The 72,089-nt window shown below is 31.2% G+C and overlaps 2 protein-coding genes across 5 annotated transcripts in view; one reads left to right on the top strand and one right to left on the bottom strand.

Annotated features, from left to right (window-relative positions):
* LOC139490654 (ras-related and estrogen-regulated growth inhibitor-like) overlaps positions 1–22,846 on the bottom strand; it is a 24,169-nt gene extending 1,323 nt beyond the window's left edge. Inside the window, exons 1-3 of the mRNA XM_071277558.1 lie at positions 22,550–22,846; positions 5,580–5,636; positions 2,152–2,225 (exon numbers count right to left, since the gene is read on the bottom strand). Of these exons, the coding sequence (XP_071133659.1) occupies positions 2,152–2,225; positions 5,580–5,636; positions 22,550–22,616 (198 nt within the window). The 5' untranslated portion in view covers positions 22,617–22,846. The remainder of the gene's footprint in view (positions 1–2,151; positions 2,226–5,579; positions 5,637–22,549) is intronic.
* A 7,649-nt stretch (positions 22,847–30,495) lies between these two features.
* Positions 30,496–67,452, top strand: LOC139490667 (uncharacterized). Of its 4 annotated transcripts, none has more exons than XM_071277580.1 (32): positions 30,496–30,620; positions 32,181–32,417; positions 35,293–35,454; positions 36,294–36,530; positions 37,246–37,407; positions 37,951–38,226; positions 38,984–39,145; positions 39,679–39,987; positions 40,667–40,828; positions 41,557–42,027; positions 42,708–42,869; positions 43,597–44,067; positions 44,748–44,909; positions 45,447–45,953; positions 46,770–46,931; positions 47,552–47,836; positions 48,475–48,639; positions 49,248–49,295; positions 49,837–50,117; positions 50,586–50,666; positions 51,311–51,682; positions 52,234–52,331; positions 52,603–52,666; positions 53,500–53,691; positions 54,910–55,109; positions 56,573–56,846; positions 60,412–60,564; positions 62,055–62,241; positions 62,933–63,126; positions 63,798–64,061; positions 64,448–64,617; positions 64,962–67,452. In XM_071277580.1, exons 1-32 carry the CDS (start codon positions 30,569–30,571, stop codon positions 65,098–65,100), a joined length of 6,861 nt encoding a protein of 2,286 aa, XP_071133681.1. In that variant the 5' UTR covers positions 30,496–30,568; the 3' UTR covers positions 65,101–67,452. The 4 variants fall into 4 exon arrangements, with proteins under 4 accessions (XP_071133681.1, XP_071133680.1, XP_071133683.1 ...); XM_071277579.1 differs by having other exon boundaries at positions 49,834–50,117; XM_071277582.1 differs by lacking the exons at positions 37,951–38,226; positions 38,984–39,145 and having other exon boundaries at positions 30,520–30,620.
* The last annotated feature ends 4,637 nt before the right edge of the window (positions 67,453–72,089 follow it).

The raw sequence follows: 72,089 nt of genomic DNA, 5'->3' as shown, positions 1-72,089 counted from the left end.
ATAATATTCAATTCTAACGGAAAATCTCATTGTAATTATTTTAAAGTAGAAAAAGAACATCTTGAGACTGTTAAATCTATTTGTTACCTTGGAATAACTATAAATTGTTCAGGAAGTTTAAGTCATTTAAAAAAAAATCTTATGGAAAAAGGAAGAAAAGCTTGGTTTAAAATTAAAAAAACAGTCTCTTTAGATAATTCCTGCAGTATGCTTTAAAAATTATTTGATACTTTAGTTGTTCCAATAACTCTTTATGGAAGTGAAGTTTGGGGTTTAAGCCAAGTGTTCAAAGATTCAGATCCATTTGAACATTTACATATTAAATTTGTTAAAGAAATTTTAGGAGTACAGTGCAAAGCAACAAATGTAGCCTGTTTAACTGAGACAAACAGAATCCCTTTGTACTTTAAAATTCACCTTTCAGCTATAAAATTTCTAAACCACATTGTAAACTCGCCTAACACTTTAGTCCATAAAATATATAATAATGTAGAGAAAACAAGTAAATGGGTTAACATTGTAAAAGACTGGTTAAATAAATTAGGTTTTGGTCATCTCACTTTTAATACTTTTAATTTAAAATATCACATAAATAGTATCCAACAAAGAATCTATGACCAGGCTTATCAAATTATGAATTGTTCTATCAATAAATGTAAAAAATTAAATTTCTTTTGTCATACTAAAAGAATTAGAAAAAGGCCCCCACATATTGATATATGTAAATTCAAAACTGACCGATCAGTTTTCAGTAAATTTAAACGAAGTGCGCATTCCCTAGCAATTGAAAGAGGGCGTTATACCAACATTGAAAGAAGTAAACGCATTTGCTTATCCTGTAACAGACAAGAAATTGAGGATGAATACCATTTCTTCTCAATTTGTCCATGCTATAAGTCATTAAGGGATACCTATATACAAAATATTAATAAAAATCTTAATTTCAATTTTATTAAATAGCAGTCCACTATAACACTAAATCATTTGACTGTACTTTTAAATAGCAGTCTACCAGTCATTTTAAAAATCACCATAAAGTATATTAATGATTGTCTTTTATTAAGAACATCTGTATAACTTTTTTTTAATGTGCAACCTAATATTTGTTTGTGTTCTTTTTTTTTAATTGTTCATGAACATTAACAATGTGTTATCTGTTGATATTTATAACCTTTTTCTTCTTCGCTGTGAATACCACTGTCACTCTAATATAATTATAATCAATTTAACTATTGTCAGTTTATTGTCTTAATTTTGTATGCCATAACCATGTAATGTAAATGTGTTTGTGCGAATAAAATATTGTCTATTGTCTATTTATATTAATAGACCACACACATATATATATATAATGTATAAGCATTCGTATTAATAAAATTTATTTTTGTCACAAATATACATAGTATCCATCCATGACACAAAATCAATACATGCACAGCAACAACAACAACAACAACAACAACAACAAAACATAAAAAATCAAAAGTAACAGCGCTTTTATCGTTGTTCTTCATCTCAAAAGCAATGTGAGCCCATCAACACGAAGCTGACAAACTCCCACTTCGCTGCAAGTTTAAGACGGCCCCTAGCACTGGCTTGAATGAAATACTTTGCATATATTCTATTTCTATAGCTGTGTTTTTGTCTGTAAATTTTGTAGATTTTTATTTCCTTCATCAGGAACGCTCAATCTCGAAAGCTTGAGATCCAAGGATGAATAAATACAGGATTGCTGTGCATGTAAAACGGAAAGGAACCTTAAACAACCTAGTTCAAACGTGTTCCTAAATTACTGTCATTAACGAGGACACAGCCCACAACGTCCATGCATTTATTTAGATACAACAAAAACGGGTACCCCATTATCACCAAAATTGATATGGATTGAGAAGGTTAATCTGCAAAAATATATAAATGTAAATTGTACATCTAAAATCCAAGTAACTTAAGTGATATTTGTTGTAGGAATGTGCAAGTCTCAACATTAATTAATGTTAAAATGTCTATCAATTCAAACATGGCTCTCAAACAGGATAGCAGACATATCTGTTAATCTCAGGTAACGAATACTTAATGCAACAGTCATTCAAATTGAAAAATTATGAGGTAAATAATGGTGTCGCTTTTCAAACCTTAGAAAAAGGTACTTACGTTTTGAGCAGTATCCAATATTTCAAGGTTAATATCTTCCTTTGGCGCTGAAATTTTATACGTGTACATCATTTCTGAAAATAAAATATTTCTTGAATTTCGAGAAATTGTGTGGGACTACTAGGCCAACTAAAAATTTACGTACTTTGCAAACTATCCTAAAACAAAAAATGGTCATATTTAGAAGGTCAGAAACTAACCATACTTGCAATTGACTGTACATATATGTACATGAAAATCATCTATTTTAATTTTGGTTTGTGCGTAGCCATTTATAGATTACCCTTCATTGGGACTGCTAAAACTAAACAAAGTAAAGACCAACGATGTATTAATTGTTATAATACGTTGGTCACTTCATAAGCCTAGGCAAATCCACCTTTGATTAACTTTGTTTACAGGCCTTAGATCTCTACTAGCGTCTTTTTTTAAATTTCTAAAGAAATCAAAGGAGAACTTTAACAAAGCAATTTCATACTGGAGAACTGACTACTGGTCCTTATGATCGTATGATATATGACGGTATTAATCATAATGAACGAGAGTGAGAGTTTCAAACAAGGCCCTGAAATAATTTTGATTTTGTCGTAAATTAACAAATATAATATAGTACCATTATATTATAGGAATAATGTTGGCTCTTAAAAGGTACATGTAGAGAGAAGTAAGTTGCTAAGTAAGTAACTTGATAACATCTATGTCATGTTGTCTCATTTGCAATCATACTCTCAAAGAGTGTAGAAAAAGTAAAATCACAAAAAAACTGAACTCAGGGGAAAATCCAGTCGGAAAGTCCATAATCACATAGCAAAATCAAATGACAAAACACATCAAAAACTGTCATATTCCAGACTTGGTACAGGCATTTTCAAATGTAGAAAATGGTGGATTAAACCTGGTTTTATAGCGCTAAACCTCTCCCTTTGATGACAGTCTTATCAAATTCCGTTATATTTACAATGATGCGTGAATTAAACAGGCATAATAATCAAAATTAATAGTCAAAATATGGGTACATCAGTCATCATCGTGTAACAATTTTAAAAGGAACAATTTAACAGAACACAAAAACATCTATATACAAACACAGTCATTGATTGACGTCAGAAAATTTTATACGTCACATATATTTGTCGTTCAATGTATATATACAAACAATTTTAAAATTTCACATGGGCAATATTGGCATACAGGATTAAAAAATCAAAATGTATGAAGTAATTTCAGAAATAGAACGTTATTTAAAATAGTTCAAAAGTTATATAGAATTTATAAGAATCCAAAAATAGTTCATTCCACTACGCGATTGAATTTTGACGTTAGAGGTTCAACGTATTTTCTAATTCATAATAGAAACATATCATAATGATATATAATAGAACAATAACATACTGGCGGGATTTTAGAGTACAGAGTCAAGTTATAAGAACAGAAGAAACACAAAAAGTCGCATATACAAAACACACCAGCAAAAAATGAAAGATAATACAAACACATTGACGGGATGTTTAAGTACGTTAAGTAAGACAAGAGATTAAGAAAACAACAGCAAGAAAAGAATCAAAATTATAGAAACTAAGAAATCACTTCACGCAAAATATTTAAGTGTCAAGTGTACAGAAAGGTAAAAAAGCGATCATTATTAAACACAATTTATGATATAGCAATGCTATATTCATGCAAGCCAATACCTGTGAGTTACACGTTTCATTTAATATGTAGGAGATACAAATCTGCAATCATTCACCTACTGTTCAACAATTTCGATCTATCTGTATTGAGCAGACGACAGGAGATACATATCCCATTACAGTGCTGATGTTATCATGACTTTTGTGGTAAACACTTGGTAATAAGTATAGTAATCAGGAAGGAATAGCGGCAGATTTATCTATAATTATTTATATCCTACAGTATGATTAGACATACTAGAAAGATGAACAAAACATCTGCTGCGTACTTAAAAGTAAACGATATATCATCTTTATCCCTAGGCTTAAGATTCAAGAACCATTTGCACAAATCTTAGTTTTGTTCTAATTTTTTTTTTGCAAAATAAAATATCTGCTTTGTGTTTTATTACACGTACGAATTAAAATGATGTCCCATTTTATTTTTCAAGCGTTAAAACAGATTATAGCGTATTTCAGCATGAAGATTTTTATTAGCATATACCATATCTTTGAAATAGTGAAATTATGAACAATGTGTATCCTCACTTGAGAACTAGAAGAAATGCTTAAACTATTTAATTTTTTATCGACAAAACTTATACTTTAGCAAACATACAGAAACATATCTGTTAAAGACCATATGACGCCACAGATAGTATACTTTCCATCTTCATGAAACTATTTGTTTACTGTTTGCTTTATTAACTTAAATAAACTTAGAAAATAATTTTGATTTAAGAATGTATCTCTCTCGTGGATTGAAAGCACTGTTGTTTCTTGTTCAGATTTGGCTATATTTTTGGTAATTATTGGTGACTTGGGAGTAAGCCCTTTATTTATATTGTATTTTGGATTTTGAATTATTTTGTTCTCGCGAATCACTGGAGGGACACGATTTATTGTCGAAATGTATTTCTGCTGCAGTAAAATTGGTACCCATGAGTATTGAAAATAAAAATCACCATACTTCCTATAACACTAAGAAATATCACCTAAGACAAGCTATCAAATTTGAAGGTAAATAAAATGTATAAAAACATAAAGCCTAAAAAGGGACAACTGGCAGTTTTATTGAAGGTAATGACGTGAGACAAAATATATTCAGCATATGCAATGTTACATTCATTTGGATAACAAGGTTTGTGATTTTGACAGAGATATTAATTTAGTGCCAGCGTTTAACATGTTTTTGAATGATGAACCCTCAAACTAACTGGCACTGTAATGTACCAGCAAATACAATGAACTGCAAATACCAACCGCAGTCTTGTGTTTTTGTCAGACATTATTACGTAACTTGTTTCACTAGACAACTGGGATAAACAAACAGTTGTCTCATTGACAATCATAACAAATCCCTAGTGTTTAAACATATGTAGCAATCTATACAGGTACCTATTGTTCAGTGGTTGTTGTTTGTTGATGTGGTTCATATAAAAAAGAAGATGTGGTATGATTGCCAATGAGACAACTATCCACAAAAGACCAAAATGACACAGACATTAACAACTATAGGTCACCGTTGTTTCTAGTTTCTCGTTTTTTATATAAATTATACCCCTGGTTCTCCTGTTTGAATTGTTTAACACTGTCTAGTCATTTTTGGGACCCTTTATAGCTTACTGTTCGGTGTGAGCCAAGGCTCCGTGTTGAAGGCCGTACTATGGCCTATGATGGTTTCCTTTTTACAAATTCTGACTTAGATGGAAAGTTGTTTTAATGGCACTCATACCACATCTTCTTACATCTAGGTACCTTTGTTTCTGTCATAATCACCAATGTATCTTTTTGTAATATATCGGACTGTGAAAGCTGAAAAATAAATAAAACTATTTCGATTTCTTTGGAAAATCCGTAACAATTATATTGATCATAAACAGTCCCACTTTTTGTCAAGCCGTGGCCGTACAATTTTGTACTTTTACTAAATAACATATTTTTTACTTTATATTTGTATGTCATTTGGCCCCATGTTGTCTTAGATAAACAGTTAATATAAATCATAAAGTGCGGATGTAAATTACAGGATGAAAACTATGCACATTATGATAGGAAATATAAGACTTATTTGTACTCGCTATGAAACGAGAGAAAATCTCGGCGAGTCCAGCTCTTCGTCCTGTTTCAAAGATCATCATATTCAATCGTATTTAAAACATGATGCAATGTTCCTAAGAATAGAAACTTCAGAATAGATTGCACTGACATAATTCTCAAGTACAACAAATCAGTTACTAAATATTTAATGAAAACAATCAAAAGTTAAACACTTTAAGTAACCAAACAGGTTCGAAATTGAATGTACTTATTTTAAGAACAATATGAGACAGGGCGTCTGCCAAATCATTTTTCTTTGTTTGAAATTGATTTGTATCTTGCAAATTGATACTGTTGGTTTTTAGATTACAAGAAAAGATAAATCAGATTTTTCAATTTTCCGCAAAGTGTTTTGCACTGATTTTATTGTTATGCAATATCATTTTTAGAAATTAATTTTCCATGCTTGCTGTCTTTCTTTATTGAATCTGTTAAGTTGCATATAGGGCTCTGAAGAAACATATGTTAAAGTAATCGATTTCATTTTACCTCCTGTTATAAATAGGCCGACAGTTATTCCTAACATATTTCGGAAGTACGAAATTAATCATATGTCAAGACAAACACCGCCTTTTAGAGTCAGTCAGTATTCCAGGAAAAGCAAATAATGTTAAAAAATCAAAATGATTCATAATATTTTGACAATGAAAAATTGAGACGAAAGGTGAATCAAAACAAAAAAAGCTTCTACATGTGTTTTATTTTGTTTGTGATAAAAGCCCATTTAAGAGACCTAAAGTAGGTTATTGCGGCCTTTTTTGATTGGTGGAGGAGGCAGAAATGCCCAGTGAGAGTCTAGACTAGCTACTTTTTAAATATTTCTATGACGAAAAACGTTTAACAATTTAAAAGACCTGAAACAAGTAATGACAAGTATCTTGAAATGTTACTATTGACATTGTGTTCCTATATCATTTTTCCGCGTAAACATTCAAGTTGGAACATTGTTTATTTAGTAGAATTAGGATTACACCATAGGAAGATTTTAACTTCTTGTGGAGAGTTTTGTCATTAGCAATCATACTACATTGTACATCTTCTTTTTTGTATTCGATGATTTATTGCCAAATGTATTTTCTCGCATCAATACGTTTAAGATAGATAGATGATGCTTTTCTCGAAACCATATACTGAAAATGATGAAGTATCTACCATTGAAGAGGAAAACACGAGGAAAACACCAAAATAAAGGAGACGATTGGGCGCTCGCTAACTTCTATTACCGATCTACTGTACATTTTGTATATGTATGTCGCGAACGAGGAGCCTTTAAATTCAGTTGTTTTCGTTGGTTGATGTCTGCCTTTTTTTATTCTCCGTTTATTGTTGTTAGCATAAATCAAGTTGTAGGTTTCTCTTTTATCTATTTCACTTTTGATCATGCTGCATAATAAACGGTATATGTTTTGCTTTGGTCTCTAGGGGATATAGTTGTTTTATTATTAAAATTGAGTCAACAATCCGAACAAAACGCTGAAAACAGCCGATGGCCACCAATTGACCTTCAACACAACGAGAAAATTCCACACCAGTAGACGGGCTTCAGATGGCCCCTTAAAGTGTTTTCTAGTTCAGCGAAGATGGACGTCTCATTAAACTAAAGAATATATAAATGAAATCGATTTTTTTTTAAATGCGAGACTGACATAGTCAATATGTTCCTTACTCGGGCAGGCGCAAAATGTAGCGAGGTTACCAAAACTATATCTATATTGAACTCTGTACTTGCTGTCGTGGCAGACCTCCAGACACAATGCGGAAAGCTTGAGCGCGAAGTTACTAGGATATCGCAACTTGAGCGGAAATTAGATCTAATTGTAACACGAATAGAAAACGTAGAACAGAAGTGCGAAATTGTGTTTAACCGAAATAAAATGATCGAAGAAAAGGGAGAACAAATGGGTACGGTTGTGCATAAAATTATAGATCGCTGCAAAGAAAATATGTCTAAAATATCATTGTTAGAGGAAGCAGAAAATGTTGAAGAAAACACATTCGATATGAAATGCGTCAATGAGCGATTGATAAATATTGAAAGCGATGTCGATGAGTTACAATGGAGATCAATGACTAACAATATCGTAATATCCGGAATAAAACAGGAGCCAAATGAGAATACAGAAAACATTGTAAGAAATTTTATCCGCAAAAATCTGGGAATAGGGGAAAATGTCAATTTCGTTTCTGTACATCGTTTTGGAAAACAAAGACAAAATATTCAAAGAATAATGACTAAATTTGTATTTTTGAAAGATAAACAATTAGTTATGAGGAACTGTCACAAATTAAAGGGGACACATATTTCTGTCAGAGAACAATTTCCGGTAAAAATCGAAAAGAAGAGGAAAAAACTATATCCTATATTAAAGCAGGCAAAGAAAGACCGAAAGAAAGCTTTATTGATAAGAGATAAGCTGTTCATAGAAGGGGAATTATACGAACCAAGCGATGACAGTGAACTAATACACACGGATAACAAAGAAACGAAGAACAGAAACACTCAAAATATCGATGCAGATAAAAGTCCATTCATTAATTCAACGCAACCTAGTGATTTCTACCCATTGAATCGTCCGATACTACAACAACGGAAAAATCAGAAGCGGAACAGAATTGATTCTGACGAACCTTATTCGTAAAGCCTGGCCAATATTAAATCAATCCGAAGTGCATGAACTCTATTAATAATCTATCTTAAAAATTTAACTCTACGCTAGTACTATCCTGAACTTACTTCACAAAAACTGAAAGCCTCTTTTTCGATAAAAGGGTTGCGTTATTTTTTATTTGTAACATTTATTGACCAACGTTTTATTTTGTATACTACATTTTGTTGCTCTTGTTGCACACAATGTGCCTGAGTGTATTAATAAACTTGTCTTGTCTTGTCTTGTCTTGTCTTGTCTTGGCAAATAGTTAAACATGTTTGATGAGATCTCAACCATCCCCTTTATTTCTAGTCATTAGGAATAAAAGAATTCGCAGCATTGTGCACAGTGATACTCACGGTTAGAAATCAAAACCATGCATTCAGAGGCTTAATATGCGATACAAAAAAAAAAGATTGTTCCAAGTGAAATGTACTTTAAAAACAATATAGTTATATAAATTGTTAATCGTAAAAAAATAAATATTCTTTATCAGTAAACGCTAAGGGTGAAGCAAAGTGTTTTGGATAGATAGACGTTAGAAAGAGTACAAGTTATATCGCATTCAATCATATATGTAATTAACTACGTGTTTGAAATATGTTGTTGAAGAGCACACTTTTAAACGTTTTATAAATAAACATTGTTAAATAAACTTTGATTGATGGTTTTAATTTGAAGCCTGCAGAACCTAAATTCTGACAATTGATGTAAAGCACAAAGGCATTTATTCCAACTTTCATTTGAGAAGTTCTCAATTGTGTAATATAACTTTTGACGCTGAGGAAAAGTTATTAAGAAAACATCTGTTATTGATTACACAGGAAAAGGAAACAGAAACGAACTTAACAAGTAAAAGGCAAATATATAAACATTTGAAGTGAGAATTTGATTTTGAAAACACTTTTAGTGAAATTTTCGCAGATTTTACGTTTTGAACGGAATATGTAAAAAAAGAACAACAGAAATTGAAAGCTAGATAGATAGATTGACAAATATTTGCAAAAATATATGTAAGTGATCATTTATCATTTAAAGGTTGATTCTGTAAATTTGAACTATTTTTGTTCTTCTTGAATTATTCAATCTTAAATTAAATAATTAAGTTGATAAATTTGTGACAACGTAGGTAGGTATTATTAATATTATGTCAGTAGTTTATGACACTTGTCATACAAGTAAGGAGTTTAGCTAGCTATAAGACCAGATTTAATCCACCATTTTCTACATAAAAAATTCCTATACCAAGTCAGGAATATGACAGTTGTTGTCCACTCGTTTGGTGTGTTTGAGTTTTTGATTTTGCCTTTTTATTAGGGACTCTCCATTCTGAATTTTCCCCGGAGTTCGGTATTTTTGTTATTTTACTTTACACTTCTTCGCAAATTTATGTCTGATAATTGCTGAAGTATTTACAAATTTAACTATAATAGTTACTGTTTGAATCAATATAACTAGCTAAATGTACATTCTAAACAAATCTATTATAAAACATTTATACTGGGCGAACAAATTCTAATGAATTTCGAATTTATACATTTATGTTTTTCTATAAAAGTATCATTATTTTCAAATATTTTATATAAAGTGGTAACGAATTCCATATTGTTGATGCCTTTATTAAGAAAAGTTTTTCTATAACCTTTGAATCGGATACTTGTATCAGACTAAATAAGTTTTCATTACTTGACAGCCTCAAAGTAAATTTATAAACGTAACATCTACATGCATTCATGTATTGTCATATAAAATCTATTCAACGTTATTGAATAGGGTGTCATCCTGGTGTGTCCACTTTTAATTACATGTATATGTAAAAATAGAGGGAATTGTTGTTTAAACAACTAAAGTTTATTTCTGAATTATAGTCATATTTTTTACCTTTTATTTTACCTGTAAACTTTTAAAAGAATACAATATTCTGCTATTAAACTAAGGAAATTGTGCCAAATTTTTCTATATTTTATATTTCTTTGGCAGGAAAATGTATTTTTATTTATAAAAAAAAGGTAAAAATGTGCACTTAAAATGAATTATTATTCCAACTAATCAACAAATAGTATTAAATTATTGGTACATTCTGAAAAAAGGTAAAAAGTAAAAGAATGAAACTAAAATATATATTAGAATAAATTCATATGAATATCTTTGAATTTATTCAACTTTTTTTTTTAATTTTTATAAAATACAAGTGTTTTGATAATTTAATATAAAAAAATATCTAATTAATTCTAACAACTAGAATATAAATGCAACTGTTCAGTAGTCAAGCTATAAATATGACACAATTTGAAAAGTAATCTGCATCCAAGCTAGCCTTTTCTTAAAAAAAAAACAACAACAATAAAAGATCTTTTAATTAATAATCATGATTGCTAACAACACCAGTTAGAACTCCAACCATGACGACTATTTATTGACTTTGAGACAGCAACCTACAACGCAGCACGAACAGTGTGGCCAGGGGTAAATAAGAAAGGCTGATTCTTCCACTTCAACCAGTGTATTTGGCGATAGGCACCGAAATATGGACTACAGTCCTATTATAAAGAAAGTGAAGACATTACTCAACTAATACGAGGAGCCGCAGTACTATCTCTTGTTCCACCCCACATTGTTGAGAATGTTTTGCTAAACACTTAAGAATACATTGGTGAAGCTAAAAAAATACCCGCTACAACTTAATTTACAGAATACATGCAAATGACAGAGTTCTCGGTTGAAAGCTACTGCTTTCTATGGCATCACTATTACACAGAAGGACCCCGCACAACAAATCACCTGGAAGGATGGCACAACAAACTTAAGAAGAGACTCACACATGCGCACCCAATCATCTACGAGATCATTGAGGTACTAAAGGAAGACACAGGCACTAACAGAATGCAACATTATCCAGTATGCAGCAGGAAGAGCCCGCCCAACAAAAAGACGACGATACAGAGTAATAGACACCAGACTCTAACTACTGAAAGACCGATGCCAACAAGGAATTATCAACGTGATAGATTACTTTGACACAGCATCCCATCTTCTCCATTTTAACTGAAAAATGAAGTGAAATATTGTAAATTGTGACTTTGTAAATATCGTGTTTTGTGACTTTTGATGTATATATAAAAGAATGTATTTCTCCTCATTTTACATATTTCCTTATGCAATGAATTTATGAAATTGATAAATTTATTAAATTAAGTTTGCAATAAAAGACATCTTGTATTAATGTATGTATATCATGAAAATCATTAAGAAACTAATGAACTATAAAGACACTTTTGTAACTGCTGAATAAATTGAATGAATTTATATTAGATTATTGAGAAAAAAATATTTGGTTTTTTAATAACTTTTCTATACAAAAAAAAACAACCTGAATATATAGAAAACACTTACAAACTGTATACCTAAGTTGGAACAGACTATACAATTGTATGCTCATTTAACCTTTTGTCTTTTTTGTTTTCTTTACTAATAGATAATTGGTAGAATTAAAAGTGGGCAAACCAGGAGTAAACCATTGAATAGCTATCAACAAATTTAAGATGTTGACCGTAGATCTTTTGAAACGATAATTTCATTCTTTTTACATGGCTGTATTAGCTTTTTGAGCTAGGAATTCACCTTTGTAGTTGAAATCGAAATGAAGTTTGAAATCGAAATGGCGATGACATGCATATTGTATCAATTAAGACACGTAAAATCCATAGGCTCTGACAAATGATATCTGACGACACAAACAAAAAAAGGAAGACGGAAATCATCTTGTTTGTAATAAAGAATCAATTTCATTAAAAAAAAAATATTGATTGCAGCTATCACTGTAGATGTTCTTCAATATTTAGACTTTACCATGGGCACGTACATTAAAACTTTAGATCGTCGATATTTTGCTTTCGTATCTACAGAAAAAAATATGATTGATTACTGTTTATCTTATCGTCAAAATCTATGGATTAAGATGTTTGTCTGATAAACAAGATATTTAGTATTTACTAATAACCGTTTTTATTCTTGGGCAAATTCACATATTTCATGTTTCTACATTACGTTTATCAAGATGTAAACCATGATGCATAACATGCCATTATAATGAGATATTGTCACTAAATAGATCCCACGCAAATTTTGAATGAATTATTGAAATGCCTTTCTATTAGAGATATAAAAGAATAAGAAGTTGATTGCTTGAAATTTTACGAAATAGTTTTTAAAAGTGTTAATTAACTTACGAAGAAAACCAAAAAATGCTACATGTATTACTGGTTAGGAAAATAAAGAGGATTTTCTGAGCTTTAAAAAACTCCACAACATTGTTAGGTGCCTATATTAAAATCAATAAAATATTAAGATCTGACAGGGTAAGCAGATCCTGTTCCACATATGACACCCGTAGTTTCACTCCTTTAAAATATGTTGATAAGCTATACCAAGTGATGAGGTACCACTAATAACGTATTGGTAATGGACTACTAGTATCATCTAATCCTAAGAAATCGTTGAATTCGTTAATCATCGGTCATGTAAGTTTTCGAGACCAGTAACGTAACCAGAAGTGAAATTTTGAAATTAAAACATTTTCATAAAAAAGGATAGACAGGACTGTAAGCGGAAAAACCCCAAAGACATTGAAAAATTAAAAAAACATAGAGAACGTAACTTTAAACGAAAGAAAGGGAAACACGAATATATTTTGAGGTGATATCAGGTGCTATTGAAGGATAAGCAGATTGTGCTCGACATGTGTGATCAACCATACATGATGCTCGTGTAGGTAAAAAGACACGTGATACTCGAGGTAAAACTCGGTAGGCCACTTTAGGAAAAAAGGACTAGATTGTGGTTATGACAATTGGAACATATCAGTCGTCATCTGTAGAACAGATATTACATAACTGTTCTATCTCAAATGTGTTAACAATTGCATATCTTGACTTTGTAGTCGATAGGCCAACAAGTATAAGTTTTAATTAATGAGAAAGAAAGATAGTTATTGAGACAATGCGATGAAATCGCACCCATGTAATTTTAAAAGTTTGTCTAGGGAGATAATAATCAATCAAGGTTAACAAACTTGTAATCAAAGTAAGAGTTTCGTTTCAAATTGATATATTAGGTTGTATGTTTGCTGTTGCATGTGTACTGTATTCAAATATTTGGTTCAGGGCCTCAAAGAAAACAAAAGAGGTGTAATTGTATTACCCTATTTAAATAAAGAATTTACTATTGTTACTATAAGTAGCAGTATATCTCTTAAAAAAAGCAAGGTATATACAAAAAGGAATTAACGTTTGCAGAACAAAACTGTAAACCTATGGTCTATTACAGAATAAAACACAGATAGTTATTCAATCGAAAAACAGAGATGATGTAACGATCAATCAATTTATGATGCTGACAGTTGATCTTGTGATATGATAACTTCAAACTTTCTTCATGGTTTGATTCATTTTTGAGCTAAGAGTATACTTATGTAAGTGAAATCTAAATGACATTGGCTCCGAAAAATGGTATGTTACCACGTCAAAAACAATTAAATGCAGTAATGACAGCTCTTAAATTTGTTGAATGAACCATGGGTACGTACGATTAAGAAAAACTCTAAAGAAAGTCTACATTACGCTATGAAATAAGTTTCATGTGCATTACGCAAAAAGTCTTTACAGAAAAAATAGATGATAAATCTTTGTCTATCTTATCGTTAAAATCTATGGATTTAGATGATAGGTTGATAAGCAAGATATTTGTTTTTACTAATAACCTTCTTATACTTTTCACCTATTTCTTGTTTTTATATTACGTTTATCAAGATGTTAACCATAATGCATAACATGCCATGATTTTGAGATATTGTAACTGAATAGATCCCACGCATACTTTGAATGGTTGCTGAGATGCCATTTTATTTTAATTTGATTATACATAGACATAAAATTCTAAAATTCTTTTAGAACTAATTGTGTCAATTTTTTTTTAAATGACACTCGAAAAGGCAAAAAAGCTAAGAAACAGAACAGAAACATAATGTCATACACAATGTGAAGAGAAAAACCTTTTGACAAGGGCAGTGGACCTAGGTAGAACATCTTTGATGAGCACGACAATAATTTTCCGTAAATTAGCATTTTGATTATCTCTTATCATCTTCTTCAAGTATTCTGTCAACACTTATATTACATAAGATTTGCTAATGCTAGATAATAGACACATAATTGAATAAAGGAACATGTAGCAACTATTATCACAGAAAAAATTAGTTTTTACAGAAATATTTTTCAGTCTTACATGTACCTTTACTGGCTATAAAAATAATTAAAAGAAGCTAATTAGAGAGAGAAGAAAGAAAAAAAACAGTGTCAAAAGAGTTTAAAAATAGATCCGTCTATTATGAGGAAAACCATGAATTATCTTTTAAAAATTTTTTGGATTCGAGCGTCACTGATGAGTCTTTTGTAGACGAAACGCGCGTTTGGCGTATATATATACTAAATTTAGTCCTGGTATCTATGATGAGTATATTTATAATAAGTTCAGATGTTTCCCATTTTGTTTGCCAGTTTAAATATATCAATCGACTTCAGCATTATAATTTACTTTGGCAAAACTGTCTTTGCTAATTGTAGATGCTGAAATAATTCTTACACGGTCCAAAAAGTAGCCGATGCAAAAGTAACATACCTGACTTGACAAAAACATTTCAAAAACATTTTGTAAAGAGTTTTAGTTGGTTTAACAGTATATTTCAATGTTTACTATATCATAAGTTCAAATGGTTTGTCTGTTTTAATATTTCGATTAAGTATAATAAATCATCATAACAAAACTGTCATTGAGTAAATCCAGAAAATTATTCTATTTAAAAAGTCGATGCATTTCATCATACAAATAATGTAGACACCAATGTCAAAAGGACATTATATTTGAAGTACAGAGGCGCTTGGGGAGATTAATTGTCAGTTCCTGAACGTATACGGGAAAACATTCTCTCTAGTATCGCAAAAATGTACACATAGCATTTTGATCAGTTAAATGAAAAATACAACAGATTAAGTGGTGTCATGTTTTTATTCTAAGTTCAAAATCTTTAATTTGGTTGGCAAAATACCACCAGAACAGCATTTCCTGTTTATCCTATTTCAATAAAATAAAAAAACAAAGATTGTAATAATTGCATTTTGATATTAGGTAGAAATTTAACTACATTATCGTTTTGATATTTGCCATATTTTCTCTAATTCTATTTTGCGATTGTTCCCAGTGTCTTTCGTGGAAAAGAAGGTTAATGTTAATAATGTTTTGTTAACAACACTACATAAAATGATTTTAAACTTAAAAGTAAAATCACGAAAAAAACGAACTCCGAAGAAAATACAAAACGAAATATCCCTTATTAAATGGCAAAGTCAAAAGCTCAAAAACGTCAAACGAATGAACACAACTGGCATATTCCTGACTTGGTATAGGCATTTTGTTATGTAGAAAGTTGTGGATTAAAACTGGTTTTATAGCTAGCTAAACCTCTCACTTATATGGCAGTCGCATATAATTTCATTATATTGACAACGATGTGTGAACAAAACATACATGACATTAAGTTTCCATCTTCTCCATTCAACTTCTTCTATTTAAAATCTTGTTTGCCATTTATATACTATGTTTACTTCTTTGTTCTTTGTGAAATGTGTTGACCCAGCTGTATTTTGACGTTTTTTTACAAATTGAGAAATCTTTAAAATGAAGGGCCAATATTAAGACACTTAATGCTGATATGTACGTGTATTCGATCTCCCTTCGATGGGATAGTTGACCTGAATCACCAAGATAAATTGTGAGAATAATATTGCTCAACCATTAGTTTTTCAGGTAGTGTTTTGTAGATTGTAGTCTGTAGATCGAAGTTTATTGCCATGCAAATTATCAGTTTTCTTCAATTTATGAGTTAGATTCCCCCTTTGGTATCTTCCGCCTCTTCTTTTTTCTAGTATCAGAACAATTCAAAACATTAGACCATTAATTAAATCTACTTTGAAGTGGAACTGACAAATAATCACAAAAACCTACAACAGCCTTCCATAAATATAAACATCAAATGGGGGAGATATCTAAATTTATATACAAGACGAGTTTAATGTTCCCATTAAACAATTCCATAACACATAGTTCACACAAACGAATGAATTTATGACTTTGTTGATTATAAACAAAGTATTAATAAAATATATTTATTTCAATATGAAAGCTTACTGAAAAATATACATATGCCTTTTTCACAACTGATTTCATTGAGTACAAATATCTTCCATAATCGAAGGAAGAAAGTAGAAAATCCCCTACTTAATGTAGAAAAGCTGTTTACCAATCCATGTTAATAAAATTGCATAATAACTGCAGATGAAGTATATCATTTAGGAGATAACTGTATTGTATTTTAAGCTTGGCCTTCGTAAAACGTAGATTTTACTGTCGCAAATTGAGTTTACCTATATAGCTAGCGACGTGGAGCGGAGATAGGTAAACGGATATTTGCGACAGTAAAATCAAGTTTTACGAAAGGCCAAGCTTAAAATACAATACAGTTGTTTCCATTCTAATGCCACATATTAAGATAAATTTCATTTAATAAATATTTTGGTTTAAAAATGGCATAAATGAAAAAGTCCGCAAAACTGTTGCATCGTCTTTAGCATCTAAACAGTATGACGTCATATGTATAATGTGGATGACCTGAATACTAAACGTATTTTTACTTTTCGTACGCTTCAGAATGGTTTCAATAGAGACAAAATGAAGGTTTTGAGGCTCAAAATGTGACTATCTTGTTTATTTTTTGAGAAATTACATACCCAAAAAAATTGGAAATTCAAACTAGTGGCTTTCTTAGTTACGGACTGGTAGAACCCTTCAAAATATTTGTCAACGTCCAATGAAAATTATCGTTACAAACTGATTGCATTAGAATCCGGGGTTTCCATAGACAAGACTATGTAAATATATTTATATATAGAATGCTCAATGATGTACATTCTTCCTCTCCTAAATCAGAATATAATATAATATGGCATACACTATTATTACCCTTTTTACAAATACATTTTCATTTACTATTGTTAGCCACAGGTGGTTTGCATTGCCCAGTAGCTGAGTACTTCCGCGCTAGCATGAAAATACAGGTATTGTTTCTTTTAATGAAAATTTATAGTTATGAAACCTAAGAATCATTTATAATTAAGGAATATATCTCCCTCGCACATAGCGCAGATTCTTTGTTCGGATTTTGCTGTATGTGCTTATGTTTTCCCCTGTTTTTTCAAGCCTCACCGTTTATAATAGGTTTTGGAATAACACATATTTTGGCCACGACCACAAACAAGTCAATGCACCACAAGGTCAGAAAAATGTGTACTGTATAATGTACACTTTGTTGGATCTCATTCAATTATATTTGATTGTTTCAACCGTGTATGGTTTATACTCTCAAAAAAAAATAACCAAAATACCGAACTCGAGAGGAAAACTCAAAACGGAATGTCCCTATTCAAATGCTTAAATCAACGGCTCAAACAAATCAAACGAATCGATAACAAGTGTAATATAACTGAATTGGTACAGGCGTTTTCTGATGTAGTGCATATAGTGGTAAATTAAACTGGATTGTATAGCTTACTTTACCTCTCACTTGTATGGCAGTCGCATAAAATTCCTTTATGTTGACAACAAAGAGTAAACAAAACAAATATACTCGTTGACATATAGCACAAACGCAAAATTGAAAAACTATAGAAAAATATTACCATAGCACAATACCACAATGACGGGATATACACGTACCGAACAAAGTCAATTAATATTACCAAATATCGAAAACAAAATTAAAGACAAATATAAGAACACTAGTACTATAACATATAATTAAGGTCATAAACAACATCGGTTCCTAGATTCTATACTTCAAGACAATCGTGTGTTACTTGTGAAGTAGATACATAATATTTATCAACAAATTCTTGGTATCTGATAATGATCTTTTTTAAAAAGAGAGTGGCAGCGGAAGGCTCTTGAATAACGAATGAGGTAGGAAATGTATATCCCATAGGCAGGTGAAATTGGTACATTGCTACTATGATACGTGAAATTAATAATTTCAAAATTATATAAGTCGAACAATAAGGTAAAGGACGCTGTTGTTCATTAATTTCTAGTTCCGGATAATATATTAATTGAACCCAATCAGAAAAGTTTGGATTGTTAATGGAATGAACATCATCCATATAATTATCTGAATGTGAAGTTTAATGATCTGGTTACTTTAATGATCATGTTTTTAAAAGTGTCTAAAAGAATCTGCCTCATCTGAAAATAATAAGAAGTCGGCAAGGTAAGGCGCACAGTTTAATTCCATAGGAACGCTGACAATCGGTTGAAAAAGTCTACCTCCAAATTCAGTAAATATGTTGTCAATAAGACACTCCAGCACACTGATCACTTGTTCACTTCCTCTGTAGCATGTTTTACCTTTTTGTTCACTATTTGAAAAATACATTGTATGCCGTATGGTATCAGCACAAGTTAATAAATTTAATTTAAATGACAGTTCTTGTCCATTTTGTTATTTGATTTTGCCATGTGATTATGAATTTTCCGAATTGATTATCCTCTCAGTTCAGTATTTTTGTGATTTTACTTTTTATAGCGTATTCAACCATTTTTATGTTGAAAAGCATTGTTGATTATTTCTTTTTGACGATTTTTAAATTTCACATAGAGAATGATGGTATACATGATTGAAAAGTCAAACTTTTAGATAGAATTTATTTCAGAAAAAAAAATCGAGATTTAAAAATAACCAAAAAGTTCTTCAAGGGTTTATTAGAATCCAGATATACTTAATACCACTACACGAATAAACTGTTTCACAGGAGACCCTCTTTCACTGCGGACATAATTTTTGTCAATTTAATGAACAATTTCTTCGTCGTAAATACAGATGAGCCTCGAGAGATGAGCTTACAATGTACCGTTGATTGTACAGTATTTTGTGAAACTTAGGTATCCGATATAAACAAGGTAAGTCCTATGATTTTCTATTCAATGTGAATAAATGCTCATTGAACACACGAAGGACTTATGATTCGCCAAAATCTCATCCTTGTCAAATGATACTTTTTGTATGTTGGATTACTTGAGTGCTCATTTATTCCAATTTATATTTTAGACACTCGTAGTAGTACAAAAAAGACAGTATTATTTGAAGCTTTATCCGCAACATCATATTTATCGTGAAGAGATGACAGACATTCCACAGCTTCTATATCTCTGAAAACGGACTTTGGCCAATCTTTAACACAGTTTTCAATTATTTTTTATTCAGAATTCGACGTTTTATCAAAGACCTGAATGTTTTGACCTATTCTGACAAAGTTTCCTGCTCAAACTATTCTTGTTTAACCACACTGATCTTGCTTAGTCTTCAATGGTATCCACAATAATTTTGAAATTATGGTTCCAATTGATGTTATGGGGTTCTTTAAACTTAGGACCATATGATAACACAGTTCGGAGATGTTCATATTGAATTATGTTTAGATCCCAAGTAATAACATGGCATCTCAAACAACCAGCATCGAGTTCGCAGGATGGAGGGTTTCGATAAAAAAAAATGCATAAAAAAAACATATGCAGATTTATATTACATTTTGCAAATGACCTCGGTTAAAACTTTTCTATATGTATCATTCGAATTCCTTAGTAGTATGTGGTAGATAGGGCTTGGATTGAATGTTATGTGTATAATTTCTTAGACAAGTCTTCTATGTTCTCGGATTTCGTTTCCGTAAGAAGTAGGCATAATTACATAAGCATGTTGATACGTAATTATTTCATTGATATTTCGTATCTGCCTGATTAGTTTACCTGTAACAAACCTTTTAAATGTAGTTTTAGGATGTAGGATTGTTCTGTCAAAGACATTAGCACTTTTAATGCAAAATATGAAGCGTTTTTAGCTTACGATGTTACTTTATATGTGTTGCATTGAAAGTTACGATTATTTAATAATGTCAGATGAAACGTATCTGATATTGTCGTTGTTGTTAAAAGAAACCATCAGAAAAGGACTTATGAAGAGTAATAATTGTCCACAAATATACAGAATAAATTCAACAAAATTACCATCCAGTATGCAACTATTGTGACAGACATTTGACATAAATTGTAGACAAAGGAGATGATACAATTATCAATTAAATGTTATATACTTTATTAAAAAATAAATGATGTGTACCCTCATGAATTTCACTAACCCTCTAGGGATCCGTATAACTAATGGTCCTTCTTTTCGAATGTTTTGTTTGTTTTCAATAGGAATCTAATTTCTTGGTAAAAAGTATGTTTAATACTTATCACTGAAATACAGTTGCAGAAACTGTTTTCAATGATGTACAAATGTAACTCTGCAATTACACATCTGAATATCCCATCGAAATATTTAGAAATTTAACAAAAAATAATTGACTTTTTTTTTTTAAATTCCAGATTTTGGTACATCCACGTCATTTGGACTTTAATGACTAGTTATCTCCATAAAATAAATAGCAATCAAACCATATTTCAATATTTAATTTTGGGAAATTTTACTTAATTTATAAACAATTACATGCAGAAATCACTAACTGAATGTATATGTCATCAACCGATGAGTTTAAATTTAAACGGTATCAATGAATATATATTTTTGGTGGATTTTAACCTAATGACTTCTAAAAAGGACTCCTGCAACTTATTTTTTTATTTAAAAAATTCTAAATTACTTTCATGCAATCTATTCTGACTAATTAGTTCATAGAAAAACTATTTTGATTCTCGTCATAGTTATTTTGTCTGATAAATTTAATCCACAACCATCTAAAATGTGACGTCACTCGTAAACGTCAAGATTCATCTACGATACCGACAGGACTAATGAATATAAGAGAAACGTTTATTGTAACATCATTATGAAGATATGTTTATTATTCTAAGATGCAAAATAATATATACATATGGTACACACGTACTTCCCTCAGACATAAGTTAGTCGTATTTTTTTTAAAATATCAAATTAAAAAGCTCGAAAAGAAACGTGCAGATTTGTTTATTTTTTTTTACTAGATACTAGTATTTGTTTACAGTTTGTCAGATCCTGTGATAACAAAGCTAAATATAACAAAATCAGAAGAGTTGAATAAGGAATTTCTATTTTGGAAAACTGGAAAAAAGAAGAAAATATTAATCCCTTATTCCAATTCGATGTTGAGATATAAGGCAACAGTATTTTCCTGATGTTAAAACACGTAGTGCATCTCTAATATTCAAATTAGGATTTTTTTTTTAAAACGACCGAGGAAACGCATGAACTCCACACGTAGCAAAAATATATGCATTTTAAACATGAACTGGTCTCCAGCATACATTAAACACCATCCACATGAAATAAATTATGATCGAAATATACAAATCAAACGACTTTTCTTGTATCGGAAGATTGCAAAACGCATGTCTCTTGTGAGTTGAGCCAAGACATATCGAGTCAGACAAATAATTCGTGAAACAATGTGAAAGTGACCATATAACTTGTGCAAGTTGATTTTTCATGCGGATAAAAAAAATCGCTGGCCAAAATAATGGACTAACAAAGTAGTCTGAACATCAAGTTATAATACTTAGTCATGAAGTATACATTTTTTTTATTTGTTGCTAACTTATTGCGATGAAAAGCGAGTGGAAGGAAAACAGAAATTTGCAGTTACTCTGTCATTTGAAGGAATAATATTCCTCCTTTCTGTTGATTATTATATACCAATCATATTATAGTAGATAAAACACAAAATCTATGTATACATGTAATTTTACAAAATTTAATTACACACAATAATAACTAAATTTAGCTAATTCGTATATCAAACGTTGTTTTAATTTAAAATAAAAACAAAACAAAAAGTTCCCTACCTGTTTTTCCAACCCCTGGTCCTCCAAGAACAACAATTTTAGCGTTATTAAATTTCTTCTGTGACATGTTTGTTGTCCCTTATGTAAGTTACGTATTACTCTAACATTATCCCTCTCTCAAATTAACTTCTCTTTTGTTATGATTTCGCTGCCAATATTTTGGAACGATTCCAGTGCACACAAAACCATAAGTTTTACCTTTATTCTGATATCAAAAGTAAAGATAAGAAACAGGTATAATGCATGTTCAAAAATATTTTCTACTGTGTAAATGTTTATAACAAATACGTAACATCTGTTTCGATGATAAATTCATACAGCTATGATAATTATTAAAACGGCTAATTAAGAAAGCCTGTAGTTTTTCTCTCCCATAGAACATCAAGCTGAAATAAGTACTAGTGTAATGCTATTGTACTGAAGAAGTTACTTACACAGAGTAAACGACGGGATTTGAAAATGGAAAAAAAAAATTATAATTTATTTAGTACATCATGCATATGTAGGATGACAACATCATACTTTAATTTGATTCTTTTATCAGGTTGATAACTTGAGTCGACTTTCCAACTTTGTGTATAAAAATAGAAAGCTGAAAACAACACATGCTACAAAATGTACATTAATGAACATAATATTCCTATCAAAGGTGAGTTTTATTGTACATTTTTTTCTGACATACCAATGATGAACCTATATATTTATATAACATACATTCAAGTGAACTCGAGATAAATGTATACGTCGGAAGCATGATTGTACTGATGTATTTGTGTTGATGTTCAGTGGCAAATATATCATATACATGTATTTAATGACGAGCGCATGTCTATGTGATGTGCATCTGGATTCTGGTTGGTACAATGTGCTAGTTCACAGGTGTACAAAGTTATCAATGGAACACAGATATAATATACAGTAATAAACGACAACTATTGAATTAAGGCTCCTGACTCGAGGCGGCAATATACAGAAGGTGGCGATGTTTAACATTTAGTCAGAATTTCTGTGTTGACATTCATTATTATTGATATTTTAATATTGATACATTAACTGTTGACAACCCTTCGAATTGTTCAAAATATTAAGGATTTTTCTACCGCAAAAATAGATTACCTCAGCTTTATTTGACATTCTTTTCGGAATATGTGGTCCTCTAATCTTCTTACTATAAAATTTAGTGGCTTTTAACTTTCTAATACGAGCGTCAATAAAGAGTCTTTTGTAGACGAGACGCGCGGCTGGCAAGCACAATTATGAATCTGATATCTTTGATGAGTGCGCCAAATCCTCTTTAACCTGAAATAATGGTATAATAGTACAATACTAGAACAATCTATAAAAATCAATTGAAAAAGGCTCAACTCATTGATCAATACAAAGCACAAAGAAACCCTTACAAACACACAGAAAACACATAGAAAAGATCTTAGAGTACTTGCAGTTATCGAAGGCTACTTCGAAACCAATAACAGCTAATAAAAAACATTGACGTTTTATTTGATATAGACTAGACTAAGTGTTTGCTGATGCATAGTTCAACTTGAGAAAATGATTATTTCAAAAGACAGTTAAAATAACATGTTATGAGATTTGTTTTAATTGCAGAATCCAATATTCTCAAAAAGATTACCGACTTCGTCTAGATAAAAGATATAAGAAAAGAAATGCTAGTAATCATTACTTTCGAGTGGCCGATAAGCATCATGGGATAATTACGTTAAACTCACTAACACTAGCCAGTTTTACTGCATAAACAATCGCAAAGATGAATCTGAAAAGTATAGAACTGAAAGTAACAACACTTTACAAGCTAATGGAAAGTTGTCTTTCTTGTGTTGGTGCGTTGCTGTCCCATTGACGTACACAATGACAAAAATCTCCTGATATTTAAACTAAGAAGTCATATTTGTATTTATTGTATTTCTGCTTGCTGTCTCTGATGCATACATGTACATTGTACCACACATGTATTTTTATCTATATTCAGTCTGTAATGTCATTCTAATCAATATTCAGATCTATTATAATTTTCGTCTCGTATGAGGTTCTAACGAAATCAGAGATGTATATTTAAACATGTTAAAATAGGTTGCATTGAATGTGTTGTTGGTTGTTGTACATGTATACTTGATGTTCATCAATCATATTTCCTTTTATTCAATAATCTTAAACAGTAACAGTTTTACAAGCAGCTGCCAAAAATTACATGATACAACGGAAATCTGAACCAGGTTCTAGATCTACAAAAGATTATAATTAATTAAAGGATTTTGTCTTTTGTGACGTCAATATGAACTACGAAAATAATTAAGAATTAATCGCATGTTTACTATTCAAAAATTGTTTCAAAACCTAAAGAAATATACAGATATACAAAATAGACATATTATCGGTCACACACCTGCATAAAAAATGGATAATAATAATAATAGATAACTTTTATTTATGGAAAACATAACATAGGTTATACATTAACAGCACGTAGCAATATTAATTCAAGATTGATATCTCGTAATCAGTAGAATATTTTTTTTGTATTCACAATCAGGATCAACATCAGCTATGCTGCAGTAATAACAAATTACTAATAACAGATGGATAAACTCAAATGTGATATCAAAACTGACAATGCTTAAAAATAAAGAATTTGAAATTATTCGAAATCTTACAAATGTTTACATAGTGGAGTGACAAATCGTGAAAAGTCGCTTAAAGAGTTTAATGGACCGAAATACCTCACGACTGAAAAATCACATGAAGATGGAAAAAACATTATACTTTCATTTTAGCCCTGTCGTACAGTTTTCCCATGGTGCAGTTTTTTGTGAAATCGCGCAAAAGTGAGATTTTCTGATTTTTTTCTTTTTCATTTTCAAACACGGGAACGCTTATTGTAAACTCCCGAATGAAGATATCATAAAACAAATTGGTATCAGATGAAAGAGTGGTATATCAGCTGTTATCTTACCTCCTATACATTTCTAGGAATATGATTGGTTAAAAGCGACCTCGTGGAGACCGTGTATATTCAATATTAGGTTAGTAGGGAGGCGGGGCTTATTTCAATATTAGGTTAGTAGTGAATTTGCGACTTAGGCACTGTTTGATTATTTCAAATATTGAAAGTTCTTTTTAATATTGTTATATCAAGGTTGTTTATTATAAATATCTATCGTTTACATTAGTTTTTTTTTAGTGCATATCAATTGAAGCAGGTTCTTAAAATTGAACACCTGAACACTTTAATACAGAAATAAGGAGATGTGTTATGAAAGCAAATAAGACAACTTTAGTCTAAATTCAACACATAAAGATAGTCGGTAAGATAAATTCGTTACATAGTGTGCTAGTGACCTAATATGATATATACAGGGTAAGTAAATTCCATATGGGGTTCGAGCTTCGCTCTCACCCCATATGGAATTTACTGACCCTGTATATATCATATTAGGTCACTAACACACTATGTAACTAATATTATTTGACATCAAACTTTAATATCATATGCACATATAAATTGAGTGAATTGGGCGATTTTCAAATGTATTTAACATTTTTTCAATCTTACCGTCTATCAAAGTATATTACAAATGTACATGTCTTGTATATATCACCTATAGTAATTTTTTACAAAAATTGTGGAACAACCAATGCTTAAGATGTTTTGATATAAAAGTTTGATAGAACACACAAATCACTTTTTACGAGCATTTTTATAAAACTCATCACGTAGCAGTATTACTACATAATTTTCACCTCAATAAGTCATGTAACGTTCCCCTTTCCTATTTTCCCCTGACATATGAAATGCAATGAATTTAATATGCATTTTCTTAAGTTTTATAAAAAAGAATATAAATTTGTATCAATAGTTGTGTCTATGCACTTAAATAAGTACAGATACTAAGATTTAATCACTTTTGAGGTGCTTTTATTCTTGGTTTTCAAAAATACTAATTTTAAACCACATATAAACACATCCGAAAAATTCCGGAAAATTCTTGTCAGTGCTAAATTCCATTAAATAAGAACGAGTAAAATAGCTTAAATCGTGTTATTAAGCCTTCCAGCCTTCATATTTCCAAGAAGAAAACACGATCACGCCTAACCATCCCCTTACATCGGACATTGGTGTAAATAAAAAGAAGATGTGGTATGATTGCCAATGGAACAACTCTTCACAAGAGACCAAATGACACAGATATTTACAACTATAGGTTATCGCACGACCTTCAACAATGAACAAATCCCATACCACATAGTCAGCTATTAAAGGCGCCAAAGGGACAATAAAGTTTATTTCAAATGGTGGTAGATCCACATTTTTCTTCAAGTCATTGAATGCAGATCAATTAGAGATTGTGAGAAATTTCTTGGTGCACCTGAAAATAAACATTGGTTGACAAGATTTGTAGGTACACTATAACTATGCACTATCGCACTACAATGATTTTGATTTGCAAGAACATGACAAAGTATTTGTAGCGGGATCTTTTCAAAATATAGACTGTGAAGCAATTTTGTGAAGGACCAGTAAGTAACTGAAGAGGCAGATATAATAATTATTCTGCTGCCTCATTTTGCCAATGAACAGATATTGAAAAGTGTTTCCAGGGATAACATCCTATTACAAACATGACAGTTATGTTTTATTTCTAATAAGGTCTTTTCCGAATATGTCAAACATTAAGAATTGTGATTTTAAACTGGAGGCGTTTCGTCAACCAAAGCCACAAGACAGTTTTTACCTATTCACGACATATGCAACTTTTTAAAAGTTATTGGACCCCTGATGTCTAGCACACCAACAGCAGCTTGCGCTCTTACAGGATGCGACACGTTCTCTAATCGAATTTTGCAAAGGAAGACAATTACAATTGGTCTTACCCTGCATCAAGTTGTCTTTCTAGCTGGTTTTTATATTAACACATATTTTTCAGTGAATATCACTTCACCGCGGTTCAAAATTACCCAAGAAGCAATGCTCAATCAGTGCATGGTGATACGAATAAACTCATGAGTATTGTTGGCGCCATACAATGACATTCATTTTTTTCTGGTATTCCGTTACTTTTTTGAAGCGTAATATCCCTGCGAATCTTTGTGTGTAGTTCACATATATATCGGGCTTTCAAGTCTGTTATATATTCTATTGTTTATAGATATAAGAAGATGTGGTATGAGTTCCAATGAGAAAACTCTCCATCCAGGTCATAATTTGTAAAAGTTAACCATTAAGGGTCAACGTACGGTCTTCAAAACGTTTATGACCCACATCAACAGACGACAACCATGGCTGTCGTTGTTTTATATATATATATAATATATATATATATATAAAAGGGGTCACATCTTCTCAATGTGATATTGGTCTAGTACTGATTTATTTATTATCATAAAAAAAAACTTCATATACTATAGTGTCATGAACAAGAAGACTATTTCTTATAGTACTAACATCCTTTTAAGTTTAAATAATCAGAAAAGAATTTCATTATTTTTTTTCATAACATCATGGACCGGGTGTTACCTTTCCAGTTCTTATTTCTGCTCTATTCTTTATGGCATTTTAACAAAACTTTCCCAAAAATATCTTTATATATAGCCATACAGTATTGCATTATGAATAATCTTTGTCGATAATTTCCGTAGATAAAGATATTTGTTTCATTGTCTTACATGTTGGAAGCGAGGGTATATATCACTAATCTCTGGTAATCACACATAAATATGACTAGCTGTATATGTGGAGAATTTCCAGCGTGAGAGACTACCGAGAAATTGTGTAAAATGTGTAAAATTTGCGACACGTTCTCTAATCGAATTTTGCAAAGGAAGACAATTACAATTGGTCTTACCCTGCATCAAGTTGTCTTTCTAGCTGGTTTTTATATTAACACATATTTTTCAGTGAATATCACTTCACCGCGGTTCAAAATTACCCAAGAAGCAATGCTCAATCAGTGCATGGTGATACGAATAAACTCATGAGTATTGTTGGCGCCATACAATGACATTCATTTTTTTCTGGTATTCCGTTACTTTTTTGAAGCGTAATATCCCTGCGAATCTTTGTGTGTAGTTCACATATATATCGGGCTTTCAAGTCTGTTATATATTCTATTGTTTATAGATATAAGAAGATGTGGTATGAGTTCCAATGAGAAAACTCTCCATCCAGGTCATAATTTGTAAAAGTTAACCATTAAGGGTCAACGTACGGTCTTCAAAACGGAGCCTGGGCTCACACCGAAAGTAAGGGCTCCAAAAAATTACCAGTGTAACACCATTGAAACGGTCTATTCTATATAAAAAACTAGAAACGAGATACGTTTATGACCCACATCAACAGACGACAACCATGGCTGTCGTTGTTTTATATATATATATAAAATATATATATATATATAAAAGGGGTCACATCTTCTCAATGTGATATTGGTCTAGTACTGATTTATTTATTATCATAAAAAAAAACTTCATATACTATAGTGTCATGAACAAGAAGACTATTTCTTATAGTACTAACATCCTTTTAAGTTTAAATAATCAGAAAAGAATTTCATTATTTTTTTTCATAACATCATGGACCGGGTGTTACCTTTCCAGTTCTTATTTCTGCTCTATTCTTTATGGCATTTTAACAAAACTTTCCCAAAAATATCTTTATATATAGCCATACAGTATTGCATTATGAATAATCTTTGTCGATAATTTCCGTAGATAAAGATATTTGTTTCATTGTCTTACATGTTGGAAGCGAGGGTATATATCACTAATCTCTGGTAATCACACATAAATATGACTAGCTGTATATGTGGAGAATTTCCAGCGTGAGAGACTACCGAGAAATTGTGTAAAATGTGTAAAATTTGCGATTTTTTTTAAATCCCCCCCCTTTTGACCTTTGACCGCAGTTTTCAAATATCTGCACCACGTTTGCACTCTACGACATGCCTTAGTCAAAGGATATTATATGTATCTAAAAAATAAGACCAAAATTAGCCGTGAGATATTTTGGTCCGTTAAATTTTTAAACAGAACGGCAAAGGTAAAAATCGTCATGATCGAACTTGTCAATAATTTGTTACATTGAACACAACACAATTTATAAAGATGTGTTTAGGATTTTTTTAATTCTGTTTTCAAGTCATTGTACGGAAACAGTTGAAGCCACCAACCTATCGCCCGTGTCTTCTATAGTACCCTAATTAATTATGGAAGGAAATTTTTGTCAAAACATCCAGTTTAAAATAAATGTCGGTCACATATAGATTTTATCCTTAGATTCTAAACTGTATGAAATGCACATACATGTTAAAAGATCAATTGTAAAAACTGTAAAAACTATTTTATTTGTTTGAAAATATATGATCACACGATCATGCCTAATAATACACATTGTATGAATAAACAGTCAACATTTAAAGCTTTATTTTTGTATGATGGGTTGACCGATTGGAATAGATATTGGGTTTTGGCAAGGTAATCCGTTATAGTACAATAAAATCATCTAGACTTACTGAAGTTCAGCTTAAAATTTTATCATTCTTTGACCAGAATACGTTGGCATACAAATTGAATAACATATGATATGATATCTACATGTAGTAGTTAGAGGAGATATTTTAATTATGTATACTAGTAGTATTGTATTGCAAATCTCTTCTTTTTTCTATTCTATCAATCAAGAAATAATTGCAATCTGACACTCAATAGTTTGCTAGCTCAACATATACATATACGATAATTAAACAATTTTTTTCAACAAAGGAAAACAAAACAATTATTTATTTAATTATAACTTGAAATTTAATAATATCTGTTCCGTTAATAAAAACTTATAAAGGGTGACCTACTGCTGAATGGCAGTGTTCATGGTACGATCGTTACTTGGCGTCATAAAATAAACATTCTTTGTACCTTTTAGCGTATGTCATGCATTACCCATTACATAATAGCATACTAGAGTCATTTAATATAATGATTTAAAAACAAAGTATTCATTTACTAATTATGTTTTGTAATATACGGTTAATTTTTAGTGGGATTTTAATTACCAACCTACGTAAGTTTGATTTTTCAAATAAATGAGAAAAAAAATGAATTACAAACAAACAAACACACAAACAAAGAAGAAAGCTTTAAAAAGATTTTCAAATGCATCACGAATAACAATTGCATAAAGTAAGATACTTATTTTTATCAAATGCAGTTAAATCTCGAAAGACTATTTACACCAACATATCTGTTTGATGCTATTGTCAGGATGCTGTCGCAGGAACGCAAAACAAAATTTCCGTCTCTCATTTTCGTAATTTTACATAATAATGCAGTGTTAACGAACACAATAATTTCCGAATTTACAGTAGTTCGCAAAAATGAAACCCCTCCGCCGCGTGTGCTTAAATACGTCAAAGACTACCATTGCTGAATTGAAGGAGACATGGGGATATACATGTATCTGAATGAGACATCCAACCATCGATAAAAAATTACATAAGGTCGTTAGCTATATTATAGAAAGGTGTCAATATGTAAAGCTCGAAATTAACTCGAAGTTGTTTTTCATTTATTTAAAGTATTATTCATGGGTTATTTCTCCTGTTTTCTTAAAAACAATCCTGATTATTTATAGCAAATATATCAACAAGTGTCATACAATTTTCTATTAGACGGACATTTCCGGCCATTAACTGAGATTCAAAACAACACCGAAATAAGTCTGCTTTAAGGGTACATTAGTTACTCATGATCATAAGCATACAACCTGTCCATAACCTTGACGAAACGCGCTTACATATTGTCCAGTTCTAGTCAATATTCGTGCATCTTCCATATGTATCTGTGTCATAACAGATCAAGGATATTATATATGAATTACTGCTAATAAATTTGCGTTCTATTTTGATAAATAATAAAACATGTATTTGAGGAGATAATTTGACGTTGTAAGTGTATAAAAAGTCGATATTCTATAATTTTTTAAGGTAGTTTTGGTATCCTATTCATAGTAGGGACTTTCAAATGTTTTAGGTATGAATTACAAAACTCACTAATGATGTTCCTGACTCGTAATTTGAAAAATATGCAAAGAAATTTATTAAAAAATAGACTCAATTCTTGTGGAAGGCATATAAAGGGTGTGGGGGTATCATTTGTTTTTCGTTTTTATATCTACAGTGTATTTATATCGATCAGATGAATGTGTTCATGAAATGGAGATTTACTTTAATGTTTCGTTCATGTTATGACAGTTTCGAATAATGCATAATGCTAAATCGACTTTTCACTCTAGCGGAATAGAAGTCCTGTTTTTTCTTCTCCAAATTCTGTCTAAGCAGATACTTCAATACAGAGATATTCGATAATCTCTGTGATAGCCATAATGGTGGTCAAGAGTCGTATTCTTTCAAGTTTTGGTATATTAAGTTTTTACATAATCACCATTGAAACCCGTTTTTAAAAATATAGCTCATCAATTACTGAAGTTTTTGTTTTTCTTATTGAAATACCATTGAACGTAGATTTTTCTTAGCAAGTCGATCAATTCAGATGATTACTAATCATTCAATCATAAAGAGAAGAAAAAAAAGTTTATCATTGATAAATAATTTTATGGTTTTAGATCTGCAGGTCTCATCAGCTACGACAGCTGATTACAGTGATCCATGTACAGATTATGATATAATAGAAAGTCACTACAACAGAACTGTCAATTACACCTTACAGAGCGATGACGAGGATTTCTGTGAAACTGAATATATACTAGCAGGCTGGTATAGATATCAAGATTTACAAAACATACCGACAAAACCACCAGCACCAGGACAATGTGGTTCTTCTTCTCCGATATGGTTAAATGGTAATATTTTATAAATCGTACAAACATTTTCTTTTTTTATTTTATCATTTATTTTCTTTAAAAAATTGTATAATTTTTTATCCAAATATTGGTTTCAAATCTGATATAAAAATACAGACCCTGTGTCCCTGCATTGCTTAACAAACTGAGGCAACGCCCTGTTTTAGTTTCACTTGTGTAACCTTTTTTGCTAACATACGGTTATTTATAATAATACACACTTTCAAAAACAAAAGAGATGAGAAATGTAATTGGTTCACGTGGTAAAAGTAGAGCGGAGCTTTGTAAGATCTATATAACCGAAGCGCCGACGTATGGTATGTTTATTAAACAGAATCGATGTTATATGTTTTTGATATATATTGGTAAATTCACATTGCGATAAGACGTGTCACGGTACTTGTCTATCCCAAATTCATGTATTTGGTTTTGATGTTATATATATATGTTATATTTGTTATTCTCGTGGGATTTTGTCTATGTGTGTTACATTTTAGTGTTATGTCGTTGTTCTCCTCTTATATTTAATGCGTTTCCCTCGGTTTTAGTTTATATCCCGATTTTGTTTTTTGTCCATGGATTTATGAGTTTTGAACAGCGGTATACTACTGTTGCCTTTATTTGGTCTGAAATAAATTGATTTCTGAATGGTCTCCTCCAACACTGTTTTGCAGACGTAAAAGTAACACAGGTAAACATCTACCATATCTACTGCACATATTACAAAAATAAGAATATAAACCGTATCATATGTCTTTTTTATATATTTCAATATGACATGAATTCTATAGTTCTACAAGTATTTAGCATTAATGTTTCGTTTGAAATTTTAACATCATTTGGAAAAAGAATCACATTCTGATTTGTTAGATTCGTTTTAAATGACCATCTTATTCTGCTCTATGTTGATTTTTGACAAGAACATATAACTACAATTACATTTGTAAGTGGCACAACATAAGTCAAACAAAAACACACACATGTAACATGTTTTTCGTTTGATTATAAACAGACAAAAACTGACAAAAACTGATTAATCATCAACAAAATTATGTAGATTTGGTATGATTGCCAATAGACCTCTTTCGAGTTTGTCCGTCACCGGAAAAAAACTCGTCAAAGGAGTAGGTCCAGTAAGACCCCTTTTTGGCCCCAAAATATAGCAATTTTACAAAATTGTTAAAATGTAAATTTTTAGTTATTTATTGGACAGTAGAATGCTTCTGCTATAAAATATGGGCTCTTTTTGACGATACAATGCATATAAATATCGGGTACTAGCACCATTAAGTCATGCTAAATTACTGAAATCTTCACAATTCTAGCATTTTAGTTAAATTTTAGACGGTTTTCCTGTAAAACGAAAGTGGCCGCATTCGTGTTCACCCTTACTATTGAAATGTAAGTTGTATTTCATGATAATACATAACATATATAAAGGTTGAGGATGAAAACGGATGCGGCCACTTTCATTTTTTACAAAAACCATCTGAAAAGTGACATTATTCGGCATATATTTTGTAGATTTTTCATATTTGAGCTTGTATCGGATCGTTTTTAATGACTAAATTAGTGAAAATCTTTCACATAACCTAATTGATTCAAATGAAAAAGACACTTAAGTGATTAAAAAGTGGTCAAAATCTTTCGTCAGATGAACCTGAAATTTGAGGCCAAAATCGGTCCTTACCGGAGCTACTCCTTTGCGCGCCTTTATGACGTCATTTACCAGAAAGAGGTGGTCGCCTGTATCTCAGCACTATAACAGTTCATCAAGCGTCTTAGTGATCGTCATTGTACAGGATAAACTATAAATAATATTCTTTCAGTAATTTGTAATTTGATGGAAATGCATAGAACTCGAAAGTTGTCTATTAGACCACTCTTAACAACATAATTTATGGATACAAAGCAGAAAAGAACAGCTTTTTTGTTATACATGTATATGTATTTAGTGCTATATTCAGTCTTTCTATACACTTTTTTACATGCATTTCCACCTGTGTGTTGCAGAAGGCTTAATTTACAGTCTGTGTAATTATAATATCCTAATTTTTCTCTGGTTGTTTCTCTTGTCTTATTTTGCACAAGTTAATACTATTAGTTACATAGTGTGCTAGTGACCTAATACGGTATATATGGGGTCAGTAAATTCCATATATACCGTATTACGTCATTAGCACACTATGTAACGAATTTATCTTATCGACTATCTTAACGTGTAAAATTTAGACTAGTGACATATCAAAGTGAGCAAGTTTTCAATACAGTTAGCATTAACAGGATTAAGAAACTACTTCCTTTGATCCTACAAAAACAGATGCCAACAATGACAACTTGTTAGATTTAAATGTGTTTTATGAATTTATTTCACTTTATGATCACTTTCTTCGTCTGATGAAACCTTTAAGTTTTTTCTCAGTACTGTTTTGTTTTTCTAAAGGGACGTAACACCAAAACTAACCGTGTATGAAATAAGCCCCGCCTCCTTATTACCTTATATGGAATATAAAGGGACGCAACTCCACTACGAACCGTGTATGAAATAAGCCCCGCCTCCCAACTAACCTAATATTAAATATACACGGTTTCTACGAGGACGCTTTTAACCAATCATATTCCTAGAAATGTATAGGAGGTAAGATAAAGTGTATTGCTTTAATTGCTTTTGCTATATCTATTTCGTATAGATACAACAAATGAGACCAATTTTCAGTATCAAAGACGCATCTCGCGTTATCTATTAAATTATAAATAATTCACTGAAATAATCATTGTTTCCCCTGTGACACTAGACGAGTGTTAGGATTTTTTTTAAATCTGAGACTGTTTTGATGTTTGAAAACCCCTTTAACGATATATGCATGTATTACAGGATCGTATCCAAAGACATATTGGGAATATCGTACGTTAAAAGCCTGCCGAGTAGGAATTACTTCGAACTGTGAAGACAGCTGGGATGTTACTGTCGTCAATTGTATGTCATACAATGTTGCGTACTTGGTACCAACACCGGGCTGCGGACGATATTGTATGGGTTAGTATACATGCATTTTTTGTTTGTTTTGGTCATGCATATTAAATTGTCCCGGCTAATACTTTATATGCGTGTTTTTTGTGTTTTCGTCACCTTTTGATTTTGTAAGCATTAATATTAAATAATAAACTATGAATCAGGCAGCAGGTTTTTCTTTTGAATTGTTTCACATTTTGTAAAGCCTAACCTTTTACATGTTTAAAGACGGTATCGATGTTACTGCTTGTTTAAAGTCATGCGGCAACTTTAGATCATTATCGTCTTTTGGCTTTTGTGCAGTTGACTTGATGACAATTCTACCACTTCGTCATATTTCTTTACCGGATAATTTGTAAGAAGCTCTATAGTATCCTTCATTTTTAATGACTACAATAATGAATATGAGTATTCCGAAAGTATGTACATGAGAAAATATCACATTGAGACAATAACATTTGCCGAGTTGGGATGCAATGAAGATTGTAAAAACAAAACTTCATTTATTCTGAAGAATCAAATGTACTGATATATTCAGGTATATTTTGACGATATCTAAGTTATTTAAACTTGTTTTTTGAATTATGAGTGACGACATGCTGAACTGATGATTCATGTCAGTACCTCTACTTTTTACATCACTTCTAAAAACCTTTCAAATGATTGAAAGAAATATTTCATTACAGATTCTCCTCCGCACCTAGATTTCTGATTTAAAAACACAATTGGAGTGTATTGAATTGAAGTTAAGAATTGATTCCATAAAAAGTATTTGGTAAGTTAAAATTGTGTCATGATACAAAATTGATTAAAGAGAATTGAAAGCTTTCTAAAGTATCTAAATTTTGATCTTGAATTTGTAGAATCCGATAAAGAATATAAGATGTCTACAGAACAAGATTGGAATGACCCGTGTTACAGTTATAGTATCATACCAAATGATTACGACAGAGCAGTAGATTACATCTTGATGGACGGCGAAACAGAATACTGTGATAATATAACATTGGGATGGTATGGATACATGGGATATGAGAATGTACCCACAAAACCTCCAAAACCAGGACAGTGTGGATCATCATCTCCTATATGGTTTGAAGGTAATGTTCCGAATGATTATATTGTTGTAAACACATTTCTCATTAAGGTAACAGAAGTTAAACGTTTTATTACTTAGATGTGTTTTTCACGTATGTTAATTTGAGGTTTTATCCTTCATTTTTATTGCAAAGTTAGTCATTGGAGACAAAGTAATATTGTACGATATCAAGATCATCTACCAAATTTTGTGACAAATTTGTTGTTGCTACATGCATTGTTATTACACAGGGATATTTGCAAAAAGGGCCAAACAATAATACCAGGCTTATAATTTGGTACAACAGAAGCGCATTTTGTAAATTTTGTGTCTTTGGAATCATATCAGTTGGATATCAAAATGAGACACGAATATTGAGAGCATAAAATTCTGACATTTCCAAAACGTTGTGCCAAATTCGGAATTCATATCTTTGCCTAGAAATAAAAACATTTTTAAACATTTCAAAACACTAAATTTACAAAATCAAATACTTGTAGATTTATGAATGATATTTCATGTAAGCAAACTAGTCATGAATTTTTAACTGGTGACATGTTAGGGGAAGAACTTTTGTCTAACAACAAGTTTTCTTACACCTACTCTTGCGAACATATCATACTGGGCACAGTACTGTTATTCATTATTACCCAAATACGATTAAGTTTGGATATGTTTAACATATCATTCAAAATAGATTAATTCCATAACTTATACTTGTAAGTTCTTTTTATCAGGAACATATCCTTGGTACGAAGGGATGACATCTACAATGAATGCATGCACAGTTGGATTATCATCAAATTGCAGCACTAGTTGGAACGTTACTGTCAAGAACTGTGGCTATTACAATGTGGCAAAATTGCCACCCTTGCATATGTGTGCAAAATATTGCATGGGTAAGAATTTAAAAAATTTGTTGGCTGAATTTCCCGTCATACGAGCATATAACACCTAATCCACTTAGAGAATAGCGTTACATTTTTGGATAGCAAAGAGCTCCACAGTTTGAGTTTATTGGTTTGTAGATCGATTGTTATTTTATTCATACAAAGCCGTTTCCTGATTTCTTGTCAAAACAAATATAATACGATGTTCAAGTTGAGTCAAGTAAAAGATTGGAAACATTTACTATTTGATAATGTTCAAAAAGCTTGAAATTATATATAGTTGAGATTCCCATCCCAAATCCACACTATTGTCTCGGTTCTAGTGATAAGAAATACAGCAAGTGAATGATATATAGAGCAATTTCTATAAGCCATATTCCATGAAGAGATACGTTAAACAAATATTGCTCATTTCTTTCTATACGTATACCTATTGATAAGTTTACTAATTGACTTACCCAGACAATGGTTAAGAGAAAATGGATTAATGGCATTGGTTTTGAAAATTTTGTAACTATTAGGCTATAATCATATATGTTATTATACATTTAGAATCAATGAATAGTTCCGGCTGGAATTTTAACTCTTCACAATGGTATTCTGGAATGCATACATCTCCGTCATACTGGAATGACCCGTGTTACAGTTATAGCATCATATCAAATGATTACGACAGAGCAGTAGATTACATCTTGATGGACGGCGAAACAGAATACTGTGATAATATAACATTGGGAGGATGGTATGGATACATGGGATATGAGAATGTACCAACAAAACCTCCAAAACTTGGGCAGTGTGGATCATCATCTCCTATATGGTTTGAAGGTAATGTTTCGAATGATAACATTATTGTAGAACACATTTTATTTTGAGGTGACAGTAGTTAAACGTTTTATTACTAAGATGTCTTTTTTTACTAATGTAAATTTGAGGTTCTATTCTTTATTTTTATTGCAGTGTTAATCACTGACGACAAAGTAATATTGTAAGATATCAAGATCATCTACCAAATGTTGTGTGATCTGTAAAAACTAATTGTCTTGTTGCTTCATGCATTGTTATTACATAGGGATATTTACAAAAAGGTCTTAGCAATGATACCAGGCTTTTAATTTGGTACAACAGAAGCGCATTTTGTCAATTTGACACTAATTTGTGTCTTTGGAATTATTGCAGTTGGAAATCAAAATGAAACACGACTAATGAGAGCATCAAATTCTGACAATTCCGAAAATTGTGCAAAATTCGGAATTTATATCTCTGCCTAGGATTAACGAAAAACGTTTGTGTCCGTTCCATTTGTTTTTAAACATTTCAAAAACACAAAATTTACAAAATCAAATAGACATATGAATGATTTTTCATGTCAGTCCATCAGTAATGAATGTTTAGCTGGTGATATGTTAGAGGAAGGAATTTTAACAAACAACAAGTTTGCTAATCAACTACTCTTGCGAAAATATAATCCCAAAAATAGTACTGTTATTCATCATTGCTCAATACGATTAAGTGTGGAAATGTTTAATCAATCATTCTAAAAAGATCGATACAGTAACTATTACTTGTAACTTTTTTTTATCAGGAACATATCCTTGGTACAAAGGGATGACATCTACAATGAATGCATGCACAGTTGGATTATCATCAAATTGCAGCACCAGTTGGAACGTTACTGTAAAGAACTGTGGCTACTACAATGTGGCCAAATTACCTCCCTTACATATGTGTGCAAAATATTGCATGGGTAAGAATTTACAACATTTGTTGTCTGAATGTCCCGTCATACGAGCATATAACACCTAATCCACTTAGAGAATAGCGTTACATTTTTGGATAGCAAAGAGCTCCACAGTTTGAGTTTATTGGTTTGTAGATCGATTGTTATTTTATTCATACAAATCCGTTTCCTGATTTCTTGTCAAGACAAATATAATACGATGTTCAAGTTGAGTCAAGAAAAAGATGTGAAACATCTACCATTTGATAATGTTCAAAAAGCTTGAAATCAGTTGAGATTACCATCCCTAATCCACACTATTGTCCCGGTTCTAGTGATTAGATATACAAGTGAATGATATGTAGAGCAATTTCTATAAGCAATATTCCATGAAGAGATATGACTACAAATATTGTGCATTTCTTTCTCTACGTATACCTATTGATAAGTATACTAATTGACATACCCAGACAATGGTTAAGAGAAAATGGATTAATGTCGTTGGTTTTGAAGATTTTGTAACTATTAGTCTATAATCATATTTGTTATTTTACATTTAGAATCAAAGAATAGTTCCGGCTGGAATTCTAACTCTTCACAATGGTATTCTGGAATGCATACATCTCCTTCATTCAATAATTCCTACAACGGACCATCTTCCCCTTCATACTGGAATGACCCGTGTTACAGTTATAGCATCATATCAAATGATTACGACAGAGCAGTAGATTACATCTTGATGGACGGCGAAACAGAATACTGTGATAATATAACATTCGGATGGTATGGATACATGGGATATGAGAATGTACCCACAAAACCTCCAAAACCTGGGCAGTGTGGATCATCATCTCCTATATGGTTTGAAGGTAATAATTCAGATAATCATATTATTGTAGAACACACTTTATATCAAAGTTGTAGTATTTCCATGTTTAACAAGTTGGAAAGTGTTTTAACTTGTGAAAAATTGAGGTTTTATCCTTCATTTCATTTGTTGAGTTATATTGCCATTTTAAAAAACTGAAATTTTCTTCCACGATTGATGATCAGAAATATTTGAAACAAGGACCCAGCAATGCTTACAGGCTTACAATTTTGGTTCAAAAACGTATTTTCGAAACATAAGACTCATAAATGTCTATGAAATCATTACAGTTGGAATTCTAAATTAAGCACGAATATGAAGAGAATTGAATCCGAAATTTCAATATGTTATGCAAAAATATTCAAAAATCATATTTGCCTAGTAGAATAAGAGAAAATTTTCGTGTTCCATTTTTTTTATATTTAAAAACACTAAATCAACAACAAATTAACGTTTCAATGATATTACATGTTGGCACTTCAGTAATAAATGATGATATATTCGGGAAACAAATTTTTACAAACACTAAATTTGCCTATCAACTTCTCTTGCGAATATCAAATCCCATATATAGTACTGTTATGCATTATTTTAAAATCTGTAAAATTAAGTCCCAAATGATTCATTGATCATTGAAAATTGGTTGATTTAATAGCTATAATTTAAATCTATATTATCAGGAACATATCCTTGGTACAACGGGATGATATCTACAATGAAGGCGTGCACAGTTGGATTATCATCAAATTGCAGCACTAGTTGGAACGTTACTGTGAAGAACTGTGGCTATTACAATGTGGCCAAATTACCTCCCTTATATATGTGTGCAAAATATTGCATGGGTAAGAATTTAAAACATTTGTTTTCAGATTGTCCCGTCATACGAGTATATAACACATAATCAGCCTAGAGAATAGTGTAACATTCTAAGATAGTGTAATATTCATTATCGATATCACTGGACTAGTATATATTTGTTTAGGGGCCAGCTGAGGGACGCCTCCGGGTGCGGGAATTTGTCGCTACATTGAAGACCTGTTGGTGACCCTCTGCTGTTGTTTTTTATTTGGTCGGGTTGTTGTCTCCTTGACACATTCCCCATTTCCATTCTCAATTTTAAGATAGTTAGAAACTCCACCGTTAGAGTTTCTTAATCATTTATCGATCATTTCTTTATTCATTTAAAGTCAATTCCGGATTTTTTGTCAGGACTTATAACAGGATCTTTAAGTTGAGTCAAATGTAAGATGTGAAACAAGTACCATTTTATAATGTTTGATTATTTTTGAATTAGTTGAGATATCCACTGTATAAACCACCATTTTTTCTAGGTTCTAGTGATACGATCTACAGCACGTTAAATGTAAAGAAGGTGTGTTCATAAAGTAACAAAACACACAAGAAGATTGGATGATCAATATGGTCAATTCTTTTTTTTTCAATGATAATGTTATCAATTGACATAACCCAACGCATAGTTGATAGAAATATCTAAAAATAGATTATTGGGGTTCGTTTTGAAGACTAAATAATTATAAGTCTATAATCATTTATGCTATTATTCATTCAGAATCAAAAAATATTTCCGGTTGGAATTCTAACACGTCACAATGGTATTCTGGGATGCATACTACTCCGCCATTCAACAATTCCGGCTGGAATTCCAATTCTTCACAATGGTATTCTGGGATGCATACATCTCCGTCATTCAACAATTCCGGCTGGAATTCTAACTCGTCACAATGGTATTCTGGGATGCATACATCTCCGTCATTCAACAATTCCGGCTGGAATTCTAACTCGTCACAATGGTATTCTGGGATGCATACAACTCCGTCATACTGGAATGACCCGTGTTACAGTTATAGCATCATATCAAATGATTACGACAGAGCAGTAGATTACATCTTGATGGACGGCGAAACAGAATACTGTGATAATATAACATTCGGATGGTATGGATACATGGGATATGAGAATGTACCCACAAAACCTCCAAAACCTGGGCAGTGTGGATCATCATCTCCTATATGGTTTGAAGGTAATAATTCAGATAATCATATTATTGTAGAACACACTTTATATCAAAGTTGTAGTATTTCCATGTTTAACAAGTTGGAAAGTGTTTTAACTTGTGAAAAATTGAGGTTTTATCCTTCATTTCATTTGTTGAGTTATATTGCCATTTTAAAAAACTGAAATTTTCTTCCACGATTGATGATCAGAAATATTTGAAACAAGGACCCAGCAATGCTTACAGGCTTACAATTTTGGTTCAAAAACGTATTTTCGAAACATTAGACTCATAAATGTCTATGAAATCATTACAGTTGGAATTCTAAATTAAGCACGAATATGAAGAGAATTGAATCCGAAATTTCAATATGTTGTGCAAAAATATTAAAAAATCATATTTGCCTAGTAGAATAAGAGAAAATTTTCGTGTTCCATTTTTTTTTATATTTAAAAACACTAAATCAACAACAAATTAACGTTTCAATGATATTACATGTTGGCACTTCAGTAATAAATGATGATATATTCGGGGAACAAATTTTTTCAAACACTAAATTTGCCTATCAACTACTCTTGCGAATATCAAATCCCATATATAGTACTGTTATGCATTATTTTAAAATCTGTAAAATTAAGTCCCAAATGATTCATTGATCATTGAAAATTGGTTGATTTAATAGCTATAACTTAAATCTATATTATCAGGAACATATCCTTTGTACAACGGGATGATATCTACAATGAAGGCGTGCACAGTTGGATTATCATCAAATTGCAGCACTAGTTGGAACGTTACTGTGAAGAACTGTGGCTATTACAATGTGGCCAAATTACCTCCCTTATATATGTGTGCAAAATATTGCATGGGTAAGAATTTAAAACATTTGTTATCAGATTGTCCCGTCATACGAGTATATAACACATAATCCGCCTAGAGAATAGTGTAACATTCTAAGATAGTGTAATATTCATTATCGATATCACTGGACTAGTATATATTTGTTTAGGGGCCAGCTGAGGGACGCCTCCGGGTGCGGGAATTTATCGCTACATTGAAGACCTGTTGGTGACCCTCTGCTGTTGTTTTTTATTTGGTCGGGTTGTTGTCTCCTTGACACATTCCCCATTTCCATTCTCAATTTTAAGATAGTTAGAAACTCCACCGTTAGAGTTTCTTAATCATTTATCGATCATTTCTTTATTCATTTAAAGTCAATTCCGGATTTTTTGTCAGGACTTATAACAGGATCTTTAAGTTGAGTCAAATGTAAGATGTGAAACAAGTACCATTTTATAATGTTTGATTATTTTTGAATTAGTTGAGATATCCACTGTATAAACCACCATTTTTTCTAGGTTCTAGTGATACGATCTATGCACGTTAAATGTAAAGAAGGTGTGTTCATAAAGTAACAAAACACACAAGAAGATTGGATGATCAATATGGTCAATTCTTTTTTTTTCAATGATAATGTTATCAATTGACATAACCCAACGCATAGTTGATAGAAATATCTAAAAATAGATTATTGGGGTTCGTTTTGAAGACTAAATAATTATAAGTCTATAATCATTTATGCTATTATTCATTCAGAATCAAAAAATATTTCCGGTTGGAATTCTAACACGTCACAATGGTATTCTGGGATGCATACTACTCCGCCATTCAATAATTCCGGCTGGAATTCCAATTCTTCACAATGGTATTCTGGAATGCATACATCTCCGTCATTCAACAATTCCGGCTGGAATTCTAACTCGTCACAATGGTATTCTGGGATGCATACATCTCCGTCATTCAACAATTCCGGCTGGAATTCTAACTCGTCACAATGGTATTCTGGGATGCATACAACTCCGTCATACTGGAATGACCCGTGTTACAGTTATAGTATCATACCAAATGATTACGACAGAGCAGTAGATTACACCTTGATGGACGGCGAAACAGAATACTGTGATAATATAACATTCGGATGGTATGGATACATGGGATATGAGAATGTACCCACAAAACCTCCAAAACCTGGGCAGTGTGGATCATCATCTCCTATATGGTTTGAAGGTAATAATTCAGATAATCATATTATTGCAGAACACACGTTATATCAAAGTTGTAGTATTTCCATGTTTAACAAGTTGGAAAGTGTTTTAACTTGTGAAAAATTGAGGTTTTATCCTTCATTTCATTTGTTGAGTTATATTGCCATTTTAAAAAACTGAAATTTTCTTCCACGATTGATGATCAGAAATATTTGAAACAAGGACCCAGCAATGCTTACAGGCTTACAATTTTGGTTCAAAAACGTATTTTCGAAACATTAGACTCATAAATGTCTATGAAATCATTACAGTTGGAATTCTAAATTAAGCACGAATATGAAGAGAATTGAATCCGAAATTTCAATATGTTGTGCAAAAATATTAAAAAATCATATTTGCCTAGTAGAATAAGAGAAAATTTTCGTGTTCCATTTTTTTTTATATTTAAAAACACTAAATCAACAACAAATTAACGTTTCAATGATATTACATGTTGGCACTTCAGTAATAAATGATGATATATTCGGGGAACAAATTTTTTCAAACACTAAATTTGCCTATCAACTACTCTTGCGAATATCAAATCCCATATATAGTACTGTTATGCATTATTTTAAAATCTGTAAAATTAAGTCCCAAATGATTTATTGATCATTGAAAATTGGTTGATTTAATAACTATAATTTAAATCTATATTATCAGGAACATATCCTTGGTACAACGGGATGATATCTACAATGAATGCGTGCACAGTTGGATTATCATCAAATTGCAGCACTAGTTGGAACGTTACTGTGAAGAACTGTGGATTTTACAATGTGGCCAAATTACCTCCCTTATATATGTGTGCAAAATATTGCATGGGTAAGAATTTAAAACATTTGTTATCAGATTGTCCCGTCATACGAGTATATAACACATAATCCGCCTAGAGAATAGTGTAACATTCTAAGATAGTTAGAAACTCCACCGTAAAAGTTTCTTAATCATTTATCGATCATTTCTTTATTCATTTAAAGTCAATTCCGGATTTTTTGTCAGGACTTATAACAGGAGCTATAAGTTGAGTCAAATGTAAGATGTGAAACAAGTACCATTTTATAATGTTTGATTATTTTTGAATTAGTTGAGATATCCACTGTATAAACCACTATTTTTTATAGGTTCTAGTGATACGATCTACAGCACGTTAAATGTAAAGAAGGTGTGTTCATAATGGAACAAAACACACAGAAAGATTGGGTGATCAATATGGTCAATTTTTTTCTCCCAATGATAATGTTATCAATTGACATAACCCAACGCATAGTTGATAGAAATATCTAAAAATAGATTATTGGGGTTCGTTTTGAAGACTAAATATTTATAAGTCTATAATCATGTATGCTATTATTCATTCAGAATCAAAGAATAGTTCCGGTTGGAATTCTAACACGTCACAATGGTATTCTGGGATGCATACTACTCCGCCATTCAATAATTCCGGCTGGAATTCCAATTCTTCACAATGGTATTCTGGGATGCATACATCTCCGTCATTCAATAATTCCGGCTGGAATTCTAACTCGTCACAATGGTATTCTGGGATGCATACATCTCCGTCATTCAATAATTCCGGCTGGAATTCTAACTCGTCACAATGGTATACTGGAATGCATACAACCCCACCATTCAATAATTCCTACAGCGGACCGTCTTCTCCGTCATATTGGGATGACCCTTGTTACAGTTATAGTGTCATACCAAATGATTATGACAGAGCAGTAGATTATACACTAAAGAGTGGCGAAATAGAAATTTGTGACAATGTTACATTGGGATGGTACGGATACTTGGGACATGAGAATGTACCTACACATCCTCCAAAACCTGGGCAGTGTGGATCATCATCTCCTATATGGTTTGAAGGTAATAATTCAGATAATAATGTTTTTGTAGAACACATTTTATATCAAAGTTACAGTATTTTAACGTTTAAATAGTAAGAAAGTTTTCCAAATTAATGTAAAATTGAGGTTTTACCCTTTTATCCTTCATTTCTACTGTTGATTTTATAATGGACGAAAAGAGAGATTGTGTAATACAAAGATGATCTACCCATCTTTTTTTGCGGTCTGTCAAAACTTACAAATGCTGTCCTTGTTGTTTTGCTACGTACATTTTAGTCGTTTTTAATGCAGCTTTTAATAAACTGATTTTTTCTGCCAATTGCATGGTTGGTGATCAGAATAATTGAAACAAGGACGCAGTAATGCTAACAGTCTTAAATTTTGGTACAGAAAACGCAATATCTAAACATAAGACGCTTTAGTGTCTCTACAATCATTACAGTTAGAAATCAAAATATAACAGAAATATGAAGAGAATACAAATCCAATAATTCCAATACGTTGTGTCAAAAATTGAAATCATATCATGATATCTGCTGAGGATAAGAGAAACCATTTCGTGTTTTTTTTTTTTTTTAACATTTAAAAACACTAAATTAACAACAAATGAACATATCAATGATATCACACGACAACACATGAATGGTTAGCTGGTGATATATTCGGGGAACAACTTTTTACAAACAACACGTTTGCCTATCAACTACTCTTGCGAATGGAATTCCCATATTTAGTACTGTTATGCATTATTACTCTTTAAGATTGATTTCCAAATGATTAACCATCGAAAAAGATTGATTTTATAACTATTTTTTTATAACTATTCTTTTATCAGGAACATATCCTTGGTACGACGGGATGACGTCTACAATGAATGCATGCACAGTTGGATTATCATCAAATTGCAGCACCAGTTGGAATGTAACTGTAAAGAACTGTGGCTTTTACAATGTGGCAAAATTACCATCCTTACATATGTGTGCAAAATATTGCATGGGTGAGTATTCAAAACATTTTTGACTGAAAATCAAGTCATACAGTGTGATGTTTATCACCCCAACTAAGACACAAATGCAACTTTAACAACTTGTATCGAATAACTTTTTCCGATTGTATATTAGAGCTTACCTCCCTTTTGTTTTGAACATATTTCATCTTTGCGATTTTTAATAGTTTAGGAAATTATATTATGGTTTGATAAAACCAATAAACTTATAGAAAGGCGTTTTTGTTGTAACGACATCTTTATTGAGGTTTACGATGTAACAATTTTTACTTATAATAATTTCAAAAATTTGTAATATATATTTCTTCTTACTAGACGTATTAAGGTTGACCCTCTCTTAATTTACATACAAGAATATCTTTTTTAGATCATCCATAAGTGTTGCTTGGAAACATATGTACAACTGTTTTGCCATAACTCATATATGTTCCATTTAACACAGTAGCCAACAAAAAAGAACAAAAAACCCCAACTGAATATAGAATAGTAATTAGAATCAAGGATACCTTTTAGCATGCAATCGCAACTGATATAACAATTAACAGCAAAATAAGCATGACCATATATAACTGGTACGCATAATGATAACATTTTCATTTGTTTTTGTTCAGATACAAGGAATAATTCTAACATGTACCCCTCCACCACACAAGGGCATAACTCAAACTGGATGAATACAACTTCCTCTTCATTCAATGGTTCCTGCGATTCAATGTACGTTAATATGGTAGAAAGTACCGATGATAGAACAATCAACAGTACATTAGAAGATAGTAGTATGGAGAGCTGTGATAATATTACAGAAGGATGGTATCAATATGAAGGATTTGAGAAGATACCGACACAATCACCTCTACCTGGCCAATGTAGCTCTTCATCGCCAATATGGCTACAAGGTGAAATTTAGAACATTTAGTACAAAATCTCAGCAAATTCAGTAGTTATAATAGTTTTAATCAAGACTTTAACCTAATGATGTTCGTTACTCTGTTTCATAAAAAACAAGCTTTTGAAAGGATTATAAATTAATATTGCTACAACTATGCAAAAAAAGATTAAACGAAGGCTCGTGAACTGGTTTTCTGTTTTTAGATAAAAACCATTAAAAAGTTGTCAAGTAACGACTATCTCTAGATTTTTTATACATTGATTATTACGATTTTTTCTTTCAAAGGCTATGACAAATTAACAGCATCTTTAATTTAACAACGTTACAATTCATTATAAGTGCGAGTCATTTCAGAGACGAATCTAAACGAAATAGATATCAATATTTTAACTTAAAAAAGCTTCCGTTTTCCGGTCAATACAGTATTGAAATAATCGAAGTATTTGTTTCAGAAAAATTCAGGATGAAAAATACTGTAAGGAAAATGTCAATAGATGCATAAAAAGACGCACAAAACATCCCTAAACAACTAAAAGACTTTTAAAAGATGTTAGCGGCATTCAAATGGTATATAATTCAGTTGGCTGTTTTATTTTCAATTTTTTTTCTGTTTCATGTACGAGAATTTTATATTTACATCAACAGGAAATTATCCTAAATCATTTGACGGTGAAATGACAATAATGAAAGCATGTATGGTTGGAACTACCTCAAGTTGTATAAAAAGTTGGAATGTTACAGTTAAATATTGTAGTGGACACATTGTAGCTTATTTGAAACCACTAGATACTTGTGCCAGGTATTGTAAAGGTAAGCATGGTATAGGAAAAATATAAATAACTATTTAGATATAGGAAGATGTGGTATAAGTGCAAATGAGACAACTCTCCACCCAAGTAACAATTTATAAAAGTAAATCCTTATAGGTCATGGTACGGCCTTTAACACAGATCTTTGGCTAACAACAAACAGCAAGATGTAAAGATAAACGGGAAAACCAACGGTCTAATCTTTATAAAAACGAAAAACGAGAAACAAGTTTACACTAAACAAGAATAACATTGCTTAACTCGAATATTTCCCATAGGTAACTCAACGAATGGACAGAAATTGACATATGTCATAATTGTCACGTACACATTGGACACATTTGCTTATAATTCTTTAATAATAAAATGAATACATAGATAAATGAAATTATGAAATAAAATCATATGCGAAAAACTTCAAATAAACACGTACACTATAAAAGTATATACATGTTAGAGACAACTTATATTACGTTAAATTTAAAACTTGAAAACAACGAAACAATGGTTACGAAAAAATCCTCACTGAAAATTCTAACCATACCTTAGTATTCATTTTTATCTAATGCCATTTTCTTTTATAATTATTTTAATTATTATTTGTTTTAGAGGGCATGGCATCCGGTGAAAAAGGATCAACGACTCCATCTTTTAATGGTATGTTCGAATTATTTTATCTTGACTGTACATATTTCTGAAAACCAACTAATGTCAAATGGATGGAAATATATATCGCGGTTTCAGAAGAAAGGTTGCAATTATGATTTAATTGTATTTTTCCAAAGGCATTTGTTGATATCAATTTTCAAATCGTTTGACAACTCCTATACACTTCTACTATAATTCTAAATATGCTATACATGCATTGAATACTTTTATGTTGTGTTTGTTTACTGCTGTTTTTCTTTCGGTGTTAATTTGTCAGTTCGTTTTCGAGTTGGAATATATTTCGGAATATGTTGCCGCTCTTTTTATATTAAACAACTTTCCAACATAATCACAACAAGTGATCATATAAAGTATTACATATATTGCAACAAAAACGTTTGCGTCCAAAAAATGAATTGTTACACATTTGATTATATTAATGTAGTACTTACGTTAATCAATTTTAGGAATGGAACTAAAATCAATTATAATTCTGAACTATTCAAACTAATCATAAAGCAAAAGCAACTTCATTATTTTATTTTAGCAGGAGAAAACATAGATCTTAATAGTTATATAGGACTCTATGTCGAGGCAGAGGTGCCATCACATGATACTAATTCTGAAGACCGACAGTTGATGTTCAAATGTAAATATTGGGAGAAAACGGATGACACATCTTTTTTGGAAGACTATTCCTATGATGTAAAATGGATGATTGACGACGATGAAGTTATTGTAAAATCTAATATAAAAAAAGCAGATCTCTACACGACAGGGAGATTGAAAAGTAGTGATTGGAGCAGTAGACTAAAGAAGATAGGATTCAATGTAAGATTAGACAATTTGTATGGAACAAATCAAAAAGACTTTACATCTTTTACAGATGTCATATTTTAATAATACAATAAAAAAAAAAAAAAAATTGAAATACAGTATATGTTTTTACTTCACACGTTACAATTATTCCACATTAATCGCATCATGGTATGCAACTTCTCCTTTACTTACCCGGTAATGAAAAAGCAATATTTTTGTAGACATGCACATCATTGTGAAATATTCAGATAAATCAGAAGTTTCATATATAACACAACACAATGAGAAATTATAAATCGTATTACGTATGCCAGAGGTCGGTGTTCCTTCTTTTGATCATTTGATGCAGTTGTGAAAAAAAGCATATCAATCGTTTCTCTGACCGGATTTTCTTTTAATGTTTGGGTTTTATTGCAAATACTACATAGGCAAATGTTCGTTTCTTTTTCGCTACAATATAAATGTTCTTTATATTTGAAGGTAAAATGTGGTGGTCGGGTACATACATCCGACACTGGTGCTTCTTATGTGGAAAGCGACGTATTCTTCGCTGGAATGGATGTAAGTTATTGGTTACACATGTATTTGAATATTTAAAAAAAAGGATTTCAAGAACCACAAACATATGTTACCATTGATTATCAATAAAATTAACGGTTCCAATTTTACCGCATCAGATGCGCATTTTGACAATTAATGTCTCTTCAGTGATGATTGAGACTAAAAAAATTTGCAAATCCAGAAGTGATTGAAAAATTGACAATCTGATAAAAACAAAAATGTTAAATAAAATAAACAACGCTGGCTATGTTAGGTAAGTTCTTGCACACAAATGAACCTAAATAGAATACAAGACAATATGTATCCCAAAATAGAAAAACATACTGGTTTATCATTGAATTTGGAGCAAATTTAGTTGTCTTTAGATAAACCCATCACAGATACCGGGATACAATTTTATATTTACGCCAGACGCGCTTTTCGTCAACAAAAGGCTCATCAGTGACGCTCGAATCCAAAATAAGTTAAAAAGACCAAATAAAGTAGATGACGGTAATCATCTTTATGTTATTAAGTTGATCACACGTTGCCTGGTTTGGGTTAGTTGTGTTGAAAGCTCTTGTCTCTTTACAATCACTTTATATATCTGCCTATTCATCATTTTAATTCTTGATCCTTTCTGATTTCTCTTTTTTTACGTAAAGGTGTGGCCCAAAAGTATGTCAATATCTAGTGGACAGTCAGCAGAAATTAATGTCTGGTCAACAGTTCCAGTGGCTTGTATTGGTGGAAGTAGCAATGCATGCGATGTTACAATAGAAATGGTTGATTTTAATGAACAATTTACATCCGGGGCTCCAGTTTACTGCAATTCATCAGTTACAGACCTTACAAAACCTTCATTATGTGGGTTGGTGTTAGACGGTTGGAAGACGAATACAGAATGGCAAAAGTTAAGTGTTAGTTTACCAGCCAATAGTGCCCAAGATCAAGAATACCAGGCAAAACTGTTACTTCGTGTAAGCAGTGCATCATATGACTCACTCTGGACTAATTATCTTCTACCAGAGATAAGCGTGAGTACATCCATAACGTTAACACATCTATAAAAAGTAAAATCGTAAAAATACTGAACGGTAAGTCCCTAATCAAATAGCAAAATCAAAAGCTCAAACACATCAAACGAATTAATAACAACTGTCATATTCCTGACTTGGTACTGGCACTTTCTTATGAAGAAAATAGTGGATTAAACCTTGTTTGATATCTAGCTTAACCTCCTACTTGTACGACAGACACATCTAATTACCCTATATTGACAACGATGTGTGAACAAAACAAACAGACATACTAGGTTAAAATGTCAAATTGTGTTATAATCTGTATCACTATAAGAACAAACAAATATGTAAAGAGAAGCAAAAAAAGCATAAAGAAAAATACAATAGCACAATAACATAATGCATATGACAGGATGTATAAGTACAGAGCCACGTCATGTATATCAAAGAAACGCAAAAAGTCTTTCATGCAAATGACCAAGACAAAAAACAAATTTTACCACCTTACCATTTTTTTACGCTCTTTTTGCAATGAATGTACAATATCTTGCTGTTTATTGTCACAGATTAGTGTAGTAAATGAGAATGTAACAGATGATTATTGGATGTGGTATGGGTCCTGTTTTACTGGATCAGATCCGTGGTTTTCTACATTTGATTGGCAGTAAGTATAAAGAAAAGCAACAGTAGTATACCACTGTTCACACGTCATTAATCAATAGTATATCTTGCGTGATCAATGTTTTTTGTTTTTTTTTTAATTTTTAGTATTTCCAGTTAGTTTCTTTCATTTTTACAATAAATGAATAAGTCAAGTATAAATTATACATTCAACGTATTTAATAAATAAGAATAATTAGATTTAAAACTAGACTAATATACAGATTCATGTATACTCTTTTTTTTCACAACAAGTCCATGTTTTTCTTTTTTAGATGGTATGGTTTCCATGATGAAGGTGAATTTACCCTTTATCGGCATAAGACAAAGCCCATTGAAGTAAGTCAACTAAACAGTTATATGTGTATTGACCTCTTACATCAAATTTGATTGCACTAACGCGTTTTATCCTGTTAACCGATATTTTGAAGAGATTCCAAGACCATTGAATTTTTGATTTTGTTTCAAATGTTATCATTGTAAAGCAAAGTTTCATGTAGTTTTTAAATACATGTACAAGATTGTTTTCATATGTTTGCGTTTGAGTGTTGCTGGTGAAGGTAAATCTAGATAACAGCTATAACCGCAAAAAAATAAAAAGAATTAGTTTTAATTTTTATCTGAATTTGAAATTCAAAAAATAAGGATTTACAATTTCCACAAATTTTAATTTTTGTTACAGCTATATTACTGTTCGTTTACATAATAAGAATGACTGATATTTTGGGTTCATCTTTATGTCTTCTTATCTCTCACGATTAACAGATTAAACAGTAAAACGTGAAAATTTGTTTCTACGATGACTTTAACAAATATAGAACTTTTTACTACCATTTGAAACACAGGGTTTCCGCTGGCGGACGCCATTTTCGTAATTTTCGAAATAAAATTAATTGTGGCGATTAAAATTCGTCAATTGCGAAAGAATTTGAGGAAATAAATATATATTATTTTACGATATATTTTCATCCATCTTGTTTTTTCACGGGTTTCTCGGACTTTTTTCTTGTTCTTTCCTTTATTGTTTTGGGTTAAAGTTTTTCAACAGTGTTTATTGTCAAAAAAGCCTCTGCAATTTTGTTTGAATTGATCATAAATGAACAACCCGAAGAGTTATCTCTTAATGAATGATGAGTTTTTGCCATTATTGTTCAAATAAACATACATTTCAGATAAATACCATACAAAGACGACGTGAAAGCCATCACACATGGACAGAGCATTGTGCAATAGCTATTCGTGCAGCGTCGGATGTTTTCATCATCTATGGTTGTGGAAATCCTCCAAAATGGGTCGTGCGCAGACTAGGATGCTCTATTGGTAATGAATATTTGGAGGTATACAGCAGTTGGGGATCGTATGAGGTACATATTTTAAAATAAGATTTACTATATGAAGTTTTTTACAGATATACTAGTGAACAAATTTAGGACTGAGATGGTCTTACAGATCTGACCAGCTCTTGAAAATCGAATGATAAGTCCTTTTCAGTATTTTGATTAATAGGCCGACTTATTCGATACAATTAATTCATTAATGTTCAGACAACTTAATTGCAGTCAACTAAGATCGATTCAGATTGTTAAGTAGTTGTTATTTTCACGTTTACATTAACTGAATTGTCTGAAAAGGCAATGAAAAGGGCTGAATCGATTTTCTGAAAATTGTTTGAAGATAACTGAATTAACTGCAGTTGATTATTATGTATATATACTAAGTAACTGAAACACGCTTATTTTATATTTCTACAAAAACCGGAAACACATAATGTAAATAATATACACACCAGAGGACAATGCCTATATCTAATTATCAAAATAAAAACCTTTATTTGTTCTCTCATTTATACAGAGTTTACATTTGAACAAGATCGTTTTCAACAGATTCATTTGGGTTAATATATATAGAAAATTCTAGGTTATTTTGATGAAATTGTTCAGGTACCATAATATGTTTTTTTTTATTCTTATAGAATTATGGAGAATTGATTATCAATAATGTTTGACACGTGAAGTGTTTTCAAAAAATAATTTACGTACTGTATAAACCGATTTTCACCCAAAATGAACATATCAAAATTGGTAGAAGCCTTCAACTCATCATTTTGTTTTTAACAAGATTTGGATTTTTGGCCTCGAGCTTCAATGAAGCGACATTTATTGTCAAAATGCAGATAAGAAAAAAAATCAAAACGTGGATGTTATACCAGGTACATTAGGGTCAACATACTGTCATCAAAAAGATATCATAGTTTATACATTTAGTCAAAATCTACATTGGCCAAGGTGAAGAAGATAATTTGAAAATCTAGGTTGCGTTCAATATCGTAGCGGCTACATAGGGCTACGTAGATTTATGACTATTGGACGTGTAGGTAGCCTAGCTGCTACATAGATATTGATAGCAGTTACGTAGCCGCTACGATATTAAATACGACCCTGATATCACAGGAATGACGTCATCAACATAATACATAGAGAAAGTTTTCAGACAGAACGCTCTTCATAAGCATGATAAAAAAAAATTAATGAGATTAGTTTGCCTCTGCAGATAATCTAATCACAATGTTTTTTTCATAACAGATTGTACTTCCAACTGGAACTCGGGTTCATGTATGGATTTCTGGAAACAAAATGCTTAATGTTTATATTACCTTATCTCGAGCTGACCTTAACGAAACTGAAGGACTTTGTGGAACATGGAATGGAAATTATGACGATGAATTTATTGGACGTGATGGTAACAATTATCAAGAACCAACCAACTTTGCAAGAACATGGAGGTAAATTTTAATTAGGCAGAATTTTATCGTAGATCAACCGTTGAAACTAACTTATCACCCTAAATGCTATAAGCGATGAAAAAAATAATAAACTTGTGATGTGCAGTAGGATTGTGTTTGGAAAATTACGTTATCAGTTTGTTTTTTCACAAGCAGTTATTCATTTTGATATGATTATATACTTTATAAATGCTTTGTCAGTTTATTTATCGAGTTTGAATGACCCTATAGCTTGTATCGACTCTCCTTAACAACAAGACCTGCAAATTCTTCCGGACTTTTGTGTAATTCCTGTTTCTTATCCTTTAGTAATATGCAGTGTTTTGTAGATTGTTTTAAGTCTTTAAAGATTTTTGGTTTTGCAACAGTTTTGTCGGTCTCTCATCGAAAAATGTTTCTTCGTTACCTTTTTTCTCCTTAAGTCATTTTTTTTAGTGTTTTAAACTGATTATGTCAAGACCAGTTTATATTAGCGCAATTAAAAAATAAAAAAAAATATCGTATAAAGCTGTTATGGAGAAATCTAATATATAACAGAGAATGCAAAAATTTGTGAAATCTTCCTTTGATATCACATTTGCTTAATTAAGAATGCTTAATTTCTTAGATTCGCTTATGAACGTCGTATTTCATACCCTTTCTTAATTGAATGCTTTCTGATTAACAGATCGGTAGTTCTGAAGTGAAAAAAAACATAATAGAAAAAATAGAATCAGAAACGCCACAAACTCTAAAAGGGGCTACTTTGCCTAATGATGTTGAAACCTTAACGTTAACAGTGACATGTGGAAGAAATTAAATCGAAATATTTTGATTTAACAGAAGCTTGATAATTTTATCAATTCAAAATGTATAGCTGTTTAATAAGTTTAAAACATATTTAAGTAATTCATAGATGTAAGACGATGGGTTATGAGTGCCAATGACTCAACTATCCATCCAAGTAACAATTTGTAAAAATAAGCTATTATAGGTTAAAGTACGGTCTTCAACACGGAGTCTTGGCTTACACCGAAAAGAAAGCTATAAAGGCTACACAAAAGACTAGTGTAAAACCCTTTAAACAGATCAAACCAACGGTATTATCTATATATATAAAAAAAAGTGAGAACCGAAAAACAACTTATGAACCATACCAACAACTACTGAACATCAGGTTCCTGTCTAGAATACTTGTAGTTAGATAATGCGCTTTTATTCAAAAAGAGTAATTTTGAAAGTTATCATTTGACTAGTTTTAAGTTAAGTTTCAAGAGCACAGATAATTTATCCTTTGTGATATTTAAATGTTTATAAAATAAAGATTCGACATATGAATATGAACACTAACGCAAATAATATTTGATTTAGAGAAATTTAATCCAAATAGCGAAAATATTCCTTTTGACTCTTACTAGCCGTTTTTTGTTTAAAATTAGGGAAAAGAATTTTCTAATTTTTTTTATTGAAACATCTTTTTGCAGTGTTCCAGATACTGAGAGCCTGTTTATCAGTAAAACTCGAACAGAAAAGATGGTGCAGTCGTTCATGTATTGTTCATGTCTCGGCCAGACACTTGGAGAATTATCATCAGAAATGGATTGTTCTTGGAAAGAAAGCCAGCCGGTCTGTCCGCCATTAGATATGAATAAAAAATCTTGTTCGGTGAGATCGAAGCGTTCTACCGACGACGAAGGTGACGAAGAGTCATTTGATATACCTGCAGATGAAATAGCATACATTGAACGTCCAGAAGTTGTAAGCTTTCTTCATCCTAATTGTAAAATAGAATTTCTATGTTTTTTAATTCAATAACAATACTCAAATGACAATTGTATACAGCTTTTTAAATAATATTTTATCTTTATGAAAACTTACAGTAAATGTTTTTTGGCAACATTTATACTCTACATTTTGGTCTTTTTACTAATGGTAAAACTGAGACTGCGTTTGGAATACATGCATACACAAAATACGTTTTTCTTATCGTGATTTGTTGTTGATAATGTAACACTGTGTCTAAACCACACCGGCAAAATTTGCTCGGACTCGATGGTATCTAACATCCGGCACAATGACGGAACACCAATAGACAAAAGAAAGGTAGGTTTCTCCTTATTTTTTTATTTTTTTTATGATATCGAAGAATATATATACATATACAACTTTTTTCTATTGTGGGATGCAATATTTTCTACAACCGTTCTAAATTAACGGAGAAATAAGTCAAAATGCATGTCAAAATGACGAATTGAGTGAACCTTGCCTCGAAATTGTTTAATTTCTCGTTAAATTGTTCACATTGTACGGAAAGAAAGGTACGGGAAGATAGATATTGACACGGAGATTGCAAATTTAGTTATTATGAGCATCTCAATAATTGTATTTCTGTGTATGGAACGAAAGAAAAAGGTCATGTCAAATTAAAATAAACCGGTTTCGTCAATGTTGTTACTACACAATCACCCGGTTTCGTCTATATATATCACCCGGTTTTTTTGGGTTTTTTTAACAAACAATTTATGAAAAGAAACTTTGGCACGGATCTGAACATTGTCTTTCGAGAATATATTATTTTGGACATAGTTAATTATGATAATACACATTTTCCTAATGAAAGGCGTATCCCTTATTTCACTTAACTTCAAAACTAATTTTAAACGGAATATAAATACTGAATAGCAAACACTGGTATCTAATTATTTTGTAACATTATTATATTTTCTTTGTTTATAATAGTAGTATGTAAAGATGAAAAATAAAAGGATGTGTTTTGATTGTGCCATGATTTTAATTTACTATACTATATTATATACACTTAGTTTACAATATTTACTATCAATTATTAATACATTTATGCATTCAATCATTGACGAACAGTCCCAAACCGACTATAGTCTATACTGTTCTGCACAAATTAATCATGCATGCAGTCCTGCCAGATTTTCTGGTACTATATATACTGTGTTACTTGCGCACTAAAGCGAGTTTTCACACTTAAGCATCCATAACATAGCAGTGAGATTTGTAACTTTCTTCCCGTTTCTGGTAGGCACATTTATTTTCATAGGCATGTTTTTCACATTATTTTTACAGTTCAAATTCATTTTTTGTGCAGTTCAAATTCAATTGAAACTTCAAGATAACTTTCGAAAACAATATCTGACAATTTTGTATTTTCAATGTGAATAAAAGTTGGTTTGCAAAACATGACCGTCATTTATATCTAGGTCTAATGACTTATTAAGAAGAAGTGACGGTAACCACTTATCCCATAAACATTGACAATGAGACAACTTTCTTTTAGACACAAAAATTATGTTGAATTAATCAAGTTTAGGTCATCGTATGCCTTAAACAATGAGAAAAACATTCAAACTGCATGAAAGCAAGCTATAACAGGGCCCTAAATTATAAATGTAAAACAATTCAAACAAGAAAACTACCTGCCTATTTTATGTTCAAAACGCATATGGTATAAAGCAACCAAAGACAACCATGGAATTACAAACGTGTGATTCGGGAATGGACTGAGTCAAAGTGTTGTCGCTGACACAAACAGTACAACAAAAGTACAAATAATAAAAAATGATGAAAAAACCTTAACTCGTCCGATGACAGAGCCTGTATAGTAAATGCGCGATGTGTGCCAAAACTTGTATCATAGTTAAAATTATCCCTTAACGATTGTAGAAAAGATTACATACATAGAATGATTAGATTACTTATAAAGGTGTCCATCCTTTTGTGCGAGAAAATCACATATCAATTGTGTGTTTCGATTTTTAAGACCGTAAACTTTAATTTCAAGTTTAAACATGTTCAACATATTTTCCAATAACTCATATAGAAAACGCATATTTAGAGAGCTTTAATCTCAATATGCTGTTAAAAAATTTCGGAATGCAAAGTAAATTAAAATATTTTTGTTCTATAAGAGTAGGACTTCAAGTGTTTGCCTATTATTTATTTGAATCTGAGACTCATATAAATAATAAGCCGTTGTCCGGTGAACGAACTTGTTTTCCAACGACCCACAAAACTCCGTTTGAACGCTGAAGTTAAATAATCAATTATAATGTAATGCGATTATGAATTTTTTTATTTGACCAAACCGGGTTATGCATTTTGAAATCTATGACGAAACCGGGTTGTATACATTGACGAAACCGGCCAGTTCCATTTTGACATGACCCATTTCTTTCGTTCCATACACAGAGATACAATTATGGAGATGCTCATAATAACTAAATTTGCAATCTCCGTGTTAATATCTATCTTCCCGTACCTTTCTTTCCGTACAATGTGAACAATTTAACGAGAAATTAAACGATTTCGAGGCAAGGTTCACTCAATTCGTCATTTTGACATGCATTTTGACTTATTTCTCCGTTAATATAGAACGGTTGTAGAAAATATTGCATCTCACAATAGAAAATAGTTGTATATGTATATATATTCTTCGATATCATAAAAAAAATAAAAAAATAAGGAGATCCCACCTTTCTTTTGTCTATTGGTGTTCCGTCATTGTGCCGGATGTTAGATACCATCGAGTCCGAGCAAATTTTGCCGGTGTGGTTTAGACACAGTGTGTAAGTCATACTTCCAGAATTAAGATTGACAATCAATTTTAATGAATAATTATAAAACAGCTTATCTCTAGGTACATTTTAACAACATTTCAACCTACATTGATTCCTATAGCATATGACATTTTTATTGAAGTAATATGATTATGAACAGATACTAGTATATTATTATGTTATGGAGGGGTATTTGCGAAAAATACCAGTCAAGAAACTGTGAAATTTCCCGAGCCGGTAAGCGAGGAAAATTCCATCCCAAGGCTGGTATTTCTCGCAAAATACCCCTCTATAACATGATATATCTGTTTAATTACACCCAATAGATATTGATTGAAACTCTTTGTACAGTTGAAGTTAAATCTTTTTTTTCTACTTGTAAGCTGTAATTCATAAACATGTTTATGCATATACTTTTGTGAATAAATAAGTGGATTTTACTGCGGAAATTATACATGTACTAATACGCGTTAGCTTGCTTTGTTTATGTAACGTCATATCTGAAATTTTTTGGCGGGAATACGCTCGCGAGGGTACAAAAGGAATATCCAAAATGGCAAATACCATGGTATTTGAGGCATATTCACCGGCAGTGGTGAAAAACTTGCAAATTTGTTAAAAATGAGGAAAAAATGTTAGAATATGCGAAAAATACACTGGCTACCAACCAATCAAAATCTTTCTTATATAAGGTGTAATTATGTAATAAATGACAATAGATATCTTATCTTTATTAGAGCATGGATTGGAAAAATGGTTGGAATGCATCTAGTGCAGAAGATGCATGTAATAATAATTTTAAACAGTCTAGTATATTATTTGATGCCTGTTCATCACTGTCAAATGTCAATACTACTGCTGCTATTACAAATTGCATTCAGAACATTCAGGTACGTAGACTATATGCATTACACATATCTTTGATAAATAATATGTTTATCAGTGTCGATAAATTGAAGATAAAGTATCATGAGATTACTAAAATACAAGCATCTGAACTTTATTAGAGTGCGCATCATTTAAACACATTGTTTATACATAAAGAACCATAGATTTACAAGTTATAATAACTTATTCTGACAAATGTTTTACCTTAGGATTCAAGTATACTAATAACTCAATAATCTCATCAGTGCGTTACATAAATATCTACCCAGTTCGCTGTTATAACATAAATTCCATCTTTATATCAAGATAAACATTAACTGAAAGTTTTATTGTGTAATATTTTAGGCGAACAACATATGCGCTGTTGAAAACAAGAAACTTTAAGTAGATAATCGGCACGAAACTGAAAAACTGACATATGTCGGTACGAGTGTATGACAGATTTAAAGTGATATTAAATGCATGTATCAAGTCAGCTATATAACAGTTGGTATCCATTCGTTTAATGTTTATGAGCTTTTGATTTTGCCATTTGATTAGGGACTTTCCGTTTTTGATTTTCCTCTGAGTTCAGTATTTTTGTGATTTTACTTTTTATTATAATGTTTTACGGACTACATTGTACAGGATAATTGAGTGTTTGAGTGATATTTTCGGATATATCTACCACCACATACTATAAATACATATCATTAATCGTAACACACATTAAACAGCAATTTTCGAAAATGTACCCATTTTAAGAACATATTTTCTTTGTGTCTGAAAATGTACTGAACTAGTATTTGGTTTTTGTTTTACAGTACATGCAACATTGATAACGCAGTATAAGTTTTGTTTATTGTTGAAATTCGTACGGTGTAGTTGTTGACCTCTATGTCATTTGGTCTCTGGTTGAGGGTTGTCTCATTTGGCTATGATACCACATTTTCTTTTTCATGATACCAACATGACGAATATTTTTTCTCTTGCAAATATAGGAAGTTATTGTAAAGCAAATAGTAGCGAGTAGATCATTCGCTAATACTTTACTAGGCATTTCAATATTGAAACGTTGAAACGTTTATAAGTATTATATATGAATAAAACTGATACAAATGGTTTCAATTCATCTTTAATGAATAATATCGTAGCAATTTATATACAAAAAAAGTACTTCGTTTTTGCTTCCTTGGTCTTTACTTTTGAAAATAAGCCCATAGAATAGACAAATTGTCAATACAAAGTCATAAAATTGACAACATTCCTAAAAAATGCAATGACAACCACTATAGAAATTCGGGAGAACTACTACGTTATTGCAAATGTTCAAAAGAGAGGGGCGATGGATACAAGAGGAACAGTCACACTCATAGATCGAAAATAAACTCACAATGCCATGGCCTAATATGAAAAAAAAAACAGACAAATAATAGTACACTTGACGCAACATAGAAAACTAAAGACTAAGATGTGTGATGCATAAGTAATAATAGATCTAAATTTTTAAAAGCTTTCTGGAACAGACGAATACATGGACGTGTCGTTTGAAGTGTTAACAACAGAATGTGCGAATGAAATCAGAACAAATAATACCTTATGGAAGGATGATGACAAAAGCGTAGCTAAACTTATTGATGACAATGTCTGTCCTTTTGACTGCAAATATAAAGGAAAGAAACTTGGAGAGTGTGTAAAAAGTAGGTTATAAGCTTTCACTTTCACAGTATCTTAAAAGATAATAGACAAAACACTAAAACATAAATTCGAGTAAAATTAGTACTAGGCAGGTAAATTTTTTCACTGTTGGTAATACAGTTTTCTACACACAAAACTGTTGTCAATAGAGGGACTCTATTTATTTTTTTGTGACATAAGGTTACTCTCTCATAAACAAATATTCAATATCTCCTTTAATTACAACTTTACACATCAATTCATCCTTTATTTTATCCATACTTACATTAGAAAAAAATATTCGTATTTTTGACACATAACCTGATCTTCAACATTTCAAAGTTCCTCTTTCTGTTATAAATAATGTTTTATATATATAACTCCTGAAATTTACAGAGTTTTATTTCTTTTTGTTTTGTTTTGTTTGCATTATCATTTGTATTCAATTGATCTAAACGTTATGTGTTTGACCTTAATGACATTTCAATATAAAAACAAAATTTACATTGCTACATTACATTAAAGTTATCCTTCATAGTCTTATTTCACAAAATAATATGAATTGCAATGATCAAGGCAGTGCTACAAATAATATATGATATTGTTTAAAAATAAACATACGCAATGTGATTTTCATACAATAAATGAAATAAAACTATAGTACGTGTAATTCATACGTTGTTCATATGTTTTGTATGCTGTTTTCCTCTGCAGAAATCTGTAACTGTCATACGGGCTTTGCGGGTAAAGATTGTAGAGTAAACATGACTGCAAGTCCCGATGTAGTAAAACGAATCTCGGATGAATCGTTTTGTGATAAATCTATTAGCTCATGTGGACATATCTCGATTTATGGTGAAAACTTTTATGAATCAGCTAATCTACTTTGCCGTATTGAAACTGCAAATGTAAGTATAAGTATATGATTTTTTTAGATGAATGAAATGTTTATAAATCTTTTAAAAATAGAAAGTCAGAACAATAATAACAAAACCATTGTGTTATGTATAAAGGCGTCCAAACTTAGTTTGATCGAAGTTTTTTAATCATAACTATATTTCGAATTACTGTTATTTTTTATTTTTTCCTTGTTTTAATAAATTCTTTAGATACATTTTTGGAGTAAAACACTTTTTTAAAAATAAAAATCTATCATTGAATTATATAAAAAGGGAATCATTAATAGATCTTTCTTCTAACAACATTCTTTTACTTCCTGAAAAATTTCAAGCTGTTGCTATATTATTTGTCTTAATTTTACAAACATGAAGTGTCAAATAAAATTGAGAATAGATATGTGGAATTTGTCAAAAAACAACTCGACCAAAGGACTGGGGGATTCAGCTTTTCCTTTAAACAAAATGTGTACTAGTTCAGTGAAAATCGACATCACACTAAAGTAAAACATATACAAATAAACTACGATTTAAAAAAACACAAGACTACCAAAAACTACAAGAGGCTTCTGCCTTGTCACAGGTGCAAAAATGCGGCGGGGTTAAACATGTGTGTACTTAATATTTTATCAGAATATTTTTGTCAATATTATAAGAAATAAATAAATAATTGTATTTAACAGAATGTGAATAATGAGTTAGTTTCCACTGGAACATCATTTACTACCACTGGTATACTGGAAGATGCCGGGGAAGTAAAATGTCCATTAACAACCGGATCTAGACGTCGCAAGAAAAGGTCAACAGCATCCTCAACCTTGACCTTCCAGCTTGTCTCTGTAACAAACGATGGCGTGACATACAGTGATTCTGTTGCAACTGCATCATATGATTCGGCGTGTTATACATGTACAACAAATGGATCAAATGTCGTTTGTCAACTAAGGGTAATAATACTTTTTTATCTGATAAACTGTTAAAGAAATGCCTTTTTCGACATTTTGCAACATTTGACAAAGGTCTATTTTCATATTATGACCTATCCTTTCCGGAGTATATGTATATTTTAAATAGTTTTCAATTTTGTGGGAGACGTTTTGAGTGAGGATCAAATATTAGAGTTAAAATCATGCTTATAATCCGTACATTTTGGAGGTAACATTTCTTTTTCCTTTGATTTTGTCATGTTTATAAAAGATAGTACCTTTTTATACTCAAAATAGCCCCGATTGTAAGCTTGATTTGGTTTTTTTTAGAAGATCTTATTTGACCGAGTCTTTATAAGTCATATGCAATATCATCAACAGTATACATGTTTTAACTTTAATTGCAGTCTGATATTTGTGTTGTTGATGGTAGCTGCTATAGTTCTACAAGTTCGCAATGCTCTACCGATTCAGATGCAACTACTGCAAGTTTGATTTGGTTGGTAGGGGTAGTGATTGGTCTAGTTATCATCTGTGTCATCATTTTCCTTGCATTCAAGTGGTACAAAAAATCAAAGTAAGTATTAAAGCAAAATCTATATAAGGTGGACTTAAAACAAATTTTTTGAAACATATTTTTTTATATAAATATGCAAAATGATGCAATTAAAATAGAAGTTGTATTTACGCAAGTATATAAGCTTATCAAGTTTAACATGCAGGTTGTTATGAAACATAATCACGGGTATTTATATTAATTTTCAGATTCAATAAAAAAATCAATTAAATATATGATTTTGCTTTCTTTCGTTACGTTTCTTTGTCATCGTTACCAGCAATACAACTAATGAAAGAAAACATGTTGTATCCATTAGTAAAGCTATCATTTGTTTTTATATATTTATGAAATTTGTTTTGTAGGTCAGTTGGTCCAAGTAATAGAAAAGGGGATGCCGAATTACAGGATGGAATAAAGTTTGATGCATATGAAATATACCCTTCACCAAATGTTCCACCTTCATATCATACAGTTGACAAACAAGCACTATACGACTATTGATTGCAATCTTTCCCGTAGTTTTGTTAGTGTGGCTAATGATTTAACATGTGTTTTGTATTTTTTTGAAACATTTTGTATCTTTAAATTTTTAATCAAATTAAACCAAATGGAACAACTGCGATCCCAGACATTAATCTTTACTCAGAAGTCAGAGTACAAAATTTGTGCTCGAAACACAACTTTTAATTGGTTCATTCCTGAGTCTGCGAACAATAATCGTACTCCAAAGTTTAGTGACCGCAAGGTTAAGTGTGGCATGATTTGTGTCTATGTGCACGTGTGTAGTGAATTGCATTCACTGATATATCGGACTTCTATGATGTTGTAATCCAATACTATTATGACTGAGGAAGAAATGCATATACATTTTTGTTAATGGAAAAAAGTTAGGAATTTATAACTACTTTGGTAGTATTCCTTATAAAGTGATTTTTTTTGTTTTGTTTAAATTTGTTAACGTTTTGAAACATATCATAGTTAAGTACATGTATGGTTACTTAGTTGAATGAATGACAATTATGATAATTGATATTTATTTATATTTTTTTCATATATGTTTGTACTTTTTTTTATAACTATATGTTGCGTTTGCTTAGGTGGCGGTTAAATAATTAAATTATAAATGAGGCGTAGTTATTTGCATTTCTACAGTTTGCACATGTATAAGACTTTAATCATTTCAGGGGAAAGTAACAAGAGATAAATCTCATTTTTCGGTCAAAAGAGTGCGATGTAAGGTTTGCGGGTCACCAAATATTTTATTGTATTATCTCCCATCATAGTTTTTATATTTTTAGATTAATTGTGTTATAGCGATATAGTAGATTTTTATTTTTACTAACACTTTTTTGTAGACTTGTGACATCGCAAACCTGTTGTTAGCTTTAACCAATTTATCTCTCGGTCAGCTCTTTTTCTTTCCAATTGTTTAACAAAATTAATGTCGTTGTAGATAATTCATGTTCCATCCTTTCAAGCAGTAAGATAAGAACAAATCCCGAAATATTTTTTTGTTTATGTTTTCAGGAAATAATTGATTGTCAGTAAATAATGGATTGTCAGTTTTTTTAGGTGAAACATTACTTCCTCTGTCTTTATTTTCTGAAACGAAATTGTTTTTGCTAAAACCTATAAAAGGGCTTATTGTTTGCTAAGCATGTGATGTGGAATCTTAAAACCCGTACGGATGATGATGTATTTTCTTTAGTTCCGTTAGTAAACATGAAATATGCGAGTAGATTGTTAAGGTTTATGTGGTATCCGGTTGACATTTTGCCGTGTACAGTTGTTGAAGATCCATTTGTTTAAGGTAGATTAATAAATTTGGGGTATACGTCAAAGAAGCTGCGCTCAAAGATAAAAAAAAATGTAAATGAATAGCCATTAACAAAATACGATTGGTTATTGTTCCGTTAAGATATATTCAGGTCATTTCACAATATCAAGTTCTATGTTTTCGAAGCGAGTGTCTGAATTTTATGACGTGCATGAGAACAAGAAGAAAACAGTAAGAGCAATATCAAATCAAAAGTGTGAATTTTGAATGACGAGGGGTCAAAGGTATATTCAATGTGCCGGTCAGCGGGAGAAACGTGTAATATCTAGATTGTTTCAGAACTGTTGCTGAAAGAATATTTAGTGAAATTGTCTTGTCTTGAACATGTTTACCAATAAAAAAAGTGTTTAACAGAATTTTTTATTTACAAATAATAACATTTCCTCTTTCCAGAGGACATTCTGAAATAATTAAAAGTAATTTCCAATTACTTCCCCTTGTACAGAAAATATCTAGCTCTGTCAGAGTGTCTTTATATGAATAACACATAGCTGAGAGGACGATAGTGTTGATTGTTAACCCGAGAAAACATTGTCAACTGAGGCGAAGCCAATGTTTATAACGATTTTTCGAGGGATACCAATCTGCTCTATCACTATCTCACTAATGGGTTATTTAATCGATTTTACTGAATGTCCTATCATTATTGTCTTTCACTGTTGAATATTCAATTTTAAGTATTTTAATTTGACGTTACATTACAATGTTACTGATATTAGAAAAATCAACAGAAGAAGTGAAGCAAGGTGATTTATTTTCATTATTTGACAGTCTATGAAAAAGATCTGAGCGAAAACGTAAAACTTGAGCATTTTCTTTACTTATTTGTTGTAAATTCAATTCATTGTCCTTTAAACTATCGATTTTTTATTGGTTAACACGAGAGGATGACATTTAACAAATTTTCTCCCGCTCAGCCATGGGATAGAGTAAATCGTCATCCTCATATTAGCCAATTAAAATCTGGCATTTTAACGTGAAGTATAGTAAATAAAACCTGATATATTTGTGAAGAATGTTTTATTTAATTCTTGACTTTCTGACAGCACATTATCAGTATAGCCTGGGTCTGCATCTTAGTCTGTTGATGTTTGATGGTTCCGTTTCAGTTATACTAGTCCACTGAAATCTGACCTACGTCTGGTTTATTATGACTATAGCTTTACAATATACGTGTTTGATTGAACAATTATTACCTATCAACTTATGGTTTTTGATTTTGTATTTTTCTAGGGGGAAATATCTGATTGGTCAAAAATAAATAATACTTATTCCTATATAAATTAACTAATATTTTGTATCTTGGTGTCTTTAGTGTTTAAGCTTTTCTATATTTAGAAAAGACCATTCTCCCAAAGCTGTAGATATGCTGTATACTTTAAATAAGTAGGTTGTGACGGATTGTTTTACCATTCCCAGTGTCTATTTGTTTCATCCCTTGGTTCTCTGTGATAACGAACCTGTGAGTTACAAAGAATAGAATCAATATATAAAAAGAACAGCCCATTAGCTAGATATAAAACCAGATTTAATTCACCATTTTCTACATAAGAAATGCCTATACCGAGTAAGGAATATGACAATTGTTATCCATATGCATGCCATTTGTTTCAGATTTTGAATTTGCCATTTGATGAAGGATTTTGATTTAGAATTTCCTTGGAGTTCGGTATTTTTGTTATTTTAATTGATACATTGGTTAGTTCCTTGTACTTTGCAAGTTCTTGTTTTTGGAACAACTCATCCAGGGTTGAACTTCCCTCAGTAACAATCTTTACCGGGATATATCAATGTGGCATTTTATTTCTTGAATATCATGATGACATTAAAACCATTTATTGTTTTTTGATTTAAGAAAATTTGTTAGGAATAACATTAATCATTACCATTAATGGTGATAAAGACTAACAAAGTGATTGCAAGCATAATAAATTTCCAATAAATTAAGAATAGATATTGATTGTCGCAAAGCTAACTAGATATGTACTTTAATCAAGAGTACTTAAAGTTGAAAAACCAAATTGAAAAAAAAATGTATTGGTAGTTTAAGAATAGCAGGTTTTCAAAAAGTACCCTAACAGTTTGCGGTTATATGTATCGTTGGAAGTAAAACAAACAGGATTCTAGAAATGAATGAATGACGGATGTCAATTTATGAATAATTGTAAAACCATATGATAAGTATGTCAACCTTTTGAGTAATTGTAGAGTTTTACATGAGCTTGTAACCAGTTATCTAACTTATACCGATTTTGCCATGGGGCAAGTATAGGGATAACAATGCATTCGCACAAATCCTCTTTTATATTTATATTGCAACATATAATTTAAAAACTTCTGTCCTCTCGTTGGTCAATGCGATAATTTAATCTTTTCATTTAAGTGTGTCACTTCGCAGACATACAACAAATGAATGATTATCTGAATATTTCCAATATCAAATACTTAATAATATATATAATATTAAAATACTGTTCAAAAGTCATAATTATTTGAGAAAAAACAAAAACGTGTAATAACACAATCAAAAGATTCTGTTTTGTTAAATTTGTATGCATAAAAAACAAATATTAAACGTTATCAGCCAAAATGTTTTTGCATCTTTATAATAAGTACTGTACATATAAGTAAGTTTATAAAGTTCATATATAACAGAATATGAATTACAATATTGATCCAATTTTACAATATTTTATATTTATTCAAAATAGACCTCGGCTAATGTCAAAGTTTATTTCGTAATTGATCGCAAATCAAATCTGGATTTTTATAAAATTAAATGTTTTTTGGTGTTTTCGATCGGCCACCTTAACATGACTTCGTTCACTTGGAACTGTCATTTTTTTCGGGTGAAAGGTACTTAAACGGTCATTAAATAAATCTAAAGAAAGATGAATAAGTGCATAATGTCAGTTATCAATTAGTTTCAGATAAAAAAAAAATAAAGGAAGACCTGTGAACCATGGTTTGGTTTTGTGTGCGTCTTATATGACGATAAAACGACAAAACAATATACTTGAGAACATTTCGAACTATCATGTAACATATATGTGGATTTCTGAATCGTCAATTATTTGTATATATACTAAAAGTACATTAAGAAATGGAGTTGATATAAAAGAAATTATCAAAAAACGTTTCCGGCAAACAATTTAAATCCCGCAAGTACAAAAGATTCCATTCTATTCTAATCGTTTATGGTTTTGAAATATGGGAACCAGGCCTTTGAGTGCGATTTGATTGGACTCCAGGCTTAACTGATATATTCACAAGGCTCTGAGATTCTGTGGTAGGGATACTGGATCACTTGTATCTATGATGAGTTTATTCGCATGAGCTCCAGGCTCAAAAGGAAGTATGGATCTCAAGTTATTTTCTCATTCACGTGTTCTACCTAAAGAATAGATTACCATAGCTGTATTTGACAAATATCTTAGGAATTTTTGGTCCTCGATGCTCTTCAACGTCGAACTATTTTGGCCATTCGAGCGCCACTGATGAGTCTTTTGTAGACAAAATGCGCATTTGGCGCAAATGTAAAATGTTCATCCTGGTTTCTATGATGAGTTTATTGAAGCATGTCATTCTATGTCGATTCTTGTTCGTCAATGAGTTTTATTGGGTAGCTTTAGTTAAGTTAAACTAAAAAAATGCCTGAAAACAAATCCACAAGTTGTAAATAAAAACAAAAAGATTTAAATAGTAAACAAATAGTAAACAAAACATCCACGTTACATAGCACGTTCATGCACAAAGCTACAATAGATATTGAATGTCATCTTGATTTATATTAGTCATATTCATGATAAAAATATAATTTTAAGATTTGAAGATAATTGTATAATCCTTACTGCGTTTTACTTATCTATTATGATATAAATGATAGAATCATTTGTATTTCAGAACATTAATTCGGTTATAATTTCAACAATTTTGTTGTCAATAATTTAAGATTAAGATAAACTGATATCATTATTTATTTTTAATTTTATTTATGAAATACCGTCCTAAAAATGAATTGATACGCGTTATTTACTTCGTGACATAGCCATATGTATTGTCACACCAGTACAAAGGAACTTTAATTTCTTATCTTTGCTGCATTTTTTACGGAAAACAAATTTATACACGGTATACATTATATAGTTAAATACACTGATGATTTAATCAACTTCTTTCATATATAACAATCATCTGCGCGTAATAGATATCATAATACAAAAATCTATCTTAAGTTCAAATTTCTACAGAAAAGGAATCTAATTTGTTGGTAAAGTTAATCTTAAGAAGGCTTTAACTACTTTAACATTTCGCATAATAGAATTCGTACGAGTTTTAGGAGAGTACTTTTATTGGTTTGCTTCAATAATCAATGATTAAATCGTTTTAACTTATAATAGTTATATAGAAACCGGGAGAATTATACACGTGTAATTTGAATTGATTTGATGTATGTATGGTCAATTTCTCCTAAATTTATTCTGTTTGCCAAAGATTCGTTACAGATTTCAATGTTACTTGATTCCACAGTATCACAGCTAAATGGGTGTTCTTAATGTTAAAGCAATGTCATGGTATGATACTAAACATAGGATTACAAAATAAATGCCGAAAATTATCTCGATATATTTGGATATATTTGAGTATCTTTCCCAAAAAAATGTAAATCTAGTCTAAATACTGTATGAACAAAGTTCGTTAGGAGGAAAATTAAAAAGATGAGGTACCATGATTGCTATCAGATACCGATCCACCAGAATTTTAATGAGGTGAATGTGAGCAATTAATGGTTACCGTACACTGCATTTAAAAACGAGCCAAACCGATACCGTAGTCAACAGGTCCAGCAGAACAAAGTATGAAATTAGTCAAAAGAGGAATACAATTTTGACGGGCTCGATCCAACGACAAACACCGAATGGTTTAATGCAGACATATCCATAGTTGGGGGGGGGGGGAGGGGCTTAAGAGTGTGAATACCTGGGACAGTAGTGTAACAGCACAACATAATCTTTAAATACAATTAAAAATGGTTTAAATCAATAGATAGCTGGAAAGCACAAAACAGCTTTTGTCAAATCAATAAATCGCATCCATGCTAGAAGCATTATAATAATTAACCCTTTAGCTGTACAATAGAGCCAGAATTTAAACCTCTGTAACCGAATCTTATATCTTAAGCAACACGACGGGTGCTACATGTGGAACAGGATATGCTTACCCTTCCAGAGCACCTAAGATCACCCCAGTTTTTGGTGGGGTTCGTGTTGCTTAGTCTTTAGTTTTCTATGTTGGGTCTTCTGTACTATTATTTGTCTGTTTGTCTTTTTATTTTTAGCCATGGCGTTGTCAGTTTATTTTCTATCTATGAGTTTGACTCTCCCTCTGGTATCTTTCGTCCCTCTTTAATATTATAGCATTGTATGGTAACATTTTTACAATTATACCGTAGGTATATATGGTATTATTTCACAGTTATACTATTATAGTTAGTTATTTATGAAACAAAGAAACAAATCAAAGAAATAATTAAAAAAAAATCCCAAGGAAGATACATTGACTCTGATGGTGTACTGTTAATACCCGAAATTTTACCAGCCCTGTAGTCAGTACTTTGTCACTACATGTAACACGAACAGACGAATATTGTGTT

Source organism: Mytilus edulis, chromosome 10 (assembly GCF_963676685.1).
Source record: "Mytilus edulis chromosome 10, xbMytEdul2.2, whole genome shotgun sequence".
NCBI lineage: Eukaryota > Metazoa > Mollusca > Bivalvia > Mytilida > Mytilidae > Mytilus > Mytilus edulis.
The sequence above is the reverse complement of the archived record's forward strand: the minus strand, read 5'-3'. Positions and strand labels throughout refer to the sequence as shown.

Bases quoted from the DNA above. Each gene is read 5' to 3' on its own strand.
- LOC139490667 (XM_071277579.1), top strand. From the start codon at position 30,569: ATGTTTTGTAATATACGGTTAATTTTTAGTGGGATTTTAATTACCAAC. The intron at 52,667-53,499 runs GTAAGTCAACTA...CATACATTTCAG, and splicing joins ATAAGACAAAGCCCATTGAA to ATAAATACCATACAAAGACG. The intron at 62,242-62,932 runs GTAGGTTATAAG...TTTCCTCTGCAG, and splicing joins ACTTGGAGAGTGTGTAAAAA to AAATCTGTAACTGTCATACG.